The sequence below is a fragment of the Myotis nattereri genome (genome assembly GCF_964212035.1).
Source record: "Myotis nattereri genome assembly, chromosome: 6".
Taxonomy (NCBI): Eukaryota; Metazoa; Chordata; class Mammalia; order Chiroptera; family Vespertilionidae; genus Myotis; species Myotis nattereri.
In genome coordinates this window covers 14,014,760-14,085,189 of record NC_138081.1, presented here as the reverse complement: position 1 = coordinate 14,085,189, position 70,430 = coordinate 14,014,760, and the positions used below count along the sequence as shown (strand labels likewise).

The 70,430-nt window shown below is 56.5% G+C and overlaps 1 protein-coding gene across 1 annotated transcript; it reads right to left on the bottom strand.

The window, feature by feature from the left end:
- Positions 1–20,353: 20,353 nt before the first annotated feature.
- On the bottom strand, positions 20,354–54,943 carry FOXP4 (forkhead box P4; the record flags this gene model as incomplete). The annotated part of the gene is made up of 16 exons (XM_081094768.1): positions 20,354–22,119; positions 22,461–22,630; positions 23,154–23,220; positions 24,644–24,765; positions 29,066–29,167; positions 29,939–30,015; positions 30,095–30,302; positions 30,414–30,497; positions 31,529–31,616; positions 32,340–32,444; positions 32,696–32,909; positions 33,057–33,204; positions 34,681–34,767; positions 35,272–35,394; positions 41,458–41,547; positions 54,737–54,943. The coding sequence occupies 16 exons, from the start codon at positions 54,941–54,943 to the stop codon at positions 21,972–21,974; spliced, it is 2,040 nt and encodes a 679-aa protein (XP_080950894.1). The 3' UTR covers positions 20,354–21,971.
- Between the last annotated feature and the right edge of the window lie 15,487 nt (positions 54,944–70,430).

The following is a 70,430-nucleotide window of genomic DNA, read 5'->3' as shown; positions in this document are numbered from 1 at the left end:
CTTTGTCATTCAGCAAACAATGATGGCGCCCCAGTGGGTGCCAGCTCTGTGCTCAGGACACCACGGGGACTGGGCGGCCCTCCCTGAGGGGGGTCAGAGGCCTACAGGTCAGGGGCCAATGCAGGTCTCGCGGGCTAAACTCCAGGTGCTGGCAGAGCTGGGCCTTTCTGGAACCCACGGCCCCTCCCTCCCTCCTCACAGCTGCCCGGCTGGTGAAGTCTTTACGTTGCCATCTCCCTGGCCTTCTGTCTCCACGTCGCACCTTCTCCCTGTGCCTCCAACCGGGAACGTTTCTCCACGTGTAAGATGTGCGTGATGAGATGGGCCCACCCGGATGATCCTGAGTCCCCTTCTCCTCTCCAGGGCCGTCCCCTTCTCCCATCCAGAGCAGGAGGCGGGTGCGTGGATGCTGTGAGTGTCCTGGGAGGCAGGCCCAGAGGAGGGAGAGCTGGAGGCCTGAGCCTGGTTCCTGGGGAGCCTTCCTCAGGAGGAGGGGGAGGGAGCAGTCAGTGAAGGAGCCGGGAGACGTGGTGGGAGAGCTGGCAGGGGAGCCCAGAGGGCAGAATCCAGCTCATCATGAAGGCGCACGGGGCTGGAAGGACACAGCAACGCCCGCTCACAGCCTGCGCGCTTGCTTTTCACTCTCGGCTCATCCTGCAGAGAAAGGGTGTTTCCTACTAACGCGCATGTGCATCCCAACCACACGCCCATGCTCTGTCTATGCTCTCCACCTGCAAGCACTGCCCAGTCAGTGCCCAGGGCGCACACACCACTCACTCATGCTTCAGCCTCCAGTGCACAAACCAAGTCCTGCAGGCCCTGGAAGTGGGCCTAGGGGGCTTGGGCAAAGGAGTCCCAGATACTGGGTGCCTGGAGCTTGCTCTAGCAGACAGGCTACGTGCTCTGGGGGGGTCTATTTCTTTGGCCCCATGAGCGTCTTGTTCTGTCGGGGACTCTGCTTGTCCAGGTCTCGAGCCCATTTTGGATAGAATCATCGAGACCCCAAGCAGCGGGTTCATCCAGCGTCAGGGACTGTGCGGAGAGCAAGGACTGAGAAGCAGCCCTGGATGTAGCCGGTGGCGCCCGCTGTGAGGGGCAGGCTGTGAGCGGGGCAGGGTGTGGAGAGGGTGAGCACGAGGTGAGCGGCAGGAGGCTGAGAGCACAGAGCCCTCTTTCAGGAAATTTGGCAGGAGAAGGAAGTGGAGCCCGAGGAGGGGCGCTCCAGGGGGAGGTAGCCGGGAGGGAAGGCTTGTGTGTGTTTGTGTTTAGGAGGCAGGAGACAGAAATGTGTCTTAGTCTGAGAGGAGAGAGTCTGGGAAAGGGAGAGAAGCTGGAAAATCAGGGGGAAGAAAGGAATGAAGAGAAAATATGGCCAAAAAAAGAGGAACTCTTTTTGCCTCATCAGCCAGGGGCTATGACAGCTTCAGAAAAAAAGGAGACCCCCTCCCTAAGCAAAGGTGGGGAGAGGCGAAGGGAGCCGGAGTTGGGTGGCCTGGATGCCCCCTTTCTGAGCATTTACTGAACACCCACTCACTGTGTGCCGGGCACTGTTAGGCCCTAAGAGTGGGACATCGTACCCATTTCTCACAACACGCCTTAGGGTCAGTGCCATTATTGTCCCCTCGGATGGACAGGAAGGAAAACACAGGCGTAGAGGGGATTAGCAGGTGGCCCAGAGGAACACGTCTCGTTAGTACCGCTCTCAGACGTAGGCACAGGGGCCTCCGACCCGGGGTCTGCATTTTCGAAGGCTCTGCCTGGCACAGCCACACAAAATACTTTTATTAACAAAGCAAGACTTTCGTTTCTCTCCGCCGTGAAGTAATAGCGACTAGATTTCCTCTGCTGCCTTAAAAAGCCGGGACTCCAGACAAAATGTATGAAACCATGATTTTCAGACTTGGGACAAAGGCAGCTCCCGAGGACGATGATCCTTAGAAAAGGGAAACAAATGAGGTGAGCCCTGTAATTACCCCAGCTCACTGCCGGGGGCGGATTCCAGGCTGCAGCAGGGAGGAGGATCCAAACTGAGCCTGGATGTCTCGCTGATTGAGAAGACAGATTTGGAGTTCAAGAGGCCAAGGTGCTAGAATTCGCAGGGCAGCGTTCCAGGGAGGGGGAGCTGAACATACATCCAGGGATCTGCAAAAGCGTCTCCTGGCGTCCCTGGCCCGGTACTGATTTGCACACACATGAAAGGAAGGCGAGGGGAAGAGCCTCTAAGCAGAGCAGCGCCTGCGGCTCACACAGGCCTGGGATTAGTTTGTGCTCCCAACAGGCAGAGTGGAAAGACCTCATAATACGTGGGGTATTGGGGACAGTCCCCAGAAGGCTGCTGCCTTGGGAGAGGTCTAAATTAACCGTAGACTAACAGCTACTCTGTGTCTGTTCTGAAAAACCTTTCAAGCAAGCCTCAAAAATACGTTTTATTCCAAGTATTTTAACTATGTGTCAGAACACAGTCCAACCCTACTTAAAGGAATGCGACAAACGCCAACACCAAACAACGGAAAATTCGCAGTGTGTAGCCTCCCGTCAAACTACAGACCAGTATCCCTCAGGAGCATAGGTGCAAAAATTAGAAACGGGATTTTAGCAAACCCAGCAACATAAGGACAATACAACCTGACCAAGTGGGTTTCATCTGGGTAATGCAAAGTTGGTTTCATGTTTGAAAACCAATCAATTTAATTTGCCATATGAACAAACTAAAAGAGAAAAACCATATAACCGTTTCAACATGTATTCCTAATAAAAACTTTCACAAAACTAGGAATAGAAGGAAGGTTCCTCAATGTGATGAAAATCATCTGAAAATAAATGAACAGCCCTGGCCTGTTGCTCAATGGTTAGCACGTTGGCCCATGGACCAAAGGGTTTAGGATTCAATTCCCGGTCAAGGACATGTACCTTGGTTGCAGGTTCCCCAACGCCGGTAGGGGTGCATGCAGGGAGCAACCAATTGATGTGTCTCTCTCACATCGATGTTTCTCTATCTCTCCCCCTCCCATTGACTCTCTCTAAAAAAAAAAAAAAAAATCAATGGGAAAAATATCATCGAGGAGAGGATTAACAACAAAAACAGATTCAGACCTGGAAATGAATAGATGAAGAAATTAACAGAGGACATTGAAAGGTAATATAAATGTACTCCATTTGCCTCATATATTTAAGAAGGTAGAGCAACACATGAACATTATGAGGAGAGAAATAGAATGTATTAAAAAATCCACATGTGATTGCCAAAAGTGAAAACTACAGCATCTCAAAAGAAAAATACATGGGATGTGATTAAGAGCAAATAAAACAATGTACAAGAAATGATCAGGAATTTGAAGACATAGCAATAAAAACCATCCAAAATGAAGCCCAGTGGATAAAGCGTTGCCTTCGGACTGCAGGGTCCTGGGTTCGATTCCGGTTAAGGGCACATGCCCAGGTTGAGGGCTGGATCCTCGGTAGAGGGCATGGCAGAGGCAGCCGGTCAATGATTCTCTCTCATCATTGATGTTTCTATCTCTCTCTCCCTCTCCCTTCCTCTCTGAAATCAATAAAAATATATTTGAAAAACAAGACAAAACAAAACAAAGAAAATGAAGTCCAGACAGAAAATAAGATGAGGGATAATAAATAGAACATCAGTGTCATTTGAGGTAATATCAAGCAATCTAACTAACACAAAAGTAATTGGAGACTCAGGTTGGGGTAGGGGGATAAAAAATTAAATTGAAGAAATAATGGTCAAAAATTTTCCAAATTCAAGGTTTGTTAGTTAAAAACAACAGAGACATAAGGCTAAATGAACCCAGGCATCAGAAACATAATGAAAACCACATAAAATCACATTATAATCAAATTGTTGAAAAGCCGTAATGAAGGGAAAACTGTATAAGCAGCCAGAGAAAAAAGACGCATCTCATAAGATGAACAAACAAATAAACAACAAAAAAAGTGACAACATATTTCTCATGAGAAACTGTGCAAGCCATCAGACAATGGAGAGGGGAAAGTGCTAAGAGGAAATGAAGGAAACATTCAATAGAGGGAAAATTAAATATTTGCTGGAAATATCTTACAGAAAAATGAAAGCAACCTAGAGCCTTTTTCAGACTAGAGTCTTCTTTAGACAGAAAAACTGGGATCTGGAATAGACAAAGTAAATTTGAAAAGACGTAGGGAGCAGAAGCACTTATGCTACCTGATTTCAAGACTTACTATAACAGCGGTTCTCAACCTGTGGGTCGCGACCCCTTTGGGGGTCGAACGACCCTTTCACAGGGCTCGCCTAAGACCATCAGAAAATACATATATATTGCATATTGTTCACAGTAGCAAAATTACAGTTATGAAGTAGCAACGAAAATAATTTTATGGTTGGGAGTCATCACAACATGAGGAACTGTATTAAAGGGTCGCGGCATTAGGAAGGTTGAGAACCACTGTACTATAAAATGAGTGAGCTATTCATGTATAGACAAACAACCAATTGGTATTTATCAATTATAATTTGTATTTTTTCCTTTTAAATTTTAATAGATAATGTTGAATATTTTTAAAAAGAAAATGTAAATGAATCTAAATAATTAAATTTTTTTGCTTTACCTTAAAAATGCATTTATAATAAAATATACTAAAATTTTACACTTTGAACATAAATATATATATACTTAAATATATATATATATATATTTAATATATTTTATTGATTTTTTACAGAGAAGAAGGGAGAGGGATAGAGAGTTAGAAACATCGATGAGAGAAACATCGATTAGCTGCCTCCTGCACGCCCTCCACTGGGGATGTGCCCGCAACCAAGGTACATGCCCTTGACCGGAATCGAACCTGGGACCCTTGAGTCCGCAGGCTGACGCTCTATCCACTGAGCCAAACCGGTTCAGCTACTTAAATATATTTTTTATTTATTTCAGAGAGGAAGGGAGAGAGAGATAGAAAATCAATGATGAGAGAAAATCATTGATTGGTTGCCTCTTGCTCGCCCCCTATTGGGGCTGACTCCACAACTCAGGCACATGCCCTAACCAGGAATTGAACTGTGACTTCCTGGTTCATAGGTTCATGCTCAACCCCTGAGCCACGCCGGCCGGGCACATTTTATTTTTAAGCTTTCATATCATTTATTTGTCAATAAGGCAATTACATGGAAATCTTGATTATAAAAACACTAGAGGCCCAGTGCATGGATTCATGCACGGTGGGGGGCGGTCCCTTAGTGTGGCTGCACCTTCTCGCTATCCGGGACCCCTTTCTGGATGTCCGACTGTCGGTTTAAACCAGCAGTCGGACATCCCCCGAGGGATGTAGCAGTGTGCCAAGTGGCAGGTGGCCAGGGAGGAGCCCGAGCCAGTGCCATACCGCTCGTGCTCATCCCAGCCCAGAGCGCCTGCCTGCCTGCCGCAGCTCGGTAGCACTGCCGCAGAGTCTGGAGAGGCTTCCGCTGCAGCAGCTGCGCTCACCAGCCGTGAGCCCGGCTTCTGGCTGAGTGGCGTTCCCCCTGTGAGAGCACACTGACCACCAGGAGGCATCTCCTTCATTGAGTGTCTGCCCCCTGGTGGTCAGTGCGCGTCATAGCGACTGGTTGACCAGTTGTTCCCTTTCCGGTCATTCGGGTTGTTTGGTCATAATGGTTGCTTAGGCTTTTATATATATGTAGATAGATAATTGGTGATTTTAATGAAATGAGAGCAAGAAAAAGAAATGTGATAGAATAAATATATAAGAATTCATGAATTGTGGATTTTAAAAGTATTTTTATTGGTTTCAGAGAGGGAGAGATAGAAACAATCAATGATGAGAGAGAATCATTGATTGGCTGCCGCCAGCATGTTCCCCAATGGGTATTAAGCCTTCAACGTGGTTATGTGCCCTGACGGGGAATTGAACCATGACCTTCTGGTTCACAGATCAATGCTCAACCACTGAGCCATGCCAGTCTGGCAAATTCTGGATTTTTAAAATTAATTATTCATCCAGACATTGACAGACCATCAACAGAACCCCCATACATGTGCAATGTTAATTAAATCCAGTGGTTTTTATATTTTTCTCTTTCATCATAGAAATAGCGTAGCTCTGCGCACATGCTCAGCATACACACATACACAAACACATATTTTTTTGGTTATAAGGAAGGTATATTTGTCAGCCTTGGAAGCTGGAACTTACTTTAGGCGACGGTTTGTTAGCTTTATTTGTAACTTTTAACTATCAGGATATGGGATTTGGGGGCCTCATTTGCCCTCTTGCCCTGAGACACAAACAAGAAGCCTGGGGCTGTGTCTGATAGGTGACAGACCCGAGTCCTACCCAGGTGGTCTGCCCCAAGGCCCCAAGCGCTTCCCACTGCACCACACTGCCTGGCTGTAGACAGGGGAAAGGTTGGGGGACGAGTAAAGCACTGAGAAGCTTCTGAAAGAGGCCATGAGGATGTTAAGGAACCCCTGTGGGGAGGGCGTTTACTGTGAGGAGGAAAGTGATGGTGGAGGAGGTAGGGAGCACAGATTCGGGTGGTGGGCGGCTGGGGCCGGCTTTCCCTGTGGACAGCAGCCTCACTGCGGTGGGGTTATCAGGAGAGAGCTCGTAGCCTGGGGCTCAGAGTCCCTGGGTTCTGGCCCCTCCCTCTGTTCAGCTGGCTGTCTGTACTTCAGCCCCGCCCTGTTTCCTTCCGGAACGGAAGGCCAGGGTCACTTGGCAATCTTAAAAATAAATGCAGGGGAGACAAAGCTATACGCTCCATTCTAGCAGACCTAGTAGGGGGCTAGATACTAACGTCATCTTTGGGTTATTGGAAACTGTGACTTTAAGCGAGACGAAGTAAGAGGACACCAATTTTACCGTAGTCCAGTTGATATAAACAAGAGTTAAGCTCCTATGGCATATTTCTGGTCCCAAAAATATCACCAAACTTCTAAATAAAGACCCACAACAGTTTTAATATTAAATATTGAAATAAATGCGAGTATACATACATGTAAGAAACATTAATATAAACAAACAAGATAATTATTTCCCAACCCGCTTATTCCAGTTCAGGGTCCCAGGTGGCCGGAGCCTCTCTCAGCAGCTCAGGGGCGAGGAGGGGACCCTGGACAGGACGCCCTCCATCTCGGGCGCACTCACACACCCACACTCACTCAGATGTGGACAATGTAGACACCCAATTCCCCTCAATGCCTGTCTTACCCAGCCAGCGTGGCTCAGCGATTGAGCAGCGACATATGAACCAGGAGGTCATGGTTCAATTCCAGGCCAGGGCACATGCCCGGGTTGTGAGCTCGATCCCCAGTGTGGGCATGCAAGAGGCAGCCAGTTAATGATGCTCTCTCATCATTGATGTTTCTCTCTCTCTCTCTCTCCCTCTGCCTTCGTCTCTGAATTCTCCCCAGTGCAGACCTGGGGAGAAAGTTCAAAGTCCTCACAGACGGTGCCCCTGGCCAGGAATCGATTCCCCCTCATCCATATGAAAACAAAAGGGCCTTGGACAAAACCACGTTATGTGAGTAGCTGCTGCAGGGTTGCCTGCCAGACACGGCTCCTGCCAAAGAGGGCGAGTGTTAGAGGCAGGCTGGCCGTATGCTGAGCGCTCTCTATTTGATGATATCGAAGGATTGAAAAAGAATTCAAAACGCAAGATTATTTTTTGCCCGAGGTCCACCGAGTCATCTCCAGGATCCCGGGGGTGCAGCCTCCGTTGTCTGGGAAACTGCTCTGGGCCCGACGCCAAGGCGGTCGGCCGTTCTCCATCTACCGCTGACCTGACGTTAGGTGCTGGGTCACTGCTTCTCCCCGCGTGCTCCCTGTCGCTCCTCCCACCCGAGATGGGGGTGTTTCCCCGCCCTTGCTCTGGGCTGGCCTTGGACTCCTTTGACTGGAGAACGCACAGCAGTGGGGCCCTGCCAGTTCCAGTCTCCGCGTTAACGGAGCGCTTCTGCCTGGACTCCCTCCGCGCCCCGGCCTACCTACCGAGCAAGAGGCCCACCCGCTGGACAAAGAGGTCCAGCCAGCGCCCACCCATCCCCGCGCCCCAGCTGAACTGCCCGCGGAATGCTGCCAAGAGTGTGACCTCGGCCCCGCCTCAGGGCGCAGAGGGTGCCCAGCGGAGCCCCCAGAGCGGGAGACGCGCTAAGTAGCTGCTGCTGTAAGTCGCTAAGTTTGGGGTGGTTTTTACACGGCCACAGACGACTGAAACACGTGCCAAACATTGCTCGGGGCTTTACACGTGTTGTTTATTTAATCCTCACAACGTCCCTGGAAAGGCTACTTTTAGTTCCATTTTACAGATGAGAAAACCCAAGCTCAGAGGGTGACATCACCTTGCCCACAGTCTCACAGCGAGAAAGTGCTGGGGCCTGGATTTAGACCTAAGTCTGTCTGACTCCAAGATGGGCAGGACAAGGGGACTGGGACGGGCATGTGATCCTGTGAGGGAGGGGAGGGAGGGGAGAATGGTTCTGCCCACCTCATGCCCCCAGAGGACCATCCCAGGAGCCTGGCAGGAGCCTGGCAGGCCAGGAGGCCAAGTGCAGGATGCATGAGGGACCAGGGTCTGCACTGGGGGAGGCTGTAGGAGCAAAGGTCCTGCCAGCCAGCCGGCCGGGAGCTCTCTGACCCAGGCAGACCCAGGCCCTGCCCTGCCCGAGACCCCACCAGACTCCACGTGGTCCCAACTGGCTATTACATCTGAAAAGGTCTCCTAGCTCCGTGGTCGGCAAACCGCGGCTCACAAGCCTTTGGCCCCTTGAGTGTGGCTCTTCCACAAAATACCACGTGCGGGCGTGCACGTACAGTGCGATTGAAACTTTGTGGCCCATGCGCAGAAGTCGGTATTTTGTGGAAGAGCCACACTCAAGGGACCAAAGAGCCGCATGTGGCTCGTGAGCCGCAGTTTGCCGACCACTGTCCTAGCTCGTCCGCTCGCCAACCTGGGGACCCATGTGGCCAGCCTCCTGCCGCTCAGTGCCCATGCGGTGAGGGTCACAGGGCTGCCCACGTTGGGCACTTCCCTGGCACAGAGCTGGGATCCATGGGCTCAGGGATCACATCGGACTCTTGGAGAGAACATCACCTGTTTCTTTCTCTTGAGCTCACTGCTCCCTCCTGCCGAACACTCCGCTCCCATCCCAAGCTAAACCCGAACTCCTCCTCCCTCCGGGATGCTGGGCGCTGTCCCTGGTGGGTGGGAGGGAAGGACAAGGTGGCCCGTTAACGACACGCGTATCCCTCAGGCGTGGGGAGCAGGGTGTCCTTGCCAAGCCCACGCTGGATGAGGCCCCTCCGGCCATCTGTTGCATGCGCTTACTGATGCCCAGGTGGGCATTCCTTTGGAGGCCTGGGAAGAGAAGAGACGATTCTGGCACAGTGGCCTGGGACAGAGGAGAGGGGAAATCGATGATGAAATAGCAGAGGAGCCTGGCCAGGTGTGACTCAGTGGTTGAGTGTCGACCCAGGAACCAACCGGTCACCGGTTCGATTCCCAGTCAGAGCACATGCCCGGGTTGCAGGCTCGATCCTCCGTGGGGGCGTGCAGGAGGCAGCTGATCGATGATTCTCTCTCATCATTGATGTTTCTCTCTCTCCCTCCCCCTTCCTCTCTGAAATCAATAAAATAATGTTTTTTTAAAAAGAAAAGAAAATAGCAGAGGAGTCTTGGGTGTCGCCTCCGGTCCACCTTTCTTCTCTGGAGGCGCCTGAGCCGAAAGCCACGTTTCTCAAAACCCACCGGCGATAGGGACCCAGCAGCAACTCAGTGTCCGCTGACTGTGGACCACGGGCTGGTGCTTGGAGGGCAGCAGTGAGCACCCCTTCTGACGGCTTCGCTCGCAGAAGGCGGGGGAAGCGTGCCCGGAGCGGCCTGTGGTGGGGCAGCCGTGGGTGTGCGCGTGTCCTCTGAGCTCCAGCGGGGCCTCTGGTGGGTCCGGCGTGGCCCCGTCCTCCTCGGGGAGACCCTGCTCTCTCTGCTCGGGCAGCGCCACACCCACCTCTCGGACACCTTCTTCTGAATGGGTTGTCTTGCCTCTGCTTGTCCCTCTGTTTCAGATCCGCTTCCCAAGAGAGCTGCTCGGCTCCCACAACTGTCACTTCTGTGCGGCTAAGAAGGCAGCCCCGGAGTTGGAGGAGCAAGGGACAGAGAACCCAGAAGCTGACCGCATCGCCCTGGCGCTGCCACTCGCCACCTGGGCGCGGGGACATGTCCTTTCCTCCCCGTGGCTTCCATTTCTCACCCCTGGAGTGGCATGTCCGATGGGAGTTCCCTCCCAGCTTGAAGCTACGATTCGATCCACAAACACGCAACTGAGGGCCGGCTGCCTGACGGTGCTGGGGCCACGAGCGGAAGGGGACCTGGTCCCTGTCCCAGGAAGTCGGGCAGACGGATGTGCACAGAACTGTAGCACAGAGGGCTGCCTGCCTGTGGCTGAGAGAATCACCAAGTTCTACCAAAGCCTCCTAGCCTCCCTGCCAGGCTGCCCATCCCCAGGCACAGACACTCACAATTCTCATCCACGATGCCTTTGAGTTTTAGCGCCATAGCTGCCGAAAAGAGACGGGCATCACTCCTTTGTTGGTTTCCCAGCTTTGTGTGCCATCAATTAAGTTCTCGCCCTGTAAGATGTAGGCTGAATTCTCTTTAACCTGCACCCCGCCATCATAACTTTTCCCCAGCCACTCCTTTGCATCTCCCCAGTCTCCCAATATGGTTACAGCATCCTCTTGGTTAGATGGGAAGTCAGTGTCTTCATTATTATGACTAAATGTTACCTATAGCTAAACCATGAAGTATAGTATTATTTCTTTTCTTTCAACATTTTATTCTTTTTCCCCCTTCTTTTTAAAAAAATATAGTTTTATTGATTTCAGAGGGAAAGGGAGAGGGAGAGAGAGAGAGAAACATCAATGATGAGAGAGAATCATTTATTGGCTGCCTCCTGCACGCCCCCTACTGGGGGCTGCCTCCTGCACGCTCCCTACTGGTCAAGGGCAACCCAGGCATGTGCCCTTGACCAGAATCAAACCCAGGACCCTTCAGTCCGCAGGCTGACGCTCTATCCACTGAACCAAATCAACATTTTATTCTTTATTTGCTTTTTTTTTTTTAATTGCTTAGTTTTCCATTTACCCAGTAGTGATTCAACCCCCACATTTTAGGTATTCTACACATTTCATCTCCAGAAGTCTCGCCCAGAGCTCTTGACTTCTCCGGGCAGACCTGGCTGCTCTCTCTTCCTGGTGTGGGTCCCCAATCTCTCTCTTACACGGTTCTTCTGCTTCCTTGTTCTTGTTTTGGGGGAACACATCTCCACTGTGAGAGATGGTGAATGGCAGTTGCAGCTTTGGGAAAATTTTCATGTCTTAATATGTTTTCATCCTACATGTAACTCATAGTTTGGTAGGGTATGGAATTGTAGGTTGGAAATAATTGTCTCTTAGCACTTCAAAGGCAATGCTCCACTATGTTCTACCACAGTGTTGTTGAACAACCAATGCTATTTTGAGTTACGATCCTTTCATGTGGCTTGTTTTTCTTGCTGGAAGTTTGTAGGACCTTCTCTTTGTCTCCAGGGCTCTGACGTTCCAGGATGGTATGCTTTGGTGAGGGTACATTTTTATAGACTCTCTGGCCCATTTGGTTTGGAAACTTATGTCCATCAGTCCTGGAAAATGCTCTTGAATTACTTTTTTAGGGGTTTTCTCTCTTTCTAGGTCTCCTGTTATTCCGATGTTGGTCCTCCTGAACTGGTCTTCTAGTTACATTATCTTCTTGGTTTTCCTTTGTTGTGGCTTTGTTTGCTGTCGTTTTGGGAAGATGTCTTTAATTTCCAGTCTTCCTGTTTAATTTTCACGTCTGTTTTATTTTTTATTTCAGTGGTTCTCAACCTTCCTAATGCCGCGACCCTTTAATACAGTTCCTCATGTTGTGGTGACCCCCAACCATAAAGTTATTTTCGTTGCTACTTCATAACTGTAATTTTGCTACTGTTATGAATCGTCATGTAAATATCTGATATGCAGGGTGTATTTTCATTGTTATACATTGAACATAATTAAAGCATAGTGATTAATCACAAAAACAATATGTAATTATATATGTGTTTTCCGATGGTCTTAGGTGACTCCTGTGAAAGGGTCGTTCGACCCCCAAAGGTTGAGAACCGCTATTTTATTTCTAAGACCTTATTTCGTTGTCTGAATGTTCACTTTTATAGCATATAATTCTTATTTCATGGGGGCAATACCATATTTCTCTGTGTATAAGTGCTTCTTTAAAAAGTTTTCTCTCCCTGCATAGCAGTGTCCTCCAAGTTGCTCTCATCTGTTTGCTTTGATCTCTGTTTTTCGTATTAGATGCTGTCGGTGTATGTCTGTCCCTGGCCATTAGAAACCCTGATGTCAGAGTCTGTCCGCTAAGCCCCTGGGTGCCCCTGCCTCAATTCCAGATCCCCCGCTCTCAGACCGTCTGGCTTGCCCCTCCCGGGAGGGACCTGCCTGCACAGGGTGGGAGGGGATCTGGGGGACTAACTGCTCCTGAAACTGACTGTTAGCCAGTTTGCTTAAAAACACACAACACTTTATTTTTTAAAGCAGTTTTAGGTTCTCAGCAAAACTACAGAAGCAGAATGTACAGAGAGTTCTCATATGCACCCTGCCCCCACGCTCACCCCCTCCCAGGGCCAGCACCCCCACCAGAGTGTGCGTTTGTTACAGCCGATGAACCCGCATTGATGCGCCACTGTCAGGGCTTTAGGAGGGAGGTCCGTGAGCTCAACCCGCCACCTTTAATTAGAAGCTGCTCCAATTGGATTTTCTGTTGCCTCAGATTCGACCTGATGGAGACCAGTCCCTCACCTTCTACCACCACACAGGCTCCTGCTCTTTCCGCCCTGATGGCTCCCCTGGCTTCCGGACTCTGTTACTGACGTGAACACCATGGGGTCCCCTGCGCACCTTTGTTTCTCTTGCCTCTGATTGTGGAACCAGCCTCCTTTCTTTCCGGCGTCCCTCCCATTTCCCTTCGTCCTGTTCACAGCCCTTCAGCTTCCCCCCTTCACTTCTAACCTGCAAAACATCTCATGAAAAAGGAAACGAAACCGGCCAGTCATGTCATTCACTGCTCAAAATATTTTGTCTAGCGTGAAATGTCCAACATTCTGAGCTGGCAGGCAAGTTTCCAGAGCATGACTCCAGCCTGCCTCTCCGGCCATTCTCCTGCCACTGCCACTGGGCACAGGCACTGGGCACACTGTCCTTCCCCGTGGTCCCCCCTGCCACGCACCCCCTGCCCTGCTGCCTCCGATGGAAGCTTCCCTGTTACCCCAGGGACCTGCACACACCCTCACCTAGGTTCCCAGCTGCAAATGGAATGCTGTGTTGTCACTTTTCTGCGTCCCTACTTGTCTCTCTTTGGGGAGGGACTGTGTCTTATCCATCTTGTACATTCAGGTGACTTGTATGCAGTGAGTTCTCAATAAATTTGGGGTGTATGAATGATTGACTTTATGCTTATTCAGTTGACCCTTGAACAACATGGGCTTGAACTGAGCGGGTCTGGATTTTTTTCAATAAATAGACAGTTGGATCTCTGTATCCTCAGGTTTCACATCCATGGATTCAGCCAACGGCAGATGCAATTGCTGACTGTATGCATTGTTATGCCATATTTTATAACTAGAGGCCCGGTGCGTGAAATTTGTGCACGGGTATGGTCCCTAGACCCGGCCAGCGATCTGGGCCCATCAGGTTCCCTGCCTCCCCACCTTCTCCTTCCCTCACTCCCTCAGTGCCCTGCTGCTGCTGCTGGTCACCTGCCATGTTCCGCGCCACCCCCTGGTGGTCAGCACGTGTCATAGGGAGCGGTCGAATCCCCGGTCTCCTGGTCAAACTCCTGAGGGGACACTTTGCGTATCAGCCTTTTATATAGAGAGATAGGAAGGGATGGAGCATCCTTGCATTTTGTGTTTGTGAGGGACCCTAGGACCACCACCCCCCCACCCCCCAGATACAGAGGGATGACTGGAGTTGGGTTCTAGCGAGAGTCAAAGTTGTGCACAGATTTTCAACTGTTCAAAGGGTGGGCATCCCTATCCCTGCATTGTTCAGGGTCGCCTGTACTTCACTATTTGTGGGTGTCTGTCCCTTTCCATGCTGCTGCCTTCATTAGCACTGTATGGACAAGTTTTATAGGAAGATCTTTTTAATAATTAAACACCCTGGAAGTGTCATAGAGGGGCCTTCTCTGTATCAAGGTGCAGCTAAAGAAAGAGTATGTTCTTTTGCATGTGGCCTTATCTTGATTGATTGATTTATTGATTGATTATTTTCTTTACCCATCAGTGTACTTACTAACTGTCCATATGCCCCTGAGGCAAGGCCTGTGCCTAGCAACTGCTTTCATCATTCCCCATAGCACCCAGCACCAGCCTGGGTGTACAGTAGGTGCTCAATAAAGGTTTGAGCTTGACCACATACACTCCGGGCAGGGGAAGAGAAATGGGCTAGTTTGGGTGACTGTGATGGAAGCAAAATGAGGGATCAAAGCTGGGCCTGGGGTCAGGCCAGGGTGCTGGTGGTGCAGGCGTGACAGCGAGGACCAGAGTGGCTGTGGGCAAGGCCTCTGGGACAGTCAACTACAGCCAAGGATTCCTTGGGAAGCGGGAAGCAGGAAGCTGGAGGAAGAGGACGCAGGAGTTAGATGGAGGGAGCCCGTCCTCCCTCCCACTTCCGCCTCCTGCTCACCTCCTGGTCCACGCCGTGCCTGTTCGGAGCCACTGTCTGTGCTGCTGTGGGTCCTGCCTCCTCCTCCCTGAGGGCCTCTGCTCCTGGATGGGATTCCCACTCCTCTCCTCTCCTCTCCTCTCCTCTCCTCTCCTTTCCTCTCCTCTCCTCTCCTTTCCTCTCCCCACTTCCCCAGATGTGCATTCCATGACCTTCTCCAGACTCCCCCTCCCATGGGGGGTCCTCACCCCTCTACCCAAGCAGCTGGAGCCTGAGTCCTGGGGTTGATAATAAGGAAGAAGGGGTGTGAGAAACGCCTAGTCAGATGAAGGAGGCAGGACATGCTCACACACATACACACACACACACTCACACACACTCACACACACACACACTCACACACACACACTCACACACACACTCACACACACACACACTCACACACACACACTCACACACACTCACACACACACTCACACACACACTCACACACACACACACACACTCACACACACACACTCACACACACACACTCACACACACACACTCACACACACACACACTCACACACACTCACACACACACACACACACACCCAGGAGCTTACAGCTTGAGCCTCCTCTGCCCTCTCCCCTCTCCAACTGCCCCCGCCCCGCCAATTTATATGAAAAGTACACAAAATCATCATAGCTGAGAAAATTAATAATAAAACCTGTCCTTAACATTCCATGGCCGTGCCCCCCTCCCCTCCTCTTCTGGGGTCCTTCCTCTCCCTTTGCTACTAAACTCATTGAAAGAGGGGTCACCAAGCTCCCATTTCCACTCCACATGCTGGCGCCTCAGCTCACCACTCCCTCCCTCTCGCTCGCTTAGAAACCATTCCGTCCTGGGTGCCAAGTCCCTGGGTGCCAAGGCCGCCGTTGTCAAGTCCCTGCTGCTGCTGCTGGGGTCTCCCAGGCCTTGAATTCTATGAACCTGCACCCGTCACTGCAGACCCCCAGCCTCGGCCTCGGGACCACCTGTCTGCGGTTCTCCTTCCTCCTTGCCCACTGACCATCTCCGCCTTCCTCCGCGGCCATGCCTCTTGCCCACGACCAGATGTGGGCCCAGATGTGCTCTCCTGCCCCTCTGCACAGAGCAGCTCCATGTCTCCCCTGCAGCCCAGTCTAACATATGGCCTCTTCCTTGGTCCTGTCTGGAACCCCAAAGGACTAGAGGGTCAGATGCTTCCAGTGGCCCAGGACCCAAAACTTGGGGCCATTCTTTTGTTTCTAAATGAAATATTCCAGCCCAAAAAAGTACAGGGTATAGAATGAACCCCTGTGTTCTCACCACCCAGCTCAAGTGTCCCCACCACCCAGCTCAAGTGTCCCCACCACCCAGTTCAAGTGTTCCCACCACCCAGCTCAAGTGTTCTCACCACCCAGCTCAAGTGTCCCCACCACCCAGCTCAAGTGTTCCCACCACCCAGTTCAAGAATGAACCATATTGATGGACTCAAAGCCCCTCACGCTTCCCTATCGTATCCCCTCTCCCCCCAGAGGCAGCCCCATCCTGAGGTGGTCATTGACCACTCCTACAAATCCTTTAAACGTTTGCTACATGTGTATGTGCCCTTACAAGATACGTGGCATCATTATGCGAGTTCTCGGGCATTATGTAAATGGCGACACTCTCTATGTATCCTTCTTCCCTTCGTTTCCCCCCGCCCCCTCAAGTTCACCTGCTGATACAAGTAGCTCCTGTGTGTTCATTTTCTCAGCAGTACAACATTCCATTGTAAAAATGTGCTTCTTGGGGTGCGACTGTATATGTAAATATTTTTGTGACTATGTGTTCTCCTAGGAATAGGCATTTAGGATTCTCCAGTTGCTGTGATTCTTGACCCCTCTTCTCTCATGCAGCCACCTAGTCCCATTTTCTACTCAGTTACTCAAAAAAAGCTTCTGGTATAATTCTCCAAAGCAAGTTCCCTATCTAGGATGTTATCATCTGTCACCTGGACGACCCCAGTAGTCACCTAACTGGCCCCCGCAGGCCCAGTGTGCCACGGGGACTATTCTCCCCACAGCACCCTTCTCTCCCACCCTGCACTCGGCCTCTCCTGAGCCCAGGGAGCAGCCGGTATGGTGGTTCCAGGTCCGCGATCAGGAGGGGCCCTGGGCCCTCCTGGGAGGAGCCTCCTAGTCTGGTCCAGGAGCCCCGGAGGACTCGTGCTCAGGCCACCTCTATGCTGTCCTGTGAATCCAGCCCATCTTCCAAAGGCTGCCGCCCCCCCCCCCCCACCTCACCCAGCCCCTCTTGCCTGGGACAGAGGGCCTTTCAGCCGTGGCTGCCACCAGCATCACCTTCTCAGGAGGGGCTGTTTTTCTGAACTTTTGATCCTGAGGTGGAGACAGACTGCAGGTGTGGAGGGGCCGGGGCCTGCGTGATGGGGTGTCGCTGTGGTACATGTGGTATGAGCCCCTGCCCTCGGTGGACCTCTGGGCGTAAACATAGCTGAGTAGCAGCCTGTGTGTGCCCGTGTGTCTGCCGGTGCCCAGGTGTGTGCGTGTGAGTGTGTGTGTGCGTGCAGTCGCTGTGACTTCCCCTCACACAAGGGCCTCTTTGTCTTCCCTGCCCTGACTCCCTTTTCCATCAGAAGGCCGTTTGATTATTTTTATAGGGTGTCTCAGCCTTTTTTCTCCAGCTCTGTCCCCCCGTGACTATTCTAAGCCCCAACTTACCTCCGTCTGCCTGGAGGAGACGGCAGCGGGGACCTGAAGCCAGGGCCCGACTCCTGGCTCGGAGGTGCTCTGTGCCTGTTTCCCCACTGGGAGTCTCCGAAAAAGAGATGGGGGAGGCCAGAGTGGTGCCCTAGGAGCCGCCCTCCTCCTTCCCACCGGACACCCATAGCTTCTCCCCCTGAAGGCGTCACCTGTGAGCGCTTTGATCCCGGTCTGCCTCCTCGTCTGTAAAATGGGGATAATAACAGGATCTAACTCAGAGCTGTGAGGATCCGATGGACTGTGACGCTTCTAGACTAGTGTCTGGTCCACCATAAACGCTCGTTAAGTGTAATTACTACCATCGCAGGCCCTTAGGAGCCCCTCGCTGTGCCCAGCGCACGCACGCGGCTCCAGAGCGGCTTCCCGGCAGACACCCCCTCCCTCCCCTCCTCCTGCTTCTGTGTAGGATGCTTCATAGGTCACAAGGTGGAGGGGTCTGGGGAGCCCCGAGAGAGGAGCCATTTCTGCCCTGGGATAGAGGCTGCGTTCTGGGACGTGGGGTCGAAGGGCTGCTGTTCTCCTGGCAAGCTGAGCCCCTCCTCCCACACCTCCGCCCCCACCCCATCCTCCCGTTGGGCAAGTTGGTCCAAAGGAGAAGCACTAGGTCGGCTTTGTCTAGAGCGCCCTCTGCTGGCTGTTGGCAGAAGGCCTTGGGCGAGGGTGGGCACCATTCGGAGGGAAGAGCTTTCTGAAAGCGAGGGAAAGGGGATTTCTGCCCAATACAGAGCCCAGTGTGCTACCGTCTCACCCTCGAAATGTCTGCTTGGAGTACTCCCCCCGCCCCCCCCCCCTTTTTTTCCAACCTGAGGATAGTTCGTTCCTAAGATAGCTTCCCTCTCCCCCTCAGGGCAGAAATGCTAACGGCAGGACAAGCGGCCAGCCACAGCCTGTGTGCCCTGGTGTGCCTGCAGATTACCCCAATAGCTGCGGATAACAGTAGGGAGGAGGGAGGCTAGACAGCATGCAGAACTTCCGGACAGCAAAGCGTGAGTGGAGAGGGGGGGAGTTATTTAGAAGGTAGTATGGGGGCCGTGCCCCTCATAGAACCTGTCGGGTCAGTAAGAAAATTGTCTGCAAGCCCCTACGCTCAGAGTGTGGCCCACAGCAGGCTCCTGTGTCTTATATTGCAAGACCCTCTCTTCTGCCAAAGCCCAGCAGAGACCTTCACCCGCGTCCCAATGCACCGACCAGGCACTTGGGAGGAATAAAAAATCAAAATACAAACTCTAGTTGGAGCAGGAGAAACTGCAGTTAGACTGCGGGGAGAACTGTCCCGAGTGAGGCTGAGGGCAGCCTCCTTCCTCCCTTAGTCTCTGCGGCCAGCCTGCGGAGCGGCCATTCTTCCAGGGTGGAGTTAGGGAGCTGGGAGCCTGGATGCTCTGGGGCTTGCCAGGGGGCTTGTGGGCCCCGGAGGGGAGGGGCAGTCGCCGTGAAAGCGGGGTGATGGCTGCATCACATTGTGGAGAATGCCGCTGTCCAGGATGCACGCAGCCAGTTGCATGTGCAGGGCCGGCAGCCTCCACGGAGGCAGAGCACTGCACAGCGGTGCTGCCTTGGTGTTTGGGGGGCTGGCTGCAGCGGGCGGGGACTCGGAGGCCCCGGGATGAAGCTCCTTTTAGCCCAGATGTTGGGATGTCAGAGATGTCCTCTCTAGGGGGCTCCAGGCAGTGCCCAGAGGCTCAGGGCCGGGTGGAGGCAGAGGGGATGGGGTGAGACAGTTAGGAGGGGAGTGAGAGGGCCTGAAGCTGAAGCTGGTGGAGAGGACAAGACAGGCCTGGGACAGAGGTCGCCCCTGTCCTGCCCCACTTCTCCCCAACTTTGACTTTTGGAAAGTTCCAGCAATTTGGTGATTTGTGGGAAGGCGAGTGGTTCCAGCTCTTTCTCCACATCCTTCCTCCGCCCTCCCCACCTCCCCGGGCACAGCTGACCCTGGAGGAACACAGGTTTGAACTCGACTCATTCGTGTCTCGGCACCCAGGTGGCCCTCCTGTGCACCCATGGATTCGGCCAAACGCGGATGCAGGGGCGGGCTGCGCGCACGGGGTGCTGTTCTACGTCACTGTACACGTGGGGCGTGAGCATCCATGGACTTTAACATCCGTGAGGCGCCTGGACCACTACCTGCGGGCACCTGGGGATGACTGAGGTTCGGGGGTCAAGTTACACGTGGGTTTTCAACGGTGTGGGGGGCAGCGCCACGAACCCCCCCATTTCCCAAGGGCACACTGCACGCTCCTTCCTGGGCGCTGCCTGACAGAGGTGCAGGGGACCCTACCTTGGGGTGTCAGTACTCACCTTTGGTTTCAGCAGCTTGAACGATGCCTTTTCCTTCTCTCCCCCAACTGCCCAGGGCCCCCTTTCCACGGTCAGAATAACCCCTTTCCCGACCCTGCGCCCGCCCACCAGCACCGACTCTGCACACACGGGCACGCACGCATCCAACCACCCCACCCGCAGCTCAGTGCCACCCCACACACGACACCAGGCAGCCTCCACGAAGCCATGGCTGACGCCTGGGCGCCGGGCGGATGTCTCCAAGGGCAGCGCCCAGAGGAAGGTGCGGAGGCGGGACTCCAGGCTGCACTCGGCAGGAGCTTGCATTTCAAACCTGGGAAGCCACTGGGGGAGAGTGACTTTGGGAGAAGAGAATGACGGAGCATCTGGCTGGAAAGAAAACCCTGGGATGCCCAGCTGGGGCGTGGAGGCGGGGGCAGGGCCCCCCCCCCCCCGCGGTCAGGTGGCTGGCTGGTGCCCGCGCCCAAGCCCGCGCTGGGCCCCTGGTGTCCGGCCGGTGCCCTCTGCCCCCCAGAGCAGAGAAACTCCCCACTTGAATGCCCCCCTCACCTGGCGACACACAAGGGCCCGGTGTATAGAGGACGTTTAATATTTCTGTGCTGGTCAAACGAAACACAGGTGGGGAGTACACGGGGCGGGGGCGGCGGGCCCCTGCCTGTCGGGAGGGGTGCTGTGAAGGGGTGCATGTGGGGGTTTCTTGGGGAATAGTCCAAGGAGTCTTCTCAGCAAAGGGGCCTGGCCTGGGTGTGGCGAGCGTCCAGCACACCCAGTCCGCGGCCTCCGTCGGGGACCCCCATAGGGGGTCTGTGGGGAGTGTCACGTTTTCCAGCTCCTCGGCTGGAATCCACACTCCCAGTGGGACGGGGACTTGGTCCTAAAGAGGGGTCTGGAGAGCCCCCAGGAGGCAGTCCTGGTGCCCAGTGCCCGAGGGGATGCGGGCTGCCGTGGCCCTCCTCCCCCCTGCCCTCTCCTTCTCCCAGGCCGGGCATGAGCAGAGGGGAGGGGAGCAGGGCCCCAGCCCCTGCCCAGCCCCAGGGTCCTCAGGGTGGGCGGGGAAGGGGTGGAGGGAGAGGGTCTTGGCCACCAACAGACACTGTAAACTTTGGTTTAAAACAATAACTTAAGTGGAGGGAGGCTCCCAGCCTGGGGCCGGGCGGGGGCGGGGGCGGAGGAGCAAGGATGGAGGAGGCGACAAAGGAAAAAGCCAACAAAAAGTTTTGGTTTTTGCTTCTGGCATAAGAAAGGTCTTTGGTCATCCGTTTAACTGGGGGGAAGGGGAGGGGTGCCGAGGGCGGGCGAGGGGGGGGGCTGCAATGGGGCCCTGGAGGCTGGGGCGGGGTGACCTGCTGGGTCCCAGCAGCCGCCAAACTAACCCCACCAGTCAGTCCCGTGACAGGCGGCCGGCACCACGTCAGCCCCGAAGCCAGCCTCCAGGATGGCTGGGCTCCCTTCCTGGGCCCCGCGTCCAGAAGTCCCCCGGGCTCCGGGGCCTCTTCCTGTGCTCCCTGGATGGCGGGCGGGCGGCCAGCAACGGGCAGAGGCCAGTCAGCCTGGGTCCCAGTTCAGGTCGGGAGGAGGGGCTACAGCCAGCGGCCCTGCTCCCAGGGGCCCAGCTGTGGCTCTGGGTGGGCGTGCGAGGGGCTGGTTTCTTCGGGGTGGGGGGGGGGTGGTTGGCAACTTCAGTTCCTCCGCCCCAGCCAGGGCGGGTGGGCATCAGGGTGGAGAAGTTTTTCTTCACAGTATGGAGAAGGTGGGGGGAGCACAGATGAGGGAAGTGCGGGCCTCTGGCTAGAAGGACGCCGCCAGAGCCAGGTGCGAGGGGCCCTGGGTCTGGGGGTGGCTCGCCCCGCCTGCGGGTCTCCGTGGCGCTGCAGGCCCTGTCAGGAGAGCTGGTGGGGGAGGAGGGCGCTGCTGCTGCTGCTGGTGGCGGGGAGGGTGTGAGGAGGGGCCTGGGCCCTCCGTGTCCTCTTCAGTCCCAGATCAGGGGTCTGTTTCCCCTGGGGGGTGGGGGGGCGGGACGTCCCTGCCCTCTGTCTGTCAGTCAGGCCACATTGGGAGTTGCTGGCCCAACCCCCATCTGAGTCCTGGAAGTGCCTGGAGGTCTGGGCAGGGCTGTGGAGTGGGGGTAAGAGGGGCCTGGGTTCCAGGAAGGGTCTCACCCCGCCTGCCTGCCCCTCGAGGCCCTTAGGAGAGCTCCTCTCCAGGCAGCTCCTCCTCCAGGTCCCTGTCTTCGGCAGGCCCTGCGGCGCTGGGGTTGGGGGGTCCCAGCGGGGGTCCGGGCCTCCTGTCCTCCTCGGCCTCTGCGGGCTCCTCTTTCACCTGCACCTGGTGGCTGTGGCAGAGGGACCGTGTGGGCACCTGGTGGCCTTCCCCTCCTCCCCCCGAAAACTCACCCAGAATTTTAGGGCACAGCGGGCTGTCCACAGCTCTTCCCCACCCCTGAGCCACTGGGATGGGTGTCAAAGGAAAGGGAGAGAAGAGAATAAGGGAGAGGGAGAGGGGGGAGAGGATGTAGGGGATTGGGGGGGGGGTAGGAGGAGAGAGGAGGGGAAGCAGAGGGCCAACAGGAAAGGAGAGGCCCCGTGGGGGACAAGACCTGGTCCCACCTGCAGGGAGCAGGCTCCCTCCCTGACCTCTATGGGCCCTGGGGTGGGGTCCACGCTGTGTGCTCACCTGTACTGGGGTGGGGAGAGGCGAGGTGGGGTGCTGCTGCCATTGCTGGGGAGCGGCTCCCCGGGGGCACCCCCGTCGTCATGGCTGAGGGGCAGGAGGCTGCTGGCGGAGCCGGGGTTCAGCATGCCAGGGCTGTTGAGGAGGGGGAAGCTGCTCTCGGCCAGGGCAGCCTGCAGGGCACAGGGTGGCCCTGTTAGTGGGCTGCACTCAGCAGGATGCTGTCACTTCCTCACCCCCACAGGGCCTCAGAAGCCTGTGTCAGAGCTGGCCCCACGGGCTGATCTAGACTGGCAGCACCCCGGCTCCCCCCGCCCCTCCCATGCCACATACCTCCCGCAGCTGAGCTCTGACCCTGCCCTCCTCCCTCCCCGCTTTCCTGTGGTCTGGGCCTGGCTTGGCCCCTCTCAGGGAGACAGACAACCTCCTGATTGACAAGCTACGGAGGGAGACCCTGGTGATGCCCCCACACTCCCTGCTCTCCCAGGCCCCGCCCCACGCGGCTGAGGGGGGTGGGCAGAGGGTCTGGGTTTGGGCCACTCAGGGTAGTCTTACCCCTTCTCTCCCTCCTCCCCTCTCCCTAGAGAGGCCCGCAGGGAGGGTGGAGGAAGGTCTCCCTCCGGCCAGTGTGTGCGGAAGGGAAATGGGGGCCGGAGGGGACAGGGCAGCAGGCGGGCTCTGGGAGGACCCGGTCACCTGGTAGCTGGCGTTAAGTGCTCCGTAGCTGAGGCCGGAGATCATGTTCTTCACCAGGGTGGGGCTCCTGCAGGAGAGACCAGCGTTGGGTTCATTCACTCGCCTGCTCCGCACGCACACCTCGACCCTGACCGAGGTCCCATCGCTGTCCTGCAGCTCCGTCTACGGAGCCCGTGCGCCCCACGTACTCAGTCCTCACGCTGACCGGGCCCGGCAGGTACCGGCAGCCCCCGCGCAGGGCAGGGCTGGGCTTCAGAGGCTCCGGAGCAGGCCCCCGAGCTGGTGAGTGGAACAGGGACCCCTCCCGGTGCCCATTACACACTGCCGTCCCAGCCCCTTTTCTCTCTGGTCTAGATTTTCCCATGTCCGGGAAGGTACAGGCTGTAGCCTCGACAGGCCTGTATTTGTAAAATCCACACCTTCCCGCCACCCTGAGCTTCGGCACATCTAGTGAGTCATGTGCTCAGCCAGGCGCCACACGCTCCAAACCAAAGGCTCTCTGCCCGGGAAGGTGCTCGGGAGCTGGTCAGGGAAGCGATGACTCCACGCTGGGTCTCTTCCACGATTACCCCCGCCCCCCCCCACCCCCCCCCCCCCGTTTACAGAGCGTCTCAGAGAGGTTAAGGAGGTGGCCCAAGGTCACACAGCGGGGAGAAGTGATTTGAACCCAGGTCCCCTGACTCCAAGTGGGTACTGAGACATGAAGATACCGAGCGTGGCTGGCATGTGGGGCACTCAGAAGGGTATAGCTCCTCTTCCCTCTTCCCGGTCCAACGCTGCCCCAGCCCCCACAGCCGCCTGGGGGCGGAGAGGTTCTTGTCCCGGGAGAAGGATTCTTTGAGGGGAGCAGGACCCACGCAGAGATCCATCTAATTTGCCTCGGACCTCTCTCCCTCCCCACCCTGGTCTTGGGGCCAAAAGGCACAGGCAACAGGTGGCCCCTGTGGGGTGTCTGGGTGGGGAGAAGGCCTCTGGTGCTGGAAGGGAAGCCCGAGGGGGAGGTTTCGACCCCCACCTCCCAGTTCCTCAGTTTCCACTGAAACTGCTGTGCAGTGGAGAAGATCAAAGATGGGAGGTCAGAGACGCGGCTCTGCCATGGATCTGCTGTGTGACCTCCCCCAGCCCCGTGCCCTCTCTGGGCCTCCTTTCCTGTGAGATGAAGAGGTGGGGTTGGCTCCTCCTGCCATAAGATGGGGGAGAGTGGCTCCGGGGATGGCAGCCGCCTCACCAATGGCCACACTGACTGGCATCTGCCCACGTCCCAGCTCTGGCCATGCCCCTCGGGCCCTTCTCTCAGGCAGAAGTAAGGGCAGAATAAGACATAAACGTCCTCTTTCTAATCACCAGTCACTTCCAGATTCCGGTCTCCCATGAGCTCCTGCACTCCTCGTCCCCCCCTCACCCCCGACGTGGGAAGGATTTGGTGCACTGGGGAGGCAAGGGGTGGTCACAGCCTGGTGGGAGTGCCCGCACAGGGCCGGCCCACGTACCCCGTCATCTTTGGCGGTCTCCGCTTCTGATACTCCCGCTCGTCCACGGTCCACACGGCGCCCTTGACGTTCTCCACACGCACGAAGCACTTGTGCAGGCTGAGGTTGTGCCGCACGGCGTTCTGGGGGTGCAGGGACAAGGGGCGGGTGCTCAGGTGAGCACACAAAGGACAGTCCTTGCCCCACCTGCCCTCGCCCAGGGACCAGCAGGGGAGGGACGGGTGAGAGGAGACCTGCCACAGGGGATGGAAGGCCCCTCCCCTTCGAGCCAGGGGCTCCCAGTGTCTTCCCTGCCCACAACCCATTCCATTATCTGCCTCCCTGCTTCCCGCCAAGTTCTGGAAAACTCTGTCCACCAACTACAGGCGATGCAGTTAGTAACACTTTGTTCTCCCATCATCATCATGAGTCAGTGGCTGTTACTAGGGGCTTCTGACTGTCAACAGGTCGCGCTCTGGCAGTGGTTGCTTAGTGAGCCTGGACGCCTCCCCTCAGGTGCCCACAGAATCCCATTCAGCTCTTAGGAGTTTTGGGAATAACTCGGGAACTGTCGCTGCGGCCGCTCCCCGCCTCTGGGCAGGTGGGAGCCAAGGCATGGGGCTGTGCCTCGGAGCAGACAGCTGGTTGACAGCGCGAGGCATACAGCAGAGGCCTAATAACACACCCGCTGACACAAACAGGGAGAAAGACGGGCGTGGGCTTAGCTGCTGTAAGGCAGGAGGAGGAGAGGAAAGAGGAAAAGTCACCTTGTCACTCCCACCTCCTCCTGGCAGGAGTAACTTCTGGAATTGAGGTCATCTGGTTTGTAGGACATTTGGGTGAAGGTGGGGGTGCTCGGCCCAATTCCCTGCCCCCCCCCAACCCTGGGAGCCTGGGCTAGGGCCCTCATCCACCGCCTCCCCGACCCACATCCCTGTCCTGTCCCTGCACTCCTCTGTCTCAGCGTCACACACCCCGCCCCCCCAGCCGTCCCAGCCTGTTACCTGTCCTCCCCCCTGTCCCCATCTTGTCTCCTCTTTACATTTCTAAATGCGGAAGAGCGCAGGCAGGGCGGGCAGCCTGTGCCCCTGGAGAGCCCCTCTCCCTCTCTCCCTTCCAACTCTTGCCACTTGCAACTGGCCCGATTTCATTACCAATTTTAATTTGCCTCTAATTAAATCCTGTGTATTTTTCCGACTCGCTTGCTAATCCACGAGGGAGGCGGGCGGCTGGAGTGGAATCTCTCGGAGCGATAATTACAAAGGGCCTAATCACGCCGGGGCTCCTGCCTTGGAATAAATTTGCCCGCATTACGGGGCTCGGATCCTCCGCTTTGCAAATGAGAATGACCCCAATTTCCGAGGATGGCCTCACCGGGGCTTTTTTCCCTCATTTCGAAGCCTGATTCGTGACGAGAGACTAATTCGTTACGCTGAAACATTAACGGCAATTTAAGGGGTCTGGCGGGGGCTGCGTAAACAAAGGGACGAGTCCACAACACGGCCCTGGAAGGGGACGGACACAGGGGGAGGGCTGGAGAGCACCATCAGCTTGGCAGATGGCAGCTCTGTCCCCGATGAACGGCAGCTGGCCTGGCCCACGCCGGCTCCCGACCCTTCTGCCCTGGTCTGAAGTGGACAGCATCTCAGGAGGGGGCCAGAGGGGTGAAGGAGGAAGGAGGAAAGGAAGCTGACAGAATTGAGAGGAGGAGGGACGGCCAGGGGAGAGAAACGGGTGGACAGTGGAGGTGGGAGGGAAAGAGTTGGGTGTAGACAGGGTGCATTTCCCAAGTAACATGAATGAAGCCGGAGGTCACAGTGGACCTCAAGCTGAGACGAGGAGGGCACAGGCCGTGCCCCAAGTGGCGGGAGCAGCAGCAGGAGTGGCAGCAGAGCCCGGCTAACGGGAGGGTCACCCACCCAGTCAGCTTTCTACTGGGACTTGGGCTGGGTGAGGGGAGAAGGAGAGGAAGGCTCTGGCGAGAGACACGCCACTGAGATGGGTAACAGGTGGGAGGTGGCATGAAAGGCCATGGGAGGCGGGGTATGGGGGACGGTGGCTACGTGACAGACATCAAGTAGTTTAAGGAAGTCGCCTCAACCAGTCCCCCCCCCCCCCCCTCCGAGCTCAAGAAAGGAGCGTGAAAATTGCAGTGAGGTGGTACAGTTAAGAGGAAACAGGAAAAAGAGGGGAGCGGGGAGGGTGCTCTGTCCCCAAGGAAGGACTGTCTCATGGAAATGAGGCTCTACACTGTCACCCCTAAAGGCAAAGGGTCAACACGCAACATTAAAGTAAGCACTAGTAATAATGTAATGAACCGCATAGGACTCTACCATCGAGAAAACCCCATATCCAGCTGGCCTGGAGGTTGGAGACTGCCCTGGGAGGGCCCCAGGAAGGCCCTGCTGGCTGAGAGAGAGGGCAGGACTCTGGTTGGCAGGAAATGACATCACTCGCAGCCAATCACAGCCTCGTAGCTTCTCACCCAGGCTTTGGGAACTGGCATGGGGACGGAAGATCAGTATCTCCGGTTGCACTGAGCACCCTCCCAGAGCAGAGAAGGCTGGGCGCTGTGCAGACCCCACCCAGTCCTGGGCACTGGGCGGGAGGGGCTTAGTGACACTTGTTGAAACCCGGTGGGACAGGGGGAGGTAGCCTGTGTAGCTGCAGTTTCTGCACTGGCCAGCAGGGGGACCCAAGAGCCAGGGATCCAAGTAAGGTTATGCGGGACTGACTCCTCAGGTGTCTCAACTTCCCCATAGGATTCAGCACTCCTCTCTCCTTCCCCCACCCCCCACCTCTCTGCTGCAAAGACCCGAATCTTCTCACCCATCAGACACACACACACACACACACAGGCTCACACAGACTCACACACACAGACTCACTCTCACACACACACACAGACTCACACACATACACACACACAGAGGCTCACACACACGCATACACACAAAGAGACACACATATACACACAGACTCACACACATACACACAGGCACACATACATACACACATACATGCTCACACACAGAGACACACACAGACATACACACACAGAGGCTCACACACATACATACACACATATACACACACATATACACACAGAGACTCACACACATACATACACACACAGACTCACACATAAACACAGACTCACACATACACAGAGACTCACACACATACACACACACACATACATGCTCACACAGATACACACATACACACACACAGAGGCTCACACGCATACATACAGAGACACACATACACACACACAGACTCACACATACACAGAGACTCACACACATACACACACACACATGCTCACACAGATACACACATACACACAGAGGCTCACACGCATACATACAGAGACACACATACACACACAGACTCACACACATACATACACACACAGAGACACACATATACACAGACTCACACATACACAGACTCACACACATACATACACACACATACACGCTCACACACAGAGAGATACACACAGACATACACACACAGAGGCTCACACACATACATACAGAGACACACATACACACACACAGACTCACACACATACATACACACAGAGAGACACACACATATACACACAGACTCACACATACACAGACTCACACACATACACACACACACATACACGCTCACACACAGAGAGATACACACAGACATACACACACAGAGGCTCACACACATACATACAGAGACACACATACACACAGACTCACACACATACACACACACAGGCTCACACACACACACACACACACACATACACGCTCACACACACGCTCACAGGCACACAGACCACCTTGGCTATAGAGAAACAAACAGCTTAGCAGCTCAGCCCACAGCTCAGTGTCCTATTTTTCTAGGGTCCCTCCCTTGCCTGCCTCTGGTCCCTCAGGAAAACTCTTATGAGGTGAAGGTGTTGAAATGACTAATTGGATGGAGACAATTATCTCCCTGCAGCTGATGGCAGAGCTGGGGAGAGTGTGTGGCTGCCTGTGTCTGTGCCCCAGTGTATATACACCATGGGTCTCATTCCACCCACGTGTCTGGGCCGGGCTGGCACCCCTCTCACCCCCACTCCATCCTGAGCTGCACAGCACGTGCCTTTAGCCAAGGTATCCGGACCCTTAGGGTCTCCTGTGAATGTAACCCAGGCCTCCCTACCAGGCGCAGGCACCACCGAAGAAGCACTCTGAAGAGGAGGGTTTCTCCCCAGAAAGAAGGCAGCACAAGGCTAGAGGGAGGCGTCATTAGGAGGCAGTTAAAGAACATCATGGCCCTGAAGAGGCGGGTGGGGGGCACGTGGCCCAGCTGGAGCCCCTCTCCACGGGGGCTGTTAGGCAGTCTGAGTCCCAAAGGGGTGTGATGTCAGGGGTGCCTGGGGCCCTGGGCCAGGTGAGGGGCAGGCCTCACCTTCCAGGTGGCAGTGTTTCTCCGGAAATAGGCGAACATCCTGGTGAACCAGTTATAGATCTCATTCAGGGTCAGCTGCCTGTCGGGGGTTTCCAGAATGGCCTGTGGGCAAGGAAGGAGCAAAGAGACCCTCAGCCTGGGCCTCGAAGGGTCCCAGGCTTGTGTTCTCCCCGCTGGGATCTCTCTCCTCTGCCTGGCTGCTGACTCACCAAGACAGAGGAGAGACTCGCCGCGAAGTCTGTGGCTGGGACGGGTGATGATGCTCCTGGGGCCGAGCAGGGCTGGCTGGTTACAGCCCAGCCACAAAGACGCACAAGCCTCAAGAGCTACGCCCTGGTGCGAGGGGCACATGGGTTTCTCTGCAGGGAAATGGCTGCTAGGCCCCTGCCGGAGGGGGAACAAAAGCAGTCTTCTCGGGAGAGACAGCTAGGGGTGGGGGCTGTTTGGAATTTATCCAGATTTGGGCAAAGGGCACTCTCTGAGATGGTGAGTGTGTGTGTATGTGTGTGTGAGAGAGAGAGAGAGAGAGAGAGAGAGAGAGAGAGAGAGAGAGAGAGAGAGACAGGAAGCCGACTAAGAGTGACCATAGTCTGTTAGGAAATAGTCTCATGGAGTGTGTGTACATGGAGACGAGAGAATGAACACAGCGGGCATCAGTAGCAAAAAAACATGTGTGCCCCCAGAGAGGTGGTCGCGTGACCAGCATATATGTGGGACCTGCAGCTGAGGAGGGAAACGTGGGTGAGCAGGAGGGGACAGCCCCGAGAGGGACAGTTACGTCCCTGGCCCAGGATCCTCCTGGAGGCTGGGACCCGAGGCCTGGTACTGCCTGAGTGCCATTCCCCATCCCCTCTGGCCACCTTCCCTGCTCACCTGGCGGATGAGGGAGGCGTAGGTGAAGGGGGGCCGGACGTCTGCGTTCTTGTAGAACTCATGATTCTGCGCCAGCTCTGGGGGAGACAGGCAGAGGATAAGGTAGCCATTTGGGGGGCCCAGCCTGGAGGAGAATGCTACTCCCACAGCCTTTACCTGAGGAGATGGGGGAGCAGAACTTGTCGCTGCTCCTCCGGCGGGCGGGACCCCCGCTGTGCAGGGAGGCAGAACCCAGGCCTGGAGGCCTTAGGGGGGTGACAGGGGCAGCAGCTGAGGTGGGGGGGTGCACGAGGCCATCTGGGAACGAGTCTGCTGCAGAGACGGTCACCTTGGAGAATGAGGAGGAGCCGGACACTGGGTTCAGCTGTGAGCAATGGGGCAGGTGCTGAGACCGGCTTGGCGGGTGGGGCTCCAGAGGGCCGGGGCTGGAGGGCTGGAGGGTTCCGCGAGGGCGCGGGAAGGGGAGGCCACTCACTGGTTGACTGAAGGGCTTGGGCTCGGAGGGCCGCATGTGCAGGTGGGCCATCATGGCCTGCAGCCGCTCGCTCTCCTTGGCCAGCTGTGGAGGGTGGAGAGGCCGGGGGTGAGCAGGGGCTGCGCCTGGAGGCAGCCAGGCCCTTTGCCTCCTCCACATTCCACCGGACTTCCCAGGAAGCCCCTATTCCCACCACCACTCGCCTCCCAGCCTCAGCATCCCAGCTCCCTCTGGCCCTGCCTCTCTGGCCCCTCACACCCTCAAGGCCAGGACAGGGACCGCCTGCTCCATGAAGCCCTCCTCGCTTCTCCTCCAGACTGCGTGTCCCAGGCTCCGGCGCACCAACAGGCAGGGGCCCTCCTCCTAACAGCACACGCCTTTTCTCCCAACGAGGGCAGAGGCTGTGGCTGAACAACACCCAAGTTCTGTGGCACTTGTGTGTGAGAGGGTCCTCCTGCACTGAATGGAGACACAGGGACGGATGAATGATTCATTCACCCCCATTCATAAGTTCAATAGATCTTTCACAACCGCATCTCACACAGGGGCCTCTGCCCTGTGCCCGAGGGAAGCGGGTCAATATTGATTGGCTGCCTGGCGGCCTGGCCGGAGGAGCCTCTTGTGCTACGGAGCTCAGGCTCGGGAGCCAGGCTGGCGCGGTGCTACTCCCGGCTGTGCCGCCTGCTGCTGCGTGGCCAGGGGCGAGTTGCTTCGCCTCTCTGTGCCTGTGAAGTGGGGATAACAATAGTACCCACCACGCAAGCCTGTTCAGGGGACTGAGTTATCCAGGCGGTGCATTTAGGACAGCACAACGCCAGTGCTCCATGTGCCAGCTAGGAATGTGATTTTCGTGTTTACTGGCGTGAGTCTCTTTTCTGGACCTCCCAGCAGAGGGGTCCCAGCCTGACCCTGGTTCACCCCTCAGAATCCAGCTGCCCTCACCTCAGAACCATGGTAACTAGGGCCTAGAAAATAAAAGACGCTGACTCTGACCACGGGACTCCTCCGTAAGACTCCGCCCCGCCCCCCCCCCCCCCCCCCCGCCTGGAAAGCCAGTGCTATGGGTGGGGAGGGCAGGAGCCCCGAGTCCACGTCCCTCGCAGCCTCGGCCGCACCTGGATCTCCAGCTGCTGCACCACCTGCATCTGCACCCGGCACTGGGCCGTGCTCCGGTCGTCCAGGGCGTGCTCCGTGTTGAGGTGTCTTCAGGGGGTGGAGAAGAGAGAGTTGGCCCTGGGCTTCCTTCTATCACCACCCTCCCATCCCATCCTCCCAGCCCGCCCACAGCCTGGAAAGCAGACAGACCCAGAGATACAAAGAAGGGAAGGGGGTGGGGGAAATGGGGCAGAGGAGGAAGCCGCCTTCTCATCACCCTCCTTTGATGTCTTTGCTAAAATCCCAGCTACAGAGAGATCTAATTGCAAATGAACTAATTAAGTAAACCTCTGACGAAGCGTGAAAACAATTTGTTTGACCCTGATGCTGCAAGGGTCTGGGAGACAGTGGAGTTAATCAGTCAGTGACAGAGCCTGGCACGGCTGTGGCAGCTGGCCGCCTGCTGCCAGCCGCCTGTCTGCCTCCTGCCCTGCCTGTCCACCGGCCAGGCCTGTCACTGGGCCATCACTCTTGGGGGCTGAAGCTGGGGGAGGTGGGGGGGAAGTCCTCTCCTTCTCCCTCCCCCCGCCCCCCTGCTGGGCTGTGCAGTGTGGGACAAGGTGGGAAGCTGGGGATTCAGGCTGGGCAGGAGGGTAGGAGAAGAGGAAATATGTGATGAGGGCAGAGGAACTAGGTCCCCCTGGGGGAGCACAGCAGGACAGCTGGTGGCTGAAGGCTAGGCGGCAGGCTGGGGGAGGGACCCTGTGGAAAGGCTCCTTGGGAGGGGGAGGGCCGGGGGTGGGGCGGGAAGGAGAGCAGGGTGACACCTACTTGATAAACTGGCCCAGGTCTTCACACAGGGTCTCACAGCCAGGCCACTTGCACTCTCCGTGCCCATAGAGAGGGTGGGAACCAGGGGTCTCCTCATGGGAGGAGCTAGGGGAGGGGACGAAGGTAGTGGTCAGGGACCCTGAAGACGCCAGCAGCCCAGCTCCAGCTCCCCTGCTGGTGGCATGTCTGTCCTTAACACAGGTTTCCCAGAAACCTAGCACAATTCTGTGTGTCCTGGGAGAGAGATACACTCCCAGGTCCCTGGGCGCCCCTCCCTCCCTGCCCCCACACTGTATGCCATCCCCGGGGGCCCGGGGGTGTCCGGTCGGCAGCACCCCTCCCTAACGTCCCAATACCTGTCTCTCCGAGGTGTGAGCACAGTGGGCTGTCCATTGGGCAAGGTGTGGTGGGAGAGCGGGGGTGAGACTTTGGGGGGGGCGGCAAACGAGGTAGCGGTGGTGGCCGTGCCAGTGAGGTCCAGCCCCTCCTGCTTGACACTGTCCTCAGCGGGCTGCCCGGGGGCACCCTCACCCTTCCACAGCTGGGGCAGGTCTGTTGGGCACACGGCTGCTGTGGGAGAGAGCGGGGAGAGGGGGCAGGGCCTCAGGGACACAGGAGCCTTTCCATCTCACCCCTGGGAGCCGGTGATGCCAGCCCTTGGGTGCACTGAGGGCTGCGGGCAGGGCTTGGGGGGGGGAGGGAGGGGGAGCCACTCACCTTGTGGAAGGGTCTGGAGGGGCCCCGAGGCTTGGCTGGGCTGCAGGCTGACCAGCCCCTGTCTCTGCAGGTTGAGCAGGTGCTGCTGCTGCAGCTGTTGCATTTGCAGGAGCTGCTGCTGGAAGGCCAGCTGCTTGTTCCCCAGAGCCTGGTGGGGGGCCCGAGGGGGTGCGCAGAGAGGGGTGCCATCAGCCTCTGGTGCACCCTCTGGCCCCCACCCGACGGTCACCCCCTCCCAGGGCCTCTCAGCCCCCGGGGCTGTGGGTGCAGTGTCTGAGGCCGCGGCGTCTCTGCTCCCGGCCCAGCTTCCATAGGGCTGCATGCCTGCTCGCAGTAAACACACGCATGCACGCACGCACGCAGGCGCGCAAACACAGCCAGACCCAGCCACGCAGCACGACGCCTCCCTGCTCCCGCCTCCCTCCTTCTGCTGCTTAAGCGCCTGCTCCAGCTCCCGCACCGCAGCTGTGCGCGCCTGGGGGGGGGGGGGCGCTCTCATCACAATGATCGATGAGCCTGTCAGACTCCAGGGGCCACTCCTGCCTGGCAGGCACCCTTCCCACATGCCCGGGGTGCCCCCCTTCTGATCACGAGGAGGGGCCTTCTCCCCTCCACCTCCTCTCTGGCTTCTTAGATACAGGGAATCACAGAGTCTGACAGGACTTTGAAAGATCAGCATCAGCTGGTCAGTAGGACCCAGGCTCAGGGAACAGTCATAGCCCTGCTGCTGGGGGCACAGGCAAGGGCTCTCTCGCTCTCTTCCCCCCTCACAGTCAGTTTTTCACACAGGCACTGACAAGCCAGGCTGTCAGCAAGTGTTCCAAGCCCATCCGGGGTGCTTGGGAGGCAGGGACCGTGCCCCTGCCTGCCTGCCTGCCTGCCTGCCCTGGGGGTGGGGGCTGGCTGGGCAGTAAACCCAGCCTGGAGGTAATGCGAAGAATGAGCAATTACAAGGCCCCTGAGGGGAGCTGAAGCCTGGGGGGCTGACTGGACTTCAGCAGGACAGCCTTCTGGGAAGAGGCAGCTCAGAACCTGGTTGTGGTGTGGCCAGCAAGAGGGAGACACATGTCTGGGACAAGGAGGACAGGGCAGCAGGGCCTGCTATGGAGGCCCTGGTGCCCAGACGGGGCAGGGGTGTCAGCTGGAGAGCTCTAAGGAGGGAGCAGAGCCGGCTCTTACAAGAAGGAACAGAAGTTGGGGTGGGGCTGAGGCTAGGGGGCAGGGGCAGGTGGTTTGCTGAGCAACTAAATGATTCTCAGGACCAGAGAGGAGGCCTCAGGTGCTGGGTCAAGAAGAGACAAGTGGGCAGGAAGAGGGCATGACAGCCAGGCAACTGATCATGCGTGTGGACCATGTGACACTCTTACACGTGTCTACATGCATGTGCAGAGACGGCACAGGGCTGACTTCCTGTTCTCATTAACCAACAACACCAGGCAGGGGGAGGACCGAGTGGGGATGAGGGGCGATGGAGGACTGTGAGCCCCTGCCCTGCTCCCCAGGCTTTTTCTGACTTTTGCACCGCGCCCACCAGGCACTTCCCTCGGAACACCTGGGGCCTCCCGCCTCCGGCCAGGGCGGCCTGGGCTGCGGGCGATGGGCAGGGCCCTGCCTCAGCCCTTACCTCTTTGGGCTGCTGCTTCCCAGCCTGCTGCTGGGTGAGGAGCTGCAAGTGGAGCTGTTCCTGCTGCTTCTTGTAATATTCCTGCAGCTGCGGGTGGGAGGCGGGGAGAGTGCATTAGCAGGGGCAGCGGCTGCTGACCCAGAGCAACCCCAGCCCGGTGGCGGCTCCTGCAGGCAGGAGTGGGGAGCCTTCCTGGGGCAGTGGGACCCGGGGCCCGGCAGGGAGACTTCTGCTGAGAGGCCCCGTGAGTGTGGAAGGGAGAGGGGAAGCTTCAACCTGCACTGCCCAGCCCGCCCTGCCTCTGGGTGGGTCCCCTGAATAAGTCAGGGTGCTAGGAGCCAGGATGTTCCAGCACTTTGCCTTCCCAGGGGTTCCGGAGGCAGGTGGGCCAAGGCACTGCTCTCTGAGAGGCCTGACCTCTGACCTCCCCCACTGCCCTGGAGGAATGCAGATCAGTCCGGCCTGAGCAGTCTCTCTGGTCTCTGCCACTCCGTGATGTTGGTAGTAAACAGTCCTGGGGGTGGGGGTGGGGGGGAGGAGGGGGCACCGGCCTCCACTTCTCAGCTGCCCTGGGGCGAGGGCTAGACTCACCTGCTGCAGCATGAGCGCCTGCTGCTGCTGGAGCAAGGCCTGCAGCTGTGGGGGCGACAGGATCTGCTGCATCTGCTGCGGAGTGAGCATCTGTGGCGACATCATGGCCACCGACACGGGCACCTGTGGGATTGCACCCTGTGAGCCTGCTCACCTCACCCCACTCCAGGGAGGGCAGGCACCCAGGCCCCACCCCCAGTACGGCAGAGCGGCTCCAGAGGGAGATGCCACCCAGTAGCTGGGTGTCTGTGGACAGTGGCTGGCTCCCCGTTTCCTTGTTTGTGCAATGGAGGCGGCGACAGCGCCTGCCTCGTAAGGTTGTCGCTGGACTAATGAGTTAACACTCGGAAGAAAGCCTGGCACCCGGTGTGCTGGCCACGGCCGCCTGGTGAACGCGCTAACTCAGGTGCAGGATGGTGAGACCCGAGACACGGTGGGTAGAACCCAGGCGTGGGAGGCCCAGCGCGCCACTCCCAGCTCTGCTCTCTCTCCCGCGACACTGTGAGGTGGGCCTGGCCAGGAGGGCAGGCTGCAGCCTGGGGAGGATTCAAAAGGTGGCCCGCGTGGCAGGAGCCCTGGGCTCTGGCACGTACACGTCACAGCCTCCAGCACACCTGTGCAGAGGGCACACACAGAGCCCAGAGGGCGCCACCCTCGGTGTGTCGCAGCAGTTTGTCTTGGGGGGGGGGGGGCCGGGGGGGGGGCAAGAAGCCCAGGCAGCGGTTAGGGGGCAGGCTCCTCCCCCTAGCTCTGCACTGAACTTGCTGTGTGACCCCCAGCAAGCCACTTGCCCTCTCTGGCGTGTCAGTCTCCTCAAATGTCAAACGGGGATTGGATTATACCAGGTGACTCCTTCCCGCCAGAACATGTCGGGTTCTCAGAGTGGAGCAGCTTTCTGCCCCCTGCCCTGGGTGAGGCCTCCCTGGGACGCCCAGAGAACCTAGCCACAGGGAAGGGTGCAGGGAAAAGCAGTAACGACATTCTTTACCCAGCCCTACCTGCCCTGAACCCCCCAGGCTGGTGGAGTCACAGCCAGGGAGGCCCAAGTTGCAGCACTGGCTTTTCTTAAAGCCGTTTCAGCAGGACAGGTGCCCTGCCCGCGATCTACCTCCCCATCACGCTGGAAGTGCCAAGGCTCTTCTCCATCTCCCACCCCAGGCCTCGCAGAGGGCCCAGCACACAGCAGGTCCTCACTAGGGGTTTGCTCCCTGAGCCGAAATACCTGTCCTGGCAGATTGCAGGCCCCTCTGCCAGCCTGTGGCGGGAAGGGAGGGGTACAGGGTGGCCTGGGCAGGGAGAGTCCTGCAAGGACCTGTCTTGGGCAACATGTGACAGGTTAGGTCCCCAGGGGGCTCATGGCCCTGTCACCTCCCCCTAGTCCCATGGGAGGGTCAGGGGAGGAGGAGTCCGTTCCTTTTGGGATCCCTGGGGCAGGGGTAGGACTCAGCCTCAAGCCACCCATTAGGGAATCCCCAAGCAGGGGAGCAACCAGGGGGTGCAGTCAATCAGGGGGCATGGGAAGTCCCGTTGCCCCCAGCTCGAGTGGTGCGCCCAGCCCTGGGCTTTCCCCCTTCCCCCAGCCATCTCTGCGGACATCCCTGGAGAGGCACCACCTGCTCTTTAGCCAGGGCCATCCTGTGGGAAGGGAGGCTCCAGGGGCGTCTACAAAGGAGCCTTAAGTGGCAGGACGGGATGCAAGCCCAGGTGTGTGTACGCCACGGCTCCCGGGGCCTCCACATCCACACGGCCTGCCCCACCCTGGAGCAGGGCTTGAGGAGCACTGCAGAGGCTGTGTGGAAACCGAACGTGACGGGGCTGAGATCCCCAAGGCCCACCTCCCTCTTCACACTGTATCACGGGAGACTCCGCAGCCAGGCTGCGGGGGTGCCCTGGTCCTCACTCTCGGAGGGGCCTGGGGAGGGGCGGGCAGTGGCCCGGACCCACCCCCCTGCAGAGCCAGCCCCTGTGTAACCCCCAGGCAGCTGGGCTGCTCACCTGGCCTTTCGTTCCCCCTCCCCTGGGACACGGTGGTATGGAGCTCAGAGTCCGAGAGCTCTGCGTCAGGTGGCCTAGGTAGGTTCTGGTCTCTGACACTGACTGTCCTTAGAAATCGCCAAGCCTCGCTTGCTCCGTCCTCTCCCTGGGATCGGAACACCTGCCTGCCCCGCCTCACAGGACTACACAGAGGCTGTGGTTGACTGTGGATTAGGTGCCAGGCACTTGGCTAAGCCCTTAATGAGCAGGATCTCCCTGAATCTTCACAGCAGCCCTGCCTGGGAGGAGGGTACCATCGTCATCACCATTTTACAGATGAGAAACCTGAGGCCTGGAGAAGTTAAACCACCTGCCCTGCCTCAAGGGACCAGGGCAGAAGGGGTAGGTAAAAGGGTTTGGATGTCATTAAATTCTATACAATTGTAAAACCAACTACTTAAAAAAACCACATTCTGAATTTCCCTTTTCCCCTCTTTTCTGGTCTCCTTTCCCTCTCCCTTCTCCACTATTGCATCTTAGGTACCAACGGCCCCAGAGGGCACTGGGCGGCCGGGGTCGCTTAGGACAAACGCAATGAGCCTCCCATTCTCCTCACAGCGAGAGCTGCACCCAGCGGGGGAGGCTGAGAGCAGACACCCAGATCTTTCCAGGCACCAGGAGTGAGTCACGGCGAGCAGCATGCAAGAAAGGATGTGGCATTTCCCTCCTTGGGGCTTTCCTACATGGAGGCCGGGGAGTGGAAGAGATGACCTGGGAAGGCCTCCCCAGGCCCTGCCGTCCTGCCACGTGGCCGAGCTGCTGGCTGGAGAGGTGGCTGCAGAGATAGTTCAGGATGGATTACCTTCTGCGTACTTGTCTCTAAGGTGGCCCAAGAGGGTCAGGAAAGGCCAGCAAGGCGGGAGCCACAAACGGATCCCCTCAACTGGCTGACCCATCCACCTCCCGTCACACCCCTTGGGGTTCTGAGCACTGAGTTGGAGCTCCCCTGGGTCCCCACTGACCACTCAGCAGGCGAGGATGTGTCAGGACGGCCACTGTGGGCCAGTCAGCTCAGCACAGCCATGAGTCACAGGCTGGAGCGTGGTCAGGGTGGCTGCATGTTTACTAAAGCCTGGCAGTGGGACTCCGGGCTGGGCTGACTGCAGACAGCTGCCTCCAGCGCCCCCCCCCCCCCCCCGGGGCCCTGCTCCCCCCAGAGCCCTCCACCCACCATGATCACAGTGTGCTGGGCTGGACGCATAATGGAGACACAGGGAAGCGCACCTGGGGGCTGGGAGTTGGGATGGATGCCATTTGGTGCCAATCAAGGACCCAAACTCAACCTTTGAAGTATGGGATCTGGGGTCCCTGGGTGATTTGGAGACTAGGCCAGAGCTTAGTCTAGGTCAGTGGTCGGCAAACTGCAGCTCGAGAGCCACATGTGGCTCTTTGGCCCCTTCAGTGTGGCTCTTCCACAAAATACCAACTTCTGCGCATGGGCCATGAAGTTTCAATCGCACTGTACGTGTGCGCCCGCACGTGGTATTTTGTGGAAGAGCCACACTCAAGGGGCCAAAGTGCCGCATGTGGCTCGCGAGCCACGGCTTGCCGACCACGGGTCTAGGTTAAATTCCCCTGCGTATGACCAGAAGGAAGTCCTCAGACTAGCTCTGGGCTGAATTACCGCAAAAAAGATGGTGGTGGGACAGAAGAACTTCTAGAAATGCCAGGAGGGTGAGCCTTAGGGGGCTGAGAGGATGAGACAGGCTGGCAGAGCTGGGGGACCTGACCTTGGCCGCCCATCTGCCCAAACTCCCAGCTACCTGTGCTGCCCCTGAGACTGACCTCTTCCTGCCTGGCGTCCAGGCCTGGGCACGAGCTGGAGACCTCATATGGTTTTGGAAACTTGTCTGAAGCTGGCCTGGGAGAGGGCTGGTGGGCGTGGCTGGGAGGGGAGGTGTGCAGGGGATCCCACCTTGAGTTGGGGAGCAGGACAGTGTCTGGTGGAGCCGGGAGAGGGGCTGCCATGGACCTCCCTTCATCACCCTTCATTTCAGTCAAGCTCCAAACCAGCAAAATGCATGTTTCTACTCACTCTCCCCTAATCCCCCACAGAAAAGCTATTTCTAGGCCCTGGACCCCACAGGGAACAGAAGGCCCCCCTCCTTAGAGATTGTGAACCTGGAAGGCATCAGGGGTAGAGGAGGAGCAAGATCAACAGCCAGGGCTCGAGGCTCCTGGGAAGTTCAGACTCGGCCCAAGAACGGCCACGCCCTGCGCCCAGAGAACCCTCGGGCAAGGGCTCCGACCCTGTGGACTGTTCGTGTTACTACTGTGCTAAGCACACGGCAGTGTCACGGTGTAGGCATTGAAGTGTGGGTTCTGGAGCTAGTTGTTTGGGTTCAACCCCTAGCTCTGCCCCTTATTAGCTCTGTGACGTTGGGCAAGTTACTTAACTTCTCTGGGCCCCAGTTTCCAAGCACGCTGTGTCTGCCCCAGGGTAAGCCTCTGTAGGTACCAGCTGCTAGTTTAGGAAGCACTATGTGCTTGCTGAATGAGTGAACTGATCCATCATTGGGAGCAAGGAGGCGAGAGAGAAGGCCTGAGAATCATTTCACCTGTCCCTCTGACCAAAACCTCTGCTTCTCATTCTAGGACATCCAGGGACTTCTCTCATTTTAGGGAGGGGGGTGATGCCAGAGCCCCCCTTTCTCATTATTTCAGCTCTCCTACTCCTACACCGCAAAGTCCTCCCTGTGCCCGACCTCAGTCCCTCCCACTCAAGGGAAGCTCCGCCTTTCTCAGCCGGCCCTTCAGCCTACCTTTCCTTGTTCTCAGAAGGGGTACGAGCTGGGCCCAAGGTGGGGAGGATTAAGAACAACCACTTCAGACGCTGGGAGTTGGGGGGGGGGGTGTCCCTAATTCAAAGAGACCTAGTCCTGACACCACCCAGGCCTGAGAGCTTTTCCTCGCCAATATTGGCTTTCCAGGTGGTGTCCCCAGCAACCCAGGCCAACCCCTCTTTGCCCAACTCCTCCCCCTTGAGGGCAGTCTCATCAGATTGAATACTTTTAAAACAGGGCCCAGCTAAGGCCCCACAACTGTCAGGCACACTGAACTTCTTCAAAGCACTTTCTGAACATTAACTTGTTTTACATAAAACCCAGTCCTGGGTCCTTCTCCCAGCACCCTGCACCCCATCCTCCATCCTGCCCCCCTCACTTCCCTCCTTCCCTCAGCACCCCGCCCCCCATACTCCAGAGCTGCGTGCTCAGGATCGAGTTCAGCCTTCCTCCCTTAGATAAACTTCCTTTCAAAGCCTCGCTTAATCCTCTCCCCAATTCCAAGCCTCCCCCGCTGCTGTAGGGAGGGGTGGGGGGAGCGAAAAAGCTTGGTTGCTGGGCGGGGGGCGGGGGGGGGGGGGGCTGGAGACCAGGCTGCCCGAGCAGTGACCCACCCCGGAATCAGACGGCGAGATTCTCCCAAGTTCTTTGTGACACAAAAGGTAAACAGAAGGCCTGGCTTACGCCCGCCCACCCCCAACAGACCTCCCCTCCCCCACACAGCCAGATGGGCCAGCAGGTTGGGGGAAGGGAGAGGGGGGAAAAGGGCAGATTGTGCAAAGGAAAACAAAAGAGACAGAGAGACATCAAGAGACAGGAAACACGGGGAGACTGACTGAGAGAGCTGGTGGGTGAGAGATTGGAGGGCAGACGTGGTGACCTCAGCAACTGAGAGAGCCTGGGAAGGGAGTAGCAGGGACAGGCCGAGTGACCACACCGAGATAGAGAAAACAGAACCTGAGCAGTGACCCTGAGGCCAAGGGAGAGGAAGCCTGCACAGAGGGACAGAGACAGATCTGGGCGCAGGCTCACACGCAGACAAGAGGCCAAGCAGAGGCAGGCCTGGGATCAGGTGGAGGTGAGACAGAAAGTGCAAGTTTCTTCACGCTGCCCAGCATTTCCCTTGGGGCAGCTGCAGCTTGCTGGCCTTGTTTGCCAAGCCCACCCTCTGACCTGGCCCCAGCCCGGCCCTGCCCGGCCCTGCCCTGCCCTGCCCAGCCCAGCCCTGCCCTGCCCTGCCCAGCCCAGCCCTGCCCTGCCCAGCCCTGCCCTGCCCAGCCCAGCCCTACCAGGCCCAGCCCTGCCCTGCCCTGCCCTGCCCTGCCCGGCGCAGCCCAGCCCAGAGGGATGCCCTCCTCCTCACCTGCACCGCAGAGGCTGACTGCTTGCTGTCATTGTTCCCAGGGGAGCTCAGGCCTGAGGCTTGCTGCAGCAGGAACTGCCGGGCTACCTGGAGAGCCTGCAAGACAGGGCGAGTGAGTGTGCCCGACCTGCGAGTGAGTGTGCCCGACCTGCCTGTGGGCTGCAGGTCCGTGCGGTCCGGTCCATGGGACCCAGGATTCAGGGAGAGTGCGGGGCAGTAAAGGGCAGGCGGTCAGGGTAAGGTTAGAGTCCCGGGGGTGAAAGACAGAGGCTCGCGGGGTCCACTTGGGCTTGGGGGTAAGTATACAGATAGGAGTCACCGAGGGATCCGAGTCTGCAGGGACTCACTCTGGAACCTGGTGAGGTTTGCTGCCCTCGTGGTCAAACAAGGGGGTAGGTAGATCAGGGCATGAATCATAGGTACTATTTGTTAAGCATCTACTACGCGTCAGGCACTTCACAGGTGTCTGGAAGGTAAGCTATTCCCTTCAAGTTCTTCTGGCTGGACTAATAAGCAAATTAACACCAGGCAGATTAGCAGGAGAAAAACATTACAGTTTAATAACACGTATGCTCCCTGTATCAGGGGAGAGACCCAGAAACATAACTCGCCATCACCTTCAATACCTCCTTCAGCTAAGGACAAAAGGTGATGTTGGGGGTGGAGTCAGCTAGGAGGCTACCAGGAAAAGCACAGTGAACGGGGGAAGGTGGCTGCACAGACTGAAGCCCAGGCCTTCTGTCCTGACAGCGAGGGCAGGCCTGGTGCAGCGAGGGACGCATCCTCACAAAGGGAGATGCCCTCACAGGTGCCCAAGGCCTCACAGACGGTACTTGGTTTTCAGAACTTCTCCCGGGGCTGCTGTTTCTTAAAGTGAACCAGCCTAAAATAATCAATAGGCCGAAGTGGCATATTCTGGGGCGGCGCACTCTGCTCTCCGTCACAGGCAAGCTTGCATCTAATTCTCTCCTGCGAGGCTGTGAGGTAGGGATGTCGGATCAGCCCTATTTTGCAGATGAGGGAACAGTCTCCAGGAGGTTAAGGAACCTGCCCAAGATCACACAGCTAGGAGGTGTCAGACAGGACTGGAGGCCAGGAGGCCTGGCTCCAAGATCAACTGCGTTCCTATGTGCTGGGTCCAGGGGCCAAGGGGGTAGCATTCACTTGGGTCAGAACCCCCAGCTTTCTGAGTCCGGGGGGTCTAGGTGCAGGGCCTTGTGGCGCTGAGGGAATTCAAGTCCTGAAGTGGGTTTTGAAATGCCAGCGAGTTACACTGACTGTGGTCAGCGCTTGGAGGCCATGGTGGCTTGTGGACTCTGAGCCAGCAGAGTCACGGGCGTGGGAAGTGTGTGGCATTTACAGGAGGAGCAGCTCGGCCAGCCGTGGGCCTGGGACATGGGTGGATGGGCTCTGAGAGGTCGGGTGGCAGAGTGAGGGGTCAGGGAGAAGTTCTTCGTAAGGTCAGCGAGGCCCTGCATCCCCCCACTCCGGGGTCAGTGGGATCTCAGAGGCAAGGGATTGGGGACCTGTCCCAAATCACATTCCAGGAGCACAAAGCCTGTCTGCCTCCTGGGGAGCCAGAGCCGCTGTGTCAGGCAGACCTGGGTTAGAATCCCAGTGCGATTAGCAGCGGTGTAACCTTGGACAAGTTGTTCCATTTCTGCGTTTCAGGCTCCTGCTCTGCAAAACTGGGACACTGCCCAGCGCGGGAGTGCGAGGGGAATTAAAGGACTGCTTTCCTTTGTTGGCATTCGCCAAGTGTTTGCCCCTTCGCTTCTCATGAATCTCTCAGTTCCCTCCCTCACCGCCTTCAGCCTCTCCCACACAGCCTCGTGCCCGGCGCACCTCTTCACTGACACGTGCCCACCTGTGGCTCACTCACCCCTGCACACACACACACACACCTGTCGGTCCTCACTCTCCTACCCCAGCACTAGCACCGAAAGACAAGGCCCCGAGGGGGACAGGGCCACACGCATACGCACAGGCCCCTCCGCAAACACTTCCCTGGCGGCCGCTGTGCACCAAGCACATGTACACCCCCTCGCAGCCTTTCATCCTGCAGCCAGCGCGGAGCCGCCCCCGAGGCTGAACCCCAGTTTACCTTAGGATGGCATCAAAATTCACTGGTGTATCTATGGGGGTGTGTCCCCCAGCAAACCTGGGGTTCAGACAGGCCTGCTCCTCAACCGCCCCCCAGGTCCGGCCTCCCGCACCTGTCTCTTCCCTGGACCTCACACCGGGGCTCCTGGCCTGGGGTTTCGTCTCTTCAGGAGTCACTTCTGAAACCCGGGGCAAAGGCTCCCTGAGGCTGTGAAAGGGGTTCGGGCAGGGCAGGGAGAGGAAGGGAGGGGCCACGGACCATCAGGGAGGAGCCCCTGCCCCTGCAGGCCTTGCTGTTAGACCCCTCCAGCTCTAATGCCATAGGTTGGACAAATGCTCTTTGTCCTTCAAAGGTGGAGGGTAGAGGGGTCCAGGGACAAGGTGGGGGAAGAGGATGGCTCAGAGGAGCTCCCAGGAAGCCCGGGCACCCCGGTCCGGGGAGGGGTTCCCAGGGGAAGTTGGAGAGACTCACTCGGTCTCCTGGTAGGGGGAGTGGCCAGGGAGTTGGATTTACTCCCCACTGACTCTCTTACTCTGTGGTCCCCTGGAGCATGAAATTACAAGATTTACAGGAAAAAATGGCATGGGCTTGCAATCTCATTCCTGCGAGCCGGCCCTGTGACAGGCCCTTCACTCCCCCTCCGGCCCCCTCGCACTCAGGGCCTTTCTTCCCCAGGGCCTCCCATTTAGACGGAGGCCTGGCCAAGGGGGTCCTCCTGATTCTCCCTCTTCCTTCCCATTACTGAGCGCCAGCTGTGTGCCAGGGACCATGCTAGACGCTGGAGACAGACACAGCACATGGCCCAGCCCAGGGCTGCCAGCTGGGTGCTGTGACGACAGCTGCCTGTCAGAGGCTGAAGAGGAGGTGGCCCTGGGCCCAGGGCCCAGAGAGGGCCTCTGCCTGGGGAAGCCTGGGAAGGTGGAGGCACTGGCCGGGGTCCTGGAGGGTGTCCCGAGCACAGTGACCCGCACACCGCCGAGCAGAGTGACCCTGCGAGTCGGGGGAACCTAGCCATTCCCGGGGCAGAACGTCGATTGTGTTGGGGGCAGTAGGAGAGGCCCTCAGGTCATCGGGCCGGAACTCCTCCAGACATTTCACTCATTCACTCTTTCCTTCCTTCCTTTCCTCATTCATTCTTTCTTTCCTTCCTTCCCTCATGTTCATGGCCCCCCTGCGATTGGAGGTGGCGAGGCGATGGTGACCTACACAAGGTGATGTGTGTCATGTGCCCTGACCCAGGTTAGGGTGATCTGGATACCACCTAAACATCACCTGCAGGCACCCAGGCAGGTGTGGGGGTCATGGGCAGACCCCGGGCTTGGGTCCAAGCTGCCCTCCCTTGGTGGCTGGGACATGTCATAGCCGGCTCAGGGCACCCACTACTGCTCCGCTTCTGCCACTGTCCTCAGCACACGCCCAGACCTCCACCAGGACACCCTCCTCCAGGCAGCCACCCGGGGGATCCGTAGGACTGAGACTCTGTAAAACCCCACCCAAGTCACACCCACCCTGATGCACAGGGGTCGGCGTCCACACTGGCTGCTGGCACTGGGGTCTGATTCATCACTGGCCTGCCCACCTCCTAGGGACGTGGGAAATGAAGGCACCCACACAACAGATCCAGCCCCACTTTCCCCACCTTTTTTTTTTTTTAAATCCTCACTCAAGGATATTTTTTCACTGATTTTAGAGAGAGTGGGAAAGAGAGGGAAAGACAGAAACATCGATGAAACACATCAATTGGTTGCTTCCTGCACGTTCCCTGACCAGGGCCAGGGCTGGGCCGGGGAGGAGCCTGCAACCATATGTGCCCTTGACTGGAATCCAACCTGGGACCCTTCGGTCTGCAGGCCAACACTCTATCCACCAAGTCAAACCACTAGGGTCAGCCCCGCTGCCTCTGATGATGCCGACCAGGGTGCAGCCTCCCTGAAGCACAGGTGCCCGCTGTATCTGTGAGCCCAGGCTCCCGCGCACGGCAGAAACGCTGGTGAAAGTCACTTTAGTTCAGGCTGAACGTGGGAGGCAGGCACAGCTGACATGGAGCTTAGGAGCTGGCATTTGGACAGGGACTGGTGGTTTCAAAGCCCTTCTCCGAACATTTAGCTGAAGCTCCACAACCTTGAGCTGGGCAGGGCGGGTGTCACTGTCTCCCCTGCAGACAAGGAAACTGAAACCCAAGGTCCCACCGCCAGGAAGCAGAGTCCAAACACCTCTGCCTGCCCAGCCCCCACCCCCAGAGGGGCCCTGGGATCTCCCGCAGTCAGTCTGGTGAGGCCTGAGAATCAGCGTCCCCTCCCCCAGCCAGGCTAGTGTTTCAGTGGTCTGGGTGTGAAGGGGAGGGGAAGCTGGTTGAGGTGGGGAGGGAAGACCAAGAAAGGAATCTCTAGGACAGCGGCTCTCAACCTGTGGGTCGCGACCCCTTTGGGGGTCGAACGACCCTTTCACAGGGGTCGCCTAAGTCCATCGGAAAACACATATATAATTACATATTGTTTTTGTGATTAATCACTATGCTTTAATTATGTTCAGTTTGTAACAATGAATTGGGGGTCACCACAACATGTATTAAAGGGTGGCGGCATTAGGAAGGTTGAGAACCACTGCTCTAGGAGCAAGGGGGGCTTGTTTCCCTTCCCTGGGGCCATGGATACCGGGACCTGGCCTCGGGCGGGAAGAGGCATTTAGAATGCCACACCAGGGAGAAGCCATGGTGGAAAATCTGGGAAAAAGGAGGAAGAGGGGGCTCAGGGCAGAAGCTGGGAGCCATGGCCCTGGCAAGGTAGTTCAGCTGGTGAGAGCATTGTCCCCATATGCCAAGGTGATGGGTTCCATCCCGGGTCAGGGCACATACAAGCATCAACCCACGAGCGCATAAATAAAATCAGTAAGTAAAAAAGAAAAAGATAAGAAACTGGGAGCCATTTGGCTTCTTAAACCTCATTTTTCTCCTGCCTCCACCCCCTGGACTGCAGACCATACGCCCAGTTCTGTGGTTTGGGAGTTAGCTCTAGTGTCCCCCTAGGAGGCAAGATGGTCTATTGCAGCGGTTCTCAACCTTCCTCATGCCGCGGCCCTTTAATACAGCTCCTCATGTTGTGGTGACCCCCAACCATAAAATTATTTTCGTTGCTACTTCGTAACTGTAATGTTGCTACTGTGATGAATCGTAATGTAAATATCTGACATGCAGGATGTATTTTCATTGTTACAAATTGAACATAATTAAAGCATAGTGATTAATCACAAAAACAATATGTAATATATATGTGTTTTCTGATGGTCTTAGGTGACCCCTGTGAAAGGGTTGTTCGACCCCCAAAGGGGTCGCGACCCACAGGTTGAGAACCGCTGGTCTATCGGGTGCATGGACCCCGGTCAGAGATCTGCACCCAGATCCTGGCTCCCCCACATACTGAGTGACCTCGGCTAAGTCACTTGTCCTCTCTGAACCCCACTCTTGCTCTGCAACATTGGGATAACCCTGTACTTAGCGCACAGGGTTGCTGTGAAGAGTGTATGAGACAATGAACATGGAGTACTTAGCACAGTGCCTGGCACCCAGCGGGTCCCAAACGGACATTAACTCATTGTCACTTAATTTATCTTTTGCCTTCCCAGGCAGCTCCTGGTCATTTGTCCTCTGCCACCCTGAAGGACTAGCTAACCAAACCCGCTTCCAGCCTACGCCACCCCCATTTCCCCTCAAGCTAAGAACTCCGTCTCGCTAATGAAGCTGAACTCTCCTCCCCCCGTCGCCCATTCAGAAGTCATTAGCAGGATCTCCACAATTAGGAACAAATGGCTTATAACGGATGGCATCCAGGGAGGGCGGCTGGGATGGAAGGGAACGAAGCTAGAGCTCTGAGGGCCACAGGGAGCTGCTATGAAAAGAAAAACAAGTCTTGAGACAGGAGGGTCTGCCATCTCCAGTAGGAGACCACCCCCTCATTTCTGCCTCTGAGAATTCGTGGGGGGGGGGGGGGGTAGCTCTCTGCGGAAGCCAGGTGCAGGGCTGTTCGCGAGGCTGAAGGACTGCGGCTCTGTGCAGGGTCCCAGTCCCACTGCGGTGTGTTTAGGAGGGCGGGAGTTGGCTGGTGCTCACGGAGATAGGCTCGAAGGGCTGAGCTCTGAGAATGGAGAGGCAGAAGCACAAACCGCAGCCTGGAGAGCTGGGCGCGTTAGAGGGAATCTGGGCCAGTGTTGCCCAAACCGCTGGTCATGATCGAATGGTGGGTCGTCATATCAATGTAGTGGGTCAAAAAATGAGGGGAAAATGCACGCACACATATACTTTTTAAAAATTAGAGCTACTGGGTGAGCATGAACATTGTTTCGTGACAATGTGTTTGCTGGGCGTCCAAGTAAAACGTAGTTCTCACTGTAGATCTCAAGCGAAAAGGTTTACGAAGCGCTGACCTAGCTCCCGTGACAGACGAGGAAATGGACGGCCAGGGCAGTGACATGCCCAGAGTCACACAGGCCCTGGACCCCCTGGGTCCGACATGGGGCTCTGCAGCCAAGAGCTGGCCAGACAGGATGGAGGACCCCTTCCCCCCACAACAAATTCTGGTTTAATTTGGAGTGTGGTGAGGTGTAGCCAAAATAAACAAACCCCAAACACTTCTTTTGTCTGCACCCAGCTAACTTTGGCAAAATTGGGATCTAATTGTCTTGATAATTCAACTGGGGTCTGGCTAGATTTAGGGGAGGGGCATCCGGAAGGTGTTTGGGGTGCTGGCCCATCCCAAACCTGTCCCCCCAGGGCCACAGTATAACATTCTATTCACTTATCAGTCACTCAGCAAATATTTATGAAGCCCCAGAGGGCACTGGTCCTAGACACTGTGGGCGCATGGTGTTTGCTTTAAGGGGCTCCATTCCCATGGGGGGAGACAGACACTAACACGAAGCGAGCGAGCCATGAGATGGTGGTGCGCGGCACCGAGGCTGGCTGGCTCCTGGACTGTGTGGCCAGGGAAGGCCGCTGTGAGGAGCCATTGAGAATGAGGAGGCAACTCTCCCGGGAGAGAGTGCACGGTGCAGGGAGGAGCTGGTGCAAGTCCTGAGGTGGAATGAGCTTGGAGGTACCTCATGCATGGTCAGTGTGGCTGAGCCAAACGGCCTGACAGAAAGTCCCAGAGATGAGCAGGGAGGGGCCAGATCACACAGGGACAATGGTGTGTTTTTTTAATCCTCACCCAAGGACGTGCCTACAGAGAGGAAGGAAGGGAAGAAGAGAGAGAAAGAGAGAAACTTCGGCTGTCCCCGCCCCCACCACCAAGTGCCCCGACCGACTGACTGGGGATCGAACTCGAAACCCAGGCATATGCCCTGACCAGGAATAGAACTGGTGACCTTTTGGGGCACAGGATGACGCTCGATTAACTGAGCTACTCTGGCCAGGCAGGGACAATGGTCTTTTATTTAATTCTACCCGAGGAAAAATTGCTGGAGGATTTTAAGCAAGCGAATATAAGGAACTAAGGAAGTGATAGAATTTCCTAACCTGCAGTTAGTAAACCGTCGGTGCCTAATATGTACTTGGTGATTTGAATTAAACAAGAAACATCTCTCCATTCACTCACTGAAATGCAACTCCTCCAGGGAACAGAGAGTGGAGGGAACCAGAGTAGAGGCAAAGGGTGCGGGGAGAAAGGTCAGAGGTCAGTAGTCCCAACCAGGAAGAGTACTGACCATGGGGAGACCCAGGTCCTCCACCAGCCAGGCTTTGTCCTCCAGCAAAGAGACATAAAAATGAAATTACACAGAGGAGGGGGGCAGAGAGTGGGGGAGTGCAGACCATAAAACCCCCGAAGTGATTCTACACCTTTTTCCCTTGGAAAAAAAAAAAAAGCTTTTTGGAAAAGGCTGTAAATTTTTTTTACACCAACCTCGTAAAAATGACATTGGCGCATTCTCAAATTAGAACCATTAAAATGAAAACCAGCAACGCATAGATACCGACAGGCCCACGTGGGTGGGAGAGGCGAGGTCTGGGTGCAGCCTGCTTGCAGGGCCCCTTCCCCGCCAGGCCCCGGAAACGCCTCCTCGGGCAGGGCCGTGCCACCGGGAGATGAGAACACACCATGGACCCCACAGCACTGAAAGGGGGAGGGCGCTCTTCCGAGAGGCCCCTTTCCCTCTCCCTGCCCTGCGCCCCCAGTGGGGGCCTTAGCACCCAGGGCCACCAGGGCGACCCATGCAGCTCCTCTGGACCGAGACCAGCTGGTGTGGGTGCTGGAAGCGGCAGGGCCTGAGCATGGGCGGTGGTGGCAGGGAGCCCTGCACCCCCAGATGGTGGTGCTGTCTGTGGAGTCCTCAGGAAGTGGGGTGTAAGGAAGTCTGGGTTCAGAGCCACCATGAGCTCGGCTCCTGCCCTCACACTGGCCACTTCTGCAGGGGTAGGGTTTGGAGAGGGGCTGTAGGGGACACACCATTCCCTTCTCAGAATAGACCTGCTCCCCTAGGAGAAAACTACCCACGGAGAGGGTGCTTTCGAGTGCGGTCCTCCCCAGGTCAACCTTCACCCTCAGAAGGGGAGACATCCATCCCCGCTTCCCCGGCCCCAAACTCCTGACCAGTAAGGATAAAAAACGTTGGCGTGAAAGGGGGTGAGGGAGGAGAGAAAAGTCATACCGGAAGGGAGGCTGGTAGAGTGGTTGACTTTTCTGGTCCCAAAAGAGCAGGGGCCTGGGAACCCTTTCCCAGCCTTGGGCCCTCTCTTCTACCTGCCCCCTCACTGGAGCTCCCTACTAGGGGGACCTCCCTTTTCCTTGGACTGGGAGGCAGACACAGGAAACAGTGTCATTGGCTGAGTAACCCAGGATGGTACAAGAAGGGGGGGAGGGTTACAGCTCTCCCCGTGCTGGTCCTCTCGAAGCCCAGCCCCTCACTCACCTGCCCCCTATTCCCCCCTATTCCGGGGCAGAGCAGGGAGGAGCACTTTCTAAGCATGACCCTGCAGCTGCCCAGAGGGTAGGGGACTTCACTGACATGAAGTTTCTAATCTCCCCTCTGGGGAGTCTGGGCCCCAACACTCCCCCCAGGCCCTCAGCACCTCCTGGGGAAGGGACTGTTCCATGGGAAGGAAAGAAACGGAAAGGAAAGGTGTAGGACCACATTCGAAAGAGCAGCATCTGGCATGAGGGTGGGAGTCCCACAAACTGAAAAAGTGGGCCCCAGACCTAAAAAGACAACTGTAGACAGTGTGTGTGAGGTGGGGGGAGCTAATTCACCTCTGAGGCCTCCCCTACCCGCCCCACCCCCCTAAGTAGCTTGGGCAGAGGAGAGCCAGATGGAGAAGGAAAACAGAAATCTCTTCCATTCTTCGTTTTCCCCCTGCCCAATTCCCTGACACCCCCCATCTCTTTGGAGGGGGGTGAGTTAAAAGCCCATTAAAGTGCAGCTCCCCCCAGCCCCAACCCTTTTGAATCTCCCCACAGGATGTGCACAGGGTGGGATTTGGCCCCGGTTGCCACAGCAACTGCAGTGGGAGTTCCCAGACGCTAAGCAACCCTCCTGTGACCCTCGCTGACCTGTCACCCCCACAACCTGAGGACAATAGGAGTGCGGCTCTGGAGGCCCAGGACGCCTTTCAGTGCGGCGGCCAGCAGCTCCGCCGGCCTCCACTGGGCCTGCTCAGCGCTCCTGCCCCAAGTCCTGCTCGCCTGGGCCAGAGTGCCCAGTCTGGCCCCCAAGACCTCCCCAGGCCTGCCACCTCCCAAACGCTGGCACACACTCTCCCAGGTCTTCCTGCTCCCCACCAGAGGTATCTGTGCAGTCCCCGTATGAACATTATTAACATTTTCACGCCGCAAGGGCAATCTGCAAGAAAAAAGCCATGCAAGGGAACCACGGGGTGGGGGTGGGGGGAGGGGAGGAAGGCCTGCCTAGGTGAAGGAAGAGGACTGATAGGCAGCTGGCACGTCTGCTAGGCCCAGAGTATTCTTTAGCAGCAGCTGGGGGATCACCAACTCCAGCTGGCCGGCAGGGTCCCCCGTGCAGACTCAGGCGCAATGCATGTCTGCGGAAGGAATGCGTGCACCAGGCCTACCACACTCCCCACGCCCTTTCCTCACGAGAGTGAGACTGGAGACTAAGGGCAGAGTGGACGGGGCATGGCTCTGTCACTCACCAATAAGGGTGTTGGGAGGGGGGAGGGGGGAGAGGGGAGGGGGAAGCTGGGGCCGTGACTGCTGCAATGGGGCAGCCAGCCAGGGACCCTCTCTCCATCCGAGGGGCCTGGCAGCCAAGCTATGTCACCCCCCTGCACCCAGGGCCTCTGTTTAAACAAGCTCCGGCCTGCTGTTGCATGGAAACAGGCGTCTGCTCTTATTCCGAAGTGACGTGGCTGCCCTCTTCAGCACTGTTTGTTTCAGCTTAAAGTCCTGTCACCAGTCTGACTTCTGACTCGCCCTGTTTATCTCTCTCTCTCTCCTCTGTCAACTCATTATTCCCAAAGGCCAAGCTTGCATTTCCAGGGTTTGTTTACCCAGAGCGGAGGGACAGGGACCAACAGACAGAAGGACAGAGGGAAAGAGGACAGACCGGTCAACGCCCACAGACACCCCCCCCCCTAACCTCCTTCCTCTGGAGTGGCTACTTAGGGCCAGTGGACAGTGTTGCTTCTGTTTGTTTGTTTTCAGAGACCGTTTAGGTTGAGAATGGAGTGCTCTCGATCATGCATCAGTAGACGTTTATTTAGCACCTACTATGCTGCAGGCCTTGCTCCCTCCCTCTCCTACAGCGGACTGTGTGCGTGGCAGGAGCAAAAAGGGGGCTGTGCTGAACCCTGAACTAGGAACTGGGAGGCCCGGGTCCTGCTGCAGCCTTTCCCAGGCCGCAGGGACAAGTCAGTGCCGCCTCTTGCTGCCCTCTCACCTGTGAAATGGGAATAATAATATCCACTCCCCCCGCAGATGACTGAAGGACGCAACCAATGAGAGACACAGGTATTTGTTTGTCCTTGAAGGACTTCCTGGTTGGGACAGAGGGAGGAGGAGCCCACTGGGCCAGGCTCTCTTTCCTATGGTTGGTTTAGCCCACAAATCGGAACATTTGTTGTGGGGGGGCCAGAAAGTGTTACCCCTGAAACTCCCCCCACACCTCACTCATATATTGGGGGGTGGGAGCAGGGCCTACAGACGGATCTTATTTAATTGCACATTTTGGATTTTTAATTTTGCAGGTCTCTTTTCATAGTTTGGAGCCAACAAAACCTTTTTAAGTCTCAAATATTTTCCTTGGCCCCAGGCACTACGCCCGTAGTGAGCCCAAATGCATAAAACAGCCCTCCGCCTGCCTCCAAGTCTCCACCCCAGTTTATTTGTGAAACAGATACAGGATTTTCCAGGACTTTGGGATATTCCCCAAAACAAACAGGAATAACTGGAACATGGAGCAGTGAGGGTGAAACATGCGTGTGCAGCGCGGAGAAACCTGATCAGCACACACAGCGCTTCCCCACCCCACGCATCTCCCCGCCACCCGGTTTCTGTGCTCACTCTTCACTTTAAATACGTTTTAAAAGACATTCCCAGTTTCAGCGTTTCTCCTGCCCACCCCTCAGCCCCCATTCTGCGTAGAAGAGCGGGAGGGGAAGCTGGCCATACAGAGTGGGTGGCCCTGGTGGTGGGGTGTGTTCTGTCATTATTTTGGTAGAGGGTGGGATTTTGCCCTTTGACCTCTGTCCCCAGTAGATGGCACAGGCACTGAGTCTTTCCCCCAGAGATCCTGCTTAGGAAGGCTGGGGAGATGCCAGGACACTCCCAAGGCCCATCTCCCCGGGGAATGGAGGCCGAATGGAGGCCAGCCCTTCCACTCCAGCCCCCCGCTGCTTGTGAGAGGAAGTGATTTTTAAAGCCATTAGTTCTGTTCCCATGCACGCAGCCCCTGGGGACGGGGGTTTCACACCTAAACTGCATCTGATCCTCACAGCCCAAGGAAGCCACGGCTCGGGGAGGCCCAGGACTTGGCAAAGGTCACACGAAGGGGCAGGCTCGGACTGAACCCGGGTTTGTCTCATTCCTGTGTCAGTGCTGGCTGACCGGCTCCGTGCAGGGCGCCCAACGTCTGACCAGGCTGCTCCAGGCTGACCTCCGGCTCCCGGGCATGTGGGGGGAAAGGGCCCCCTAGAGGCTGTGGAGTGGGAGGAGGAGCCCCACGGTGAACCTGGGAGCCAGCATGAGGGCAAGGTACACACATCCCGGCAGGCACGCACCTAAGGCCATCAGGCAGGGGTGGGAGCTGGTGGGGAGGGGCAGGCAGGACCTGAATTTTCCTTATTCCCAGCAGAGCCCCTAAGGGCCAGTGCCACCAGCAGTGATTCGAGAAGCAGGGAGTCAAGTAAGAGGAGGCTCTCCAGGCTGGGCTGGCTGGGCCGGTTCTCGTGAACTTGTCAAGCACGATTCTCCCCGTTTCCCGGGTGGGGCTGGGACCCGGGGCCCCCGTTCTGTCATCGCCCAACCAGGCTCCCCACCCTCGGGCCTCTCTATCCACAGAAAGGCTGGTCTTGAACTCCTGAACTCTGCACTTCAGAGTGGGAATGACGGAGGGGAAGAGGGAAAGTGGATACAGACAGGGGTGCCCAGTCTGAGCCCTAAAAATGGAGGCGTGCCTTTGCCTCTGGCTCTTGGCCTTTTCCCAGCTGCTCTGGCCTCTGGTGTCTGGAAGTTTGATCTCTTCACAGCTTGAGTCAGGGGCCCAAGCAGACATTGGGGGTGCGGGCGGGTTATTTTACAACACAAATAAAGCGGAGATACCCCTATGTGCCCAGCCCCCTCTCCCCAGTGGACACACTTCTAAAGGGAGGGTCTTCTCCCCAACCCTGTTAGCTTAGCCAGTGGCAGGAGGGCCCCGGTGCCCGCCCACCCAGGATGCACACTCAGGCCTGCTTCCCTAGTCCGTCCCGGTGGGCATTTCTGAGACTGTCCGAAGCGCTATGATCTCAGGACCCCGAGTCTACTTCTTTCTCTGGGAAGCTCGCTCTCCCTTGGCTAAGGTGGCCACGAGCACGGAGGGCGCAGAGGGATTGAGTCCCTGGGAGCCGGACCTTCCCAAGACTGTTAAAGGGAGGCTGCCCGGCCCGGAGCAGTGGCACCAGCGGCCAGGATGGAGTGGGAAGAGGCCTGGCGTGCCCCCTCCCTGTCCCCGGGGCCGAGGAGAGGCGCCAGCTCCTACCTGTTGCTGCTGGAAGTGCAGCAGATCCGCCGGGCTCATCTCGCCGTTGCTGTCAGCGCCCGCAGCTGCGTCCCTGCCCGCACCGCCTCCAGCAGCGCCTGCAGCCCCGGCACCGCCGCTGCCATCGGCCTGCCCGGAGAGGCTGCCCACGCCGTTCTGACCAGAGGGAGCTGACCTGATTGTCTCCGAGGCAGATTCCACCATCATGTCGCTCTAGCGGGACCTGGAGCGGGAGGAGAGACGGAGGAGGGGCTCAGTGGGTAGGGCAGGTGTGGATTCTACCCTGGGCAGCAACCATGTCCCTCAACAGCCCCACCTAACACCCCACCCCAGGCCTGGGGCACCTCCTCCTCAACTTTCTGGGGGCTGCTCCTGGGACCCCTCTAGGGGTGCAACCTCTCCCAGTGTCACCCTTCCCCTAGGCTGGGATAAGGGGCAGCTCCAGACTGCAGCTGCCCCCTTCTCCCCAAACTCTTTCTCAACTTGACTTCCAGAAGACCTCTACAGAGCAGGGGGGAGATGCTGCCCCCCAAACCTATTCCGGCCTCTCCCTCCTGGCCAGGGCATGGGGGGATGGGAGGAAGGGGCGAGGATTCTGCAAGAACTTAAAAGCAGATGAGCTATTCATGGGGACTCACTATCTCCCCTCCTCCTTTGGCACAAACACCTGTAATGGCCATTGTGCTTGTGGACGGGGAGTTCCCCGGGGCAGGGAGGCAGGGAGTTCCCCGGGGCAGGGGCCTCCCGAGTCTTTTCCCGAGGGCACTGAGGTTCTCATCAAGATCTGCTCCACAACAGAAAGGCTGCCATTTGCCCAGCACCTACTGGGAGCCAGACTCAGCTTGGAGCTGTGCAGTGGAGGCAGCCAGGGTCCACTTCCCCGCCTTTCCTTCTAAGGCTGGCAGGCGAGGGTCTGGCCAAAAGTAGACCTCCCACTCCTCAGTAACACTGTCTCCACAGGCACCATGATTCCTCATCACAAGACTGTGAGAGTGTTTACCATCCTGACCGGACAGATGGGAAAGCGGAGGGTCCAGAGTTCGGGGATTCACAGAGGCAAAGGGTCCAGGCCTGAATTCCATACCTTCATTTTCCCACTCCAACTGCCTCCCAGAAAGAGAGAGGGTCAAGGGCAGTGAGGAGGAGGAGGAGGAGGCCTGGACTTCCTTCTGCAACTTGTGGAGGCCCCACTACCTCGGGGGCCTGCACCCACCCTGCGATGGGGAACCTGAACAGGCAGAGCTGTTCTCAAAGTCTGGGGTGTCTCCAACTACCCCCAAAGTTTGCTTGAGAGGCACATGGATTTTAGTGAAACAGGAGATGGCTGGTATCCACCACTGATCTTCAACACATCCTTTTAAAAGATAGATATATATTTTATTGATTTCAGAGAGGAAGGAAGAGAGATAGAAACATCAATGATGGGCTGCCTCCTGCAGGCCCCCTACTGGGGATCGAGTCCGCAACCCGGGCATGTGCCCTTGATCGGAATTGAACCGGGGACCCTTTGGTCGGCAGACCAACGCTCAATTCACTGAGCCAAACCGGCTAGGGCCTCAACCTGTCTTTTTTTTTTTTTAAAGATGTTTTTATTGATTTCAGAGAGAGAGGAAGGGAGAAGGAGAGAGAACGGAAGGGAACAGGAGAAAGAGAGAAACATCAATGTGAGAGAGGAGCACTGACCAACTGCCTCCTGCATGAGCCCCGATCGGGGACTGAACCCACCATGTGGGCATGGGCGCTGACCAGAAATCGAACTGGTGGCCTTTCGGTGCACAGGACGACACTCAACCAAGCCACACCGGCCAGGGCTTCCACACTCGTCTTAAACCCCCTAAAACTCCGTTTCCTAGAGTCCTGTAAGGAGTAAATAAAACAGCACATACAAACCACCTAGCAGGTAAGCTCCCATCACCCCCCTCTTCGCCAGCCCTATTTGTAAGGTGAAGACCCTGAGGCTCAGAGAGGTCACAGACTTGGCCCAGGTCACACAGAGGTCAAGGGGCAGAAGCCACAGGAGCAGCTAGTGGGGCCTGTGAAAGTCAGCCAGTGTTCTGCCCTCCCTTTTGGCCTAAGCAGACCCCCACAACCACATGGTTTCCCGAACCCAAGAGGCCCTGCAGGTAGCAAATTAGAGAAACTACTGGAAAAGGTTGGATTATTTCCCTAGTTCCTCCTCAAAATGCAGCTCCCAGAAGCCTCTCTCTCCTGCCCCCAAATTCTCTCCTTGCACCACGAGGAGAATCCTTTCCCCCTCAGAGGGCCACGTGCTCGGTTTTATCCCTGCTGGAAGCAAAACCAGTTGAAGTGAGGGTCCTGGGGGGCAGGACAGGGAGCTGCTAAGGGTCCCTGGGGAGCCCACCAGTTCACGTGCCACCCACATCACTGCTCGTAAGGCCCCCCTCCCTCTGTGACTCTAGGCGTCTCCGTGTGGCTTCCTATGTGAACCTGTGCTGCTGGAGTGTCCTGTGTCTGTGCATTTCTCTTGTGTGTCCCCACCCCAGCTGCTGCTCCCACTCTTGGGGCCAGAGGAGCTGGGCCAGGGGCGAGGGAGAGGGCGAGGTTGGGGGCGATGGTTCGGAAGAGATTGAGCACTCGGTCTCAGGCCTTAATGGCCGTGTCAGCCAGAGGGCCAGTGGCCGCCAAATGATGGATGGGGTGGGCGCCATCCTCCACCCGCCAGAGCACAGGGCTCCAGGCCCCCTTTCCCCAACCACCCACCCTGATCCCTCCCGGCAGCCTGCAGAGCGCCTTCCCCCACTCGGGCCTGGGCCCCAGCTACAAGAGGGGGGTGGGAGACAGCAAGGGCATACTCTAGTCTCCCTCTCCCCCAACACTGGCCCTGCCGGGGGGGGGGGGGGGTGGAGAGCAGCTGCCTGCCCTGATTCCAAGCTTAGCTTCTCTGAGATCTGAGAACTCCTGGGCCCCAGGGGACAAAGACCAGAGCCTCAGGGGTGTGTGTGCACAGGAGAAAGGAAAGAGAATCCAGCAGTTACTTTCCTGGGGTAAGAATGAGTGCCCCCCTTTTAATACACACACACACACACACACCATAAAGTTGTAGACCAGACAGCAAGTTTGGAGAAAGGGAGAGAAAGTAAAGAGGATGCAAACAGAGGTGTCCCTTTCTTTTCTGGTTTTTTTTTTTTTTAATGTGGGGGGGCGGGGGGGCATAGTGACACCCAGTGAACAACGTAATTGCTGCAATGTGGCGTGTAATAATAGCTATTCAAGGGCCAATCATTCATATTAAACAGGGTGAAGCAAGCCTCTCATTTGCATGCTTGAGATTATATGCATTGAAAAGTCATTTCCGCGGGGTATATGAATGGCATTAATTCCCACGGGGCACGCTCTGCCCCCCTCCTGGGAACTTCACTTCTTTCCACGCTCCAGCCAGCCGGCCCACCTACACCCACTGAAACCAGCAAGGCTGGTGCTCCCAGGCGTCGGAACGCTCACCTCTGCCCTGCGACGCCCGCCCTCTGAGGATGAGCACACCGTTGGCCTCAAGCCTCCAGCTCACCTCTCCACGGGGTGTTGCAATAGCAATGGGGTGTTCCTTGCACTGTGGGTGAGCAGCTCCGGTGCCTGGGGCCCAGCCTGCTAGGGTTGGGGTGGGTGGGGTGCTGGAGGTAAGACTTGATATCCATGCCCTGCAACTACAAGAATGTGGGGTGTAGCGGAGGAAGCGTGTCCGTGAGAACCTGGACCCTGGCTAGAGGAGAAGGCAGGGGCCTGGGTGTCAGGCAGCCTGAGCTCGGCCACAGCCAGCTGTGCACACTGCCTCCCTCCTCCTCTGGGCCTCCGCTTCCCCATCTCTACGTGGAGAGGTGGTCTTGACGGTCTCTTAATTCCCTGGCCCAGCACGTGGGCATGAAGCCAGACTGTTCTAGTGGCTGGAGGGAGCCAGTGAGGGTTCATCTGAGTTACAGCTAGTCTCAAAAGGCGAGAGCAGACTTGAGCTTCCTGCCCCGGTAAGGGGGGCACCCTGCATGAGTCCCCTCCTCCCTTCACTCTGCTCTTCCACCTCTGTCCACACGCTCCTCCCCCAGTCACGCATTTCCTGGGCAAACAGCAGCTGAACACCCACAGAGAGGAGAGAAGCCCTGGGAACTGGACTACCTGGTTTCAGGGGCCTGATGTAGGACTCTGGGCAAGTCACTGCCTTTCCCAAGTTAATGGCTGTTCTTTCTTCCTTTATACAACGTGTACATGGGGGATTGGGAGGTCTTTCTAGGGCTCAATACACGGAAGCCCTCACTCCCCACTCCAGCCTTCCCAGACCCCTCTTGCAACCACGCTTGGGACAGAAGAGCAGCTGCCCGCGAGTTATTTCAGGTGACCTAGGGTTTCCGTCTGGGGCTCTGATCCTGCCCTTAGGCAGGTCCAAGTCTCCCATCTCTCCGGGTTCCCCTTCGGGAGCCAGGGCACCCCAGGGCCTTGAGCCTGGCCTTCAGAAGGAAGGAAGCTGGGTCAAAGCCGCAGCGGCCTCTTCCGCTCTGGGGGAGTCTGCGGGCCGCTGGGGGCTCCCACTTCCCCAGAGGCTCCTGGCCCTTCTAAGAACCCTGTAAGGTGCACCGTGGGGGACGCCTCGGAACTCCTCTGGGTCGCCCAGTCCCCTCCCTGGCGGAAGTGACAAACTCCACCTGCCTTGGGACCAAAGGGAGGACCCAAGGGCCAGGGTGCTTTCGGGGGAGGGGGAAAAGGATGGGGAGTCCTACACGTGGAGAAACCTTTGTGCCTTTTCCGCGGGCCCATATGGTGTAAGAGAGTATTAATTACCGTAGCTTTTTAATTAACAATCGCTTAGTCTGAGCCCTAACATTTGCCACGACACCCGGCGCCTCGCTGCGAACCAGCGCTGCCGGCCCAGCCAACTCATCAATTAATTTTTATTGACGGTTTCTTCCCCAAACAGGCACAATACCAGGGTTTTCCAATTAACACCTCCGCGATCTCTAATTAGTGCAATTAACAGACTGATGGATGCCCGGAGTTTACCGCGAAGGAGGGGGCGGGGCAGCCCCCAGCGCTGCTCTGGGGGCTGAGCCTAGCAGGGCGCACGTGCATGCGCGCCCCTGGAGGGGGCGCACCCGCAGTTCTTTGGGAAGCTTGGAGGGTGAGGGTGTGACTACCGGTTACCTGTACCCGGAGCAGTGATGGTGATTTGAGTTGAAGTAAGGAGACACTGTGTCCAGCCCTCAGAAGCCTATGATCGATGGACGCGCCCTGAAAGTCTAGGTGAGACGAGCAGTTGGAAACCCGGCCTCTGGTCCCAGCTTTATCTCCTACTTGCTGAGTGACCTGGGCCAGGTTAACAGCCCGCTTTTCTCCTCTGGATACTGGGGAAAACGCGACTAGATATATAGCTATTTATAATGTACACCCCTATCAACTTCTCAAGAAAGATTGGGCAGCAGCCTGCCACGAAAGACAGATAAAGATTCTTAAAATATATTATCATGGGGTGGTAGGAAGGGAGAGTAAATGGATTAAAACTTTAAGCCTGAGAACGTCAAACTTGAGCGCATCAGGGTCGCCTGGGAGAGCTTGTTCAAACACAGACGGCGGGGCCCCAGGCCTGGAGTTTCTGACTCAATAGGTCTGCAGTGAGCCTGAGAACAGTCATTTAAAAAAAAAAAAAAAAGTGCCCTGACCGGTTTGGCTCAGTGGATAGAGCGTCGGCCTGCAGACTCAAGGGTCCCAGGTTCGATTCCGGTCAAGGGCATGTACCTTTACCTGGGTTGCGGGCACATCCCCAGTGGGGAGTGTGCAGGAGGCAGCTGATTGATGTTTCTCTCTCATCTATGTTTCTAACTCTCTATCCCTCTCCCTTCCTCTCTGTAAAAAAATCAATAAAATATATTTAAAAAAAAAAAAAGTTCCCAAGGCAATAGGGCTACGAGGAGTATTGACTAGTTATGAGCCTCCTGGTGGCCGAAACCAGATGAGCCATCTCATCTCCGAGGCCACTCATTCATTCACCATGGACTGAGTGCCTAAGAAAGCCAAGCCCTGAAGATCTGTCTACAGCAGCGGCTCTCAGCCTTCCTAATGTCGCGACCCTTTAATACAGTTCCTCATGTTGTGGTGACCCCCAACCATAAAATTATTTTCGTTGCAACTTCATAACTGTAATTTTGCTACTGTTATGAATCGTAATGTAAAGATCTGATATGCAGGATGTATTTTCATTGTTACAAATTGAACATAATTAAAGCATAGTGATTAATCACAAAAACAGTATGTAATTATATATGTGTTTTCCGATGGTCTTAGGCGACCCCTGTGAAAGGGTCGTTCGACCTCCAAAGGGTCGCGACCCACAGGTTGAGAACCGCTGGTCTATAGGAAACTGAAATGGGACCCCTGCCCTACACAGGCTTACAAAACTCAAGCCAGTGCAGCCCTGGCCAGGTAGCTCAGTTGGTCAGGGTGTTGTCCTGATACGCCAAGGTTGCAGGTTCGATCCCTGGTCAGGGGGCACATACAAGAATCAACCAATGAATGCATTAATAAGGGAAGCAACAAATCAATGTTTTTCTCTCTCTCTCTCTCTCCCAAATCAGTTTTTTAAAAAAGCCAGTGCAGTAATGTCCTAAATGCTCTGTGGGCAACTGGTAATAATGAGGTCTCATTCCCCTCGCCCCTTTTTATTTTGTCTGAGTAAATCTAGCATTTGTCTTTTTGAAAGTTTAGCCACTAATAGAGTTTGGGCTGTGAACAAACTCATTCTTCTCTCTTCTCCAGTGGCTGGCCAGGAGCGTATTTCACCAGCAATGACCCCTCATCCATTCACTGGTCCCGCAAATCTTGAAGCACCTACAGTGTGCCAGGCTGTGTGTGTATAGAGACCTGAACGGAACAGGACCTAGGCCCTGCTGTCCTGGAGCCTCTTATGTTTCAGTGTGTGTGTGTGTGGGGGGGGGGGGGGGGGGGGAAGGTGACATATAAGGACACCAGTAAGTAGATAAGCTCAAATAAAATAAATTGTATCAAATATGAGTACAGAGAATAAACAGAGGGTTCTAATTTAAATGGGGGAGGGGGGCAGGGCAGGCCTTCTTTTGAGGAAATGGCATTTGCGCTTAGAAATGAAGGGTAAGCAGGTACTGGCCAGGCAGAGTCCACTGAATGCAGGGGAAACAGCATATGCAACCGCCCTTCATTCTCACACGAGGTCACCAGTTTCAAGACTTTTTCAGGGCACACGTGTGGGTACCACAGAGAATGGAGCATGACTTTGCCATATATTTTCTCTCTCTTTTCCTTTCTTTCTCGCTATCCTGGATCAGATCTTACTTGTGTCAAGGGACATACAGCCGCGGGCTTTTCAGACCAACAAGCACTGGTGTTACAAGTAACTGAAGGATGCCTCCCAAGGCCCAGAGACACCCCCCCCCCCCGCCCCCCGAGCTCAGGCCCCAAAGGCCCACTGGCTTCAGGCTGCCAAGTGAGGGGAGGGCTCAGGCAGGGGCCTCTCTTGGCCTTGGCCTTCCTTAGCCGGCCACTCACTTGCTATCCTACCTGCTGACCCTCCTCTGGTCTCTAATTACCTTTGTGATGAGAGCGCTGAGCAGTGAGGTCACCAGGTGGATTCCTCATTTGTCATTTGGGGCTAATACCAATAAACCTTCCTTTCAGGGTCGCTGTGGTGTCCAATAAAACACACCGTGTGAAGGTGTGCAGGGGAGACTAGTCACTCATATACGGGGGCCCAGGAGACCCTGTTCGACCCAACTCTGCGTGGGCTCTGGTGTAAAAACTATCCCAGCCCTTGGTTCAGCACTCGAGGAAAATGAAGCAGGACCCCAAGGGTTAGAATGTCTCTACAGCTCCAAAATGGCACCCCAAACCAGAGCAGGGTCATGAGTCGCAGGACTACTTGGCTCTCTGAGCAGGCCGGAGGCACCTCTCCCCAAACAGAGGGGGCTCCCTCCCTGAGTTCCCAAGAAGCTTCATCCCTCTCCACCCCTGCCCTCGGTACTTTGGGATGGTCCCTTGGGTGGGGGTGGGTCAGAGGCTCACACCCTGCGCTTCCTCTGTACTCCCACTGCTGCCTGACATTCTCCCTAAAGGACACTCTAGACCAGCGGTTCTCAACCTGTGGGTCGCGACCCCTTTGGCGGTCGAATGACCCTTTCACAGGGGTCGCCTAAGACCATCCTGCAGATCAGATATTTACATGACGATTCATAACAGTAGCAACATTACAGTTATGAAGTAGCAACAGAAATAATTTTATGGTTGGGTCACAACATGAGGAACTGTGTTTAAATAAAGGGCCAGAAGGTTGAGAACCACTGCTCTAGGAGCTACCTGCCCCAGACCTAGGGACCATCTAGGGCAGGGGTGGGCAAACTTTTTGACTCGAGGGCCACAATGGGTTCTTAAACTGGACCGGAGGGCCGGAACAAAAGCATGGATGGAGAGTTTGTGTGAACTAATATAAATTCAAAGTAAACATCATTACATAAAAGGGTACGGTCTTTTTTTTTTTTAGTTTTATTCATTTCAAACGGGCCGGATCCGGCCCGCGGGCCGTAGTTTGCCCACGCCTGATCTAGGGCCTCTTCTCAGCACAAAACCTCAGGGCCTGAGGAGCTCAGTGCAGGCGGCAGGGTGAGGACAGCCTCAGAGGCTACAACAAGCAGTGCTGGGTAGGTGGGCCACATCCTGCGAGGTCTGTCCCAGGTTCTCTCCCAAGTTTCAAATAACTATTTTTTTAAATCACAAAAGTAAAAAAACATCTTGGTAGAAATTTTTGAAGAAAAACATGAAAGAAAAAAACAATTAGTGCCCATAATTCTACCACCCAGGGAGCCAGCCCTGGGCCCCGCCCCTTCCAGTCAGTCCACTCTCACTGGCTTGGCATATAAACACTGAAAAAGTGAAACTGGGGTCAGAATCGGTGCGTGGTTTGAATTTTCCTATTTTTCCACTCACCACTTACTATCATAACCATTTCCACATGACATCAAATATTCTAAGCAGCAGTTTTTAGTGGTCACAGAGTTGCTCGAATGGGCAACATGTTCCAGAACTTACTTAGCCACCCCCCTGGAGCTGGACATCCAGACTGTTACCTATGCCTTTGCTATGACTGCAATAAACACCCTTATGCGAACAGAACACACTGCATTTCTATTTACTTAGCATAAGTTTGAAAGGCAGAACTGCATATTGTTAAGGCTCTTGATACGTTTATTCCCTAATTGATGTCATAAAATTTGTACCAATTTTGCCCTCCCTTCAGCAATAGGCCACATCCCAGAAGACTCACGAGCCACTCAGCTTTTCAGAGATTTAATTCCATTCTCATCTCCTTCAGAAGATTCTCAGATCCTGCGTAAGGCACTCAAAGGCCAACACTACAAACCCTGTCGAATCTGGATGAGTTTACGAGGCACACAGCTGGGTGGGGGGCCTTTGCCTGCAACTGATACTGAGTACTGGGGCTTCGGGCATAGAAAGGCGAATAAAATCCAGCCCTTGCTGTGGGGGGCTTTACGATTTGGTGGAGGAGAGAGATACACAGGCAAACAAGCATCAACAAAAATACCCATACCCATGCTCCAACCTGGGTCAATTAAATTGCACTGTTTGGAGATTGGGGCCCAGGAGTGGATAGTTTTAAAAGCTTTCCAAGAATTCTAAACTTCAGGTGCAGCTAGGGTTGAGAAGGTCTGCCCTACACAACATACAAACTTTAAAAATATCACGTTAAATAGACACTGGGGGTCTATGGGTGCCTAGAGGGGATGGGAGTACTCTGGGAAGGCTTCCTGCAGGAGGTGACTTCTGAGCTGTCATTCGGAAGTGAAGCCTGAGCACACTACTGGTGAATATATTTTATTCCTAATAACAGTCATTCCACTCTGAGTCCTAGACAGTCCTTTCCCATACCCTGTCCCCTCCTCTCTTCTCCACACAACCTGGAACTCACTTTGACAGATGAAGAAGGAGCCACACTTTGAAGATGTCTTGACAAGGCCACCTGGCTGCTAAAAGGCTGAGCCAAACTGAAACCTGCGCTCTTCCAACTCCCAAACCACTGCTCTCCTCACCCCTCAGAGGTGGCAAAGCCCTGAGGGTGGTCACTCTGGAATTTCCCTGGAATCTGAACCTTTCCTCACCACCTTCATCACTTAGTTCACTTTTCACTGGCCCCAGCTCCAAAAGGCTCCTACCAGGCCCTAGCAAGGTGGCCTCCCTCAATACTCCTTCCCAGTACAATGACCAAAAGGAAAAATTAACAATAAGAAAAAAAGAAAGAAAAAGAACCAAAGATCCCACTCCATCTCATTAAGAAAGTAAACATAAGAGCCATCTAAGTGTCTAATTAAGCTTCTAATTAGTCCCTGCTTGTTACTAATGCAAATTAGATTACTCCGCTTAACTACAGCATGTCCACAACACCCTTGTTAATTGCGGCCTTTTGAAATTAAATTACTCCCTAATTAGCATATCAAAGCCATTGATTCGGAGCTGGGAAAGATGAGGGCAAGAGGAGGCGAATGCCAAGTTTGGTTAATCAGAGATGGCTAATTAAATAGTGACGTCTTTTGTGGGGGGCCTGCTGGTTAAGGGAAGGGGGTTACTCACCCATGGCTTGAGTGGCCATCTGGAGTCTGGTTCTGATGGTGCCCTTGGCACCAGGGGGCTCCTGTGGACATGGGAGGTGTTCCAGCCAGCCTGGGCCAGATCACAGGGCCTGGCCCTCCCTGGGGCCCTGGCTGCTCTGTTCAGCCCACCCGAGGTGGTCTGGCCCAACCCTTTGTCTCCGAAATGATCTATCTAGGTGTGGCTTTCACAGGGATCCTAGGTACCAACTCAGGGGAATGCAAAACACATCAACATCTGAATGTGCCAGCTCCAGCGTCCTTCCACATCTCTCTCTGCCTGTTCCCAGCTGAGTTCTGGAAGGCTGACTTCTGCCCGGTCCTTCCCCAGCCCCAACCTGTGATTCTATCCTTAGAACAAAGTCTCCCTCCCCCTCACAGTGCATAAGTGTGGGGGCAGACTAGAGGAGTTCCTTTGGGCAGGGATAGGCTGGTTTCAGCTTGGATCAGGCCCCTTGAGAAACAAGGCCCTATAATTCTTTCCATGGTAAAAAGCAGGAAAAACTAGAGAACACCATCAGTTCTTAAGAAGCTGTGTGAGAATCAGATTGGGTCAGGGACATCCGCAAAGGCCTCCTCCGAGCTCTTGTACAGACCCCACGTTCAACAGCTGAAGTCTCCGTGGCGGAGGGGCCAGCCGTAATGACCAAAGGGCGAGGCTGGTCACCTAGGAGGCCTCGGGAGAAGGGGGGGGCACTCATCCTAGTCTATCCGTAACCACACAGAAATGTAGGTTTGGTGTTGACAGGGTTTGGGATAGAGCATCGGCCTGCAGACTGAGGGGTCCCGGGTTCGATTCTGGTCAAGGGCACATGCCTGGGTTGCGGGCTCGATCCCCAGTAGGGGGCATGCAGGAGGCAGCCGATCAATGGTTCTCTCATCATTGATGTTTCTATCTCTCTCTCCTCCCTTCCTCTCTGAAATCAATAAAGAAATATATTTTTAAAAAATAAAAATAAAAAAAGAGCCAACTGGGGATATTTGTGTGAAATTCACCATTGTAAAGGCATACGGGGTGAACTTAGTCAATTTGTGACCTCAGCCCTTCCGGCCAGCATTCCAGGGGGGCGGGTTCCAGTTGGCTGGTGACCCTGGACAAGGTAGATCACCTCTTGGGGCCTGGCTCCCTCACCTGTCAAATGAGAGTCAGTGTCACCATTGGAACAAGGAGGCAGGTATGTGACCTGGCAAAGCGCGGTTCCTCACTCAGAGTCTGCTGACCACCTGGTTCTACTCTGTACCTGCCACCATCTCCTCCAAGATTGGAATGTCTTCTAGAACCTTCCTCTTCCATCTTCCATGCGGGAGGCAGAGTCTGGGCTTCCAGGTGGCCTTGGAAATGCTGAGGGCTTATTTCTGCAGACGCCTGAGCTGGCTGCTAGGTAGCTAGGAGGCACCACACACCTGGGCCCTCCCCCCGCCCTTGAAGGGATCAGCCCTGGTAGGGGCAACAGCTCCTAAATGTCTCCTCTAGAAAAGACAAAACTTTCACAAAAATCCTGGTGGCTGACAGGTCCCTAGCCTGTCCTCCAGTGCCCCCTTCCTGGGCGAGGGTATATTATGTGAAGGCGGGGGGGGGGGGGGCGCTCTTTGGAATCTGTCCCCAGACTTGCCTCCCCCAATCCTGCTCTCCAGGTTTCTCACCAGCACCCCCTGCAGCACTCAGGGTCAGGGTCATGGCCAAATTCCCAAAGGGTGAGGCTTTGTTGATTTAAGGAAGGATCACACAGGGCCCAGGGGACAAGAAGCCCCCCCCCCCCCTGCTCAGAAAAGGGTGAATGGAAGGCAGTGCCCGGCCCATAGTCTTCATCCAAGCCGACTGGGAAAAGGGGCCCATAGCAGTGGTTTTTATATTAGAAAAGATGTAAAATTAACAGCCAGGCAGAAAATGAGAAATGGGGAGGGGGCGAAGCTAGGCTGTCCTGGTGGCAAGGGGGGAGAGCGCACAGCGGCACACAAGGGCCGAGCCGAAGCCGCCTGGCTGAGCTCTCTCTCCCAACGAGATTCAATTAATTGATAACAAGAGGCATCAAATTAATTTCTGGAGGATGTGAGATTCTGATGAAGGGAAATCTCTTCGATGGGGATCGGGAGGGAGGGGTCGGGGAGCGCCCCTTTAATCAGGCCGCGCTGCCTAATTGGGAAGGAGGAGACTTGCGTGGGCCGTGGGGTCGCCCGCCCGCGCCCTCTGGGGACAGCGGAGGGCTCCGGCCGCGGTGAAACAAAGGGGAAGAGCGCGGAGACCTCGGGTCTCTCCTCCCGGAAGCCCCACCTTCGCTGCGGGAAGGGGCGGCCAGGGAGGGGGCGCACGGCTGCTCCCTCACCAACTGTACAGTTAGGGAAAGCGAGGCCCGGGGAGAAGAGGCCATGCCCAAGGTCGCAGAGGGAATGAGGAAGTTGGGACAGAGCGCTTTGCCCCTCGCTGGTGAGTCCCAGACCCGAAACCCACACACCCGAGAAGTTACCCCCCAGCACGAGGAGGGCGCACACGGGTGGGAACCCTCCATGTGGCTACAAGGCGGAGGCCACGCCGGCCGAGCCGCCCCTCTTCCAGCGTCCCTGGACCCCGGCACTGGTGCGTCTGTCTGCGAGGACACCTCCTCCTGGCAGCAGGGGGGGGGGGGGTCAGGTGTCAGAGATCTAGGAGCTCCTGCCAATCGCCCTGACGCGCAGGGAAATGCTGGCCCGCTAGCAGCCCAGAGCCAGTGCGCGCAGTTGGGGAGAACAGGTCCCGGAAGCCAGAGGCTTCTGAAAGGAGGGATTCTCACGTATGGACCGACTGCACCCTCAACACCTGCGGGCCCTTCGGACTCCCATCCCGCCACGATTCCCACCTAGAGAGGCGCAAGCCCCGGGAAACCAGGGAGGTCCCCAAGCTCCTCCCCCAGCGCTCACCGCAGCCGCCGCTTGCCCCTCCCTCACACTTGCCCTCCCTCCGAGTCCTGCAAATCTGCAACTGCCAACATCCCTCCCCAGCCGAAAGCGCCCTTTCCTTGCAGGGTGCAAATGCACGTCTGCCCCAGGAACCCTTGAAGGAAGCACGCTGCTACCCTCTTTTGGACCAACTTCTCTAGGCCTGGGTCTCCTGGAAGTGTGGGCTTGGCTGCCAGTGAAGGAAACGAACAGAAGCCCCCTCGCCCATCCACCCTCCAGTGTCCCTTCACGCAGCCCAGCCCTCCAGAGGGCTCTCCAGGGGCCATCACAGGCATCCTGTCCAGCTGAGGTGAGGTGTCAGGACCAGAGCCTGCCTCCAGTCTCCGAAAGATGCGTGCTGGGGCACTCGAACCGTTTCCAACTCTCCCAGTTCAAGCCAGCCACCCTCACAGGGCCACCGCGCACACGAAGCTCCACAATGCTTGTGGGATGAAGAGGAGTCCTTGTCTCCATTCCCTGAGCCACCCTGCCATCAAGTCTCATCACCTGTCCCTCCTGCACTGCGGTGGGAATTCTGGGTAACCCTGCCTGCCTTGAACAAATGCACTCCACTTGGTTACTGTCTGAGGAAAACACACCATCTCGCCATCCCCCGCCCCCGCCACCTGCCTTTGCATGACAGCCCAGGAGCCATCAGAAACTCCGAGTGGGAGAGAAACATCACTGAGCCCTGTCCTGCGTGACCAATGGTCCCCTCACCCTCAGGTCCAGCTGGGCAGGCTCCAGCTGGGCAGGCTCTAGCTGGGCAGAGGAAGGGGCCTGGGAAGGTGGGCAGAGCTGCTGGGATTGGGGCACAGGTCACGTGGCAATGGCCATGGCCAGGGCTAGGGAAGGAAAGATGCAAGGCTGCACTGGAGAGAGGGCAGTCCAGCAAAGGCAAAACCCCCGCGGAGGGTTAGTGCGAGTCCTGGGATGTGGAGCAAGGGGAGCGAGGGCATGGCCAGGCCCAGGCCAGGATGGCTCCCCAGAGGCACTGAAGCTCTGACTCCATGGTCCTGTCCCTGCAGCCCTTGCCAAGTGTGCCCCTTCTGTGCTGAGAGCTCTTGATTTCCAGCTCAGGTGTGCCCTGAGTCCAGGCTCCACGTGGGGCCCGCTCAGCGCCGCCGCCACAACTGCACGGCGAGCCACAGGTTTGGAGTAAAGACGCGTCCTGCTCTGGTCCCAGCGTGGGACGGGCAGAGGGAAGGGCTGTGCATTTTCCTGTCTGTAGAGAATCCAGGAAGGCGATGCTGAAAGAGCCCGCAACTCCAGGCTCAAGGGAAGCTTCTTTTTGCTTTTCCGAGATGATCCATCCAAGGGTAGGTACCGAATGGATCTGAGACTGGCTGCCAGACGTGTATTCCATGAGGCGATGAAGCTAGGGTTTCAAACCACTGAAGTCTCTCTTTTTGGAGAGGGTGGTGCTACCAGCTATTTGTCCTCCTCTGTGTTCTGGGAACTATCCCTCCCATTTTTATTTGTCTCCACCAGCACCTTAGGAGGCCAGGGAAAGGAGAAAACGGCACATTCCAAGGTCAAGGGCAGAGGGGTGGGCCATTCCTGAGCTTGTGAAGGAGGGAGGGGGAAATCAGCAGGACCTCCCATGCCCTTCTCTCTCCCCTCCTCCCCCCAGCAGAGGCTCAAGCCCCACTCTTACACTGGGGGTTAGAGGCGCCAAATTTTAGTCCCTGCCCTTACACTAACTAGCTGTGCACCCCCCTTCAAGTTGCTGCTTCTCTCGGGGATACTTCTTCCCACTCCATAAAATGGAGGATGGCACGCAAGCATTTCCAGTATTTGGTCCATTGTGTGGCCTGGCAGTGCTGGGACTCTAATAATAAAAGCCACCCCTTGGTCAGAGCTACCATGTGCCAGGCACTGTGCTAGGTACTTTACATCTGCTCTCCAATTCAACTCCCCAAAGGGCTCTACCTGGGTATTATTGACCTACTTTAAGGCTCCAAGAGCTTAACTAAGTCCCCCAGAATCCCATCACCACCGGCAAGTTCCAAAGCCTTTCCCACTCCGACCCATGATCTGCCCTGGGAGGCCGAGTTCCTTGCCCGGGGTTCCCGGGTGAGTTCTGGAACCCAGTGGGAGGAAGGCATTCCAGCCAAAGGAGTCCCGGAATCCTGTCCCAAATGGTGCCTGCCCTG